Source organism: Artemia sp. Qi Xiang Cuo, chromosome 19 (genome assembly GCF_049724085.1).
Source record: "Artemia sp. Qi Xiang Cuo chromosome 19, ASM4972408v1, whole genome shotgun sequence".
In the NCBI taxonomy this organism is placed as follows: domain Eukaryota; kingdom Metazoa; phylum Arthropoda; class Branchiopoda; order Anostraca; family Artemiidae; genus Artemia; species Artemia sp. Qi Xiang Cuo.
This window is the reverse complement of record NC_142812.1, coordinates 46,817,555-46,885,942: the sequence shown is the minus strand read 5'-3', so window position 1 is coordinate 46,885,942 and position 68,388 is coordinate 46,817,555. Positions and strand designations below refer to the sequence as shown.

At 34.1% G+C, this 68,388-nt stretch overlaps 1 protein-coding gene across 1 annotated transcript; it reads left to right on the top strand.

Moving 5' to 3' along the window:
- The first annotated feature begins 8,557 nt into the window (after window positions 1–8,557).
- LOC148940923 (high-affinity choline transporter 1-like) lies at window positions 8,558–41,889 on the top strand. The gene is made up of 10 exons (XM_089105111.1): window positions 8,558–8,627; window positions 10,536–10,691; window positions 13,840–13,988; window positions 20,021–20,170; window positions 26,831–26,960; window positions 28,665–28,756; window positions 31,534–31,656; window positions 33,266–33,369; window positions 35,992–36,122; window positions 38,863–41,889. Exons 1-10 carry the CDS (start codon window positions 8,558–8,560, stop codon window positions 39,108–39,110), a joined length of 1,353 nt encoding a protein of 450 aa, XP_088961237.1. The 3' UTR covers window positions 39,111–41,889.
- The last annotated feature ends 26,499 nt before the right edge of the window (window positions 41,890–68,388 follow it).

The window sequence follows — 68,388 nt, the reverse complement described above, 5'->3', positions numbered from 1 at the left end:
GTAGAAATTTAATTCAATAAATGATTAAGAAAATTCTCAGTATGTAACAATTCCTTTCTTGAAGTCAGCTCCTGGATACACAATTGGGAAATTTCATTCAAGAAATTATAAAAATATTTGTAAGTAAGTAAGTAACAAGCTCTTTATTGATTTCACCTCTTGAATATACAGTACAGATACTTCATTCAAGAAACGTGATTAAACACGTTTTGAAACTACAAGCTATTTGCTTGCCTTTCCTTGGCACCATTCCAAACGAGCGGGGAAGAAACGTGATTAAACACGTTTTGAAACTACATGCTATTTGCTTGCCTTTCCTTGGCACCTTTCCGAACGAGCGGGGATTCCCCACTGGTTCCTACACATTGCAAAAAAGTGAGTAGTACGAAAACTCCACGTTTTTAACCAGACTGGTTTTTTAGACAACACCCATTTTTTAGGGACCAATCAGAGACAGCGGAGGTTGCTCAATATACATTAACTTGATTGGTGATTGGTTACACACCGCGACGGCGCATATATCGTGAGAGAGACATGCAAAGTCGACATAGCTTTATTTCATTTTTTTTAAGGTTAATTTGGACGAGGTTACGTGCGCGCACGTATCCTCGTCTAAATGAACCTTAAAGAATAAAATAAAACTATGTCAACTTTGCATGTCTCTCTCACTATGTATGCGCCGTCGCGGTGTGTAACCAATCACCAACCAAGTTATTGTATATTGAGCAACCTCCACTGTCTCTGATTGGTCCCTAAAAATGGGTGTTGTCTAAAAAACCAGTCTGGTTGAAAACGTGGAGATTCCTACTGCTCACTTTTTTGCAATGTGTAGGAACCAGTGGGGAATCCCCGCTCGTTTGGAAAGGTGCCAAGGAAAGGCAAGCAAATAGCATGTAGTTTCAAAACGTGTTTAATCACGTTTCTTCCCCGCTCGTTTGGAATGGTGCCAAGGAAAGGCAAGCAAATAGCATGTAGTTTCAAAACGTGTTTAATCACGTTTCTTGAATGAAGTATCTGTACTGTATATTCAAGAGGTGAAATCAATAAGGAGCTTGTTACTTACTTACAAATATTTTCATAATTTCTTGAATGAAATTTCCGTATTGTGTATCCAAGAGTTGACTTCAAGAAAGAAGTTGTTACTTACTGAGAATTTTTTTCATTATTTCTTGAATTAAATTTCTACATCGTGTAGCTAAGTGAAAATTGTTTGTGATAAAGAGAAAAAAAAGTTACTTACTTGCAATTTTTTTCATAATTTCTTGAATGAAGTATCTTTACTGTATATCCAGTATTTGAAAAAAAAAGAAGAGTTTGTTACTTAGTTACAAATATTTTCATAGTTTCTTGAATGAAATTTCTGTATTGTGTATCCAAGAATTTAATTCAAGAAAGAAATTGTTACTTATAGAGAATTTTATCATAATTTCTTGAATTAAATTTTTACATCGTATATCTAAGTCGTAAAAACAGTAAAGAGTTTGTTACTTACTTAGAATTTTGTTATAACTTATTGAACGAAATGTCTTTTTGTTTATCCAGCAGGTGAATTCAAGAAAGAATTTGCTACTTACTTACAATTTTTTCATAATTTCTTTAATGAAATTTCTGTATTGTGTATCCAAGAAGGTTACTTCAAGAAAGAATTTGTTACTTTAAGCTTACTGAATTTTTCATGAAAAGAAGTTTGTTACTTGACTTACAATTTTTTTCGATAATTTCTTAAATGAAATTTCTGCATTGTGTATCCATAGGTAACTTCAAGAAAGAGTTTGTTGCTTACTTAGAATTTTGTCATAATTTCTTGAATGAAATGTCTTTTTTTATTTATCCAGGAGGCGAATTCAAGAAAGAATTTGCTACTTACTTACAATTTTTGATAATTTCTTAAATAAAATTCCTGCATTGTGTATACAAGAGGTGACCTCAGGAATGAGTGTGTTACCTATTTACAATTCCTTCATAGTTTCTTGAATTACATTTCAGTATTGTGTGTCCAATAGGTGAAAACAATAAAGACTTTATTACTTACTTGAAATTTTATTATTATTTCTTGAATTAATTTTCTGTATTGTGTACAGGAAGCGAATTCAAGAAAGCTATTTTTAATTACTTAATATTTATTCTTAATTTAATGAAATGCATAAAACTATTCTAAAGAATAAATACGTGTTAAGGTTAAAGATATTTATTGCTTATAAGTTTTAACATATTTTTTAAATAATTTGATACTTAATTACAATTTTTGATAATCTCTTAAATGAAATTTCTGCATTGTGTATCCATGAGGTAACTTCAAGAAAGGTTTTGTTACTTACTTAGAATTTTGTCATAATTTCTTGAGTGAAATGCCTTTTTTTATTTATCCAGGAGGCAAATTCAATAAAGAATTTGCTACTTACTTACAATTTTTGGTAATTTCTTAAATGAAATTTCTACATTGTGTATACAAGAGGTGACTTCAAGAATGAGTGTGTTACCTATTCAAGAAAGCTATTGTTACTTACTTACAATTTCTTCATAATTTAATGAAATGAATAAAACTATTCTAAAGAATAAAGACGGGTTAAGCTTAAAGATATTTATTGCTTAAACGTATTAACATATTTTTGAAAGAATTTGCTACTTACTTACAATTTTTGATAATTTCTTGAATGAAATTTCTGCATTGTGTATCCATGAGGTAACTTCAAGACAGAGTTTGTTGCTTACTTAGAATTTTGTCAATATTTCTTGAATGAAATGTCTTTTTTATTTATCCAGGAGGCGAATTCAAGAAAGAATTTGCTACTTACTTACAATTTTTGATAATTTCTTAAATGAAATTTCTGTATTGTGCATACAAGAGGTGACCTCAAGAATGAGTGTGTTACCTATTTACAATTCCTTCATAATTTCTTGAATGAAATTTCATTACTGTGTATCCAATAGGTGAAAACAATAAAGAGTTTATTACTTACTTATGATTTTATTATAATTTCTTGAATTAAATATCTAAATTGTGTCCAGGAAGCGAATTCAAGAAAGCTATTGTTACTTACTTACAATTTCTTCATAATTTAATGAAATGAATAAAACTATTCTAAAGAATAAAGACGGATTAAGCTTAAAGATATTTATTGCTTAAACGTATTAACAGATTTTTTTGAGAAAAAAAAAACAAAAAAAAACAACACAACATATTTACATAAAAATAGTACTTAGAGTTCACACTTAAACATCCAGAAACGATGATCCCATGATATAGAATGGTTTTTTTTACCATGTCTTATAGATTTATCACGATCAGGTATGTCCTTAGGTATCCACTGCGCGAAGAACCTAACCTCGTCTTCAGGACGGTGATAAGGCCCTTCAAATTTAGGACTCTTAAACTCTTCTAAATTGAAAAGTGGAATCCCTGGGTCACAATTTTTAATTAAAACTTAATTTTTAAGTACATGGTCCTTTATATAGAGTGTTTCAACTTTGAAAAGGCTTCAAATTTCATTGACTTCTTCCGGAGAATTTCTAAATTATTGCCCACTACTTTTAAGTGGTATAATCGCTCTATCGTAGATTCCCAGTCTGTGTCTGTAACGTAATGTAGTATTCCACAAGCTTTTATCATACTCAAACAGATTATAGTTTACTATCCAATGATAACAGTCAATTTCTTCGAAATCCATAGACAATAATAAAAAAGCACATTCAAATATAACACCACAAGATGATTTTTTTAATCCGATAAATTCTGTGTCATACAGTCCTATCATCTCGGAGGGTATTAATGTAGTTGTTAATTAGAGAAATACTTCATCAAACTTTTATACCTTCGCTCAAGGTTGAATGGAGTTATGGCTAGTGAGATGAGTCCTAAAACCATCTGAATTCATTGTGGGGAGGAGTAATAAAACCTCCAGTGGGAATTTCTTAAGAAAAACACTTACATTAGAAAAAATACTAAATATGCCATAATTACCTCAGCAACAAGACAGGAAATGAAGAATTTATGCGTAGTTTTAATTAGCTAAGTCTATATTTTTTAAAGAAGAACAATTTTATTAAGAAAACACGTACATTAGAAAAAATAGCTTATGATATATTTTTTAAAGATGGGCCATTTTCTTAAGAAAACACCTACCAAAAAATCAAGAATTTAAGTGCAGTTTAACTAGCTAAGGTTATATTTATTAAAGATGGGCCATTTTCTTAAGAAAAAACACTTACATTAGGAAAAATACTAAATGTTCCTTTATTACCTAAGTAAAGGACAAAAATCAAGAATTTATGCAGTTTTAACTAGCTAAGGCTATATTTGTTAAAGATGGCCATTTTTAAGAAAACACTTACATTAGAAAAAAAATATTAAATCTTCCATTATTACCTAAGTAACATGACAAAAAATCATGAATTTATGCGCTGTTTTAACTAGATAATGCTATATTTGCTAAATATGAGCCATTTTCTTCAGAAAACACTCACATTATAAAAAATACTGAATGTACTATTATTACCTAAGTAACACGACAAAAAATCAAGAATTTATGCGATGTTTTAACTAGCTAAGGCTATATTTGTTAAAGATGGGCCATTTTCTTAAGGTTAACACTAAGAAGTGAACTGGGTAATCCCCTAGCAATAACAAAAGGCTTAGCAGTGATTACATGTCATTTTTCGACCCGTTGTCGGTCGCAAATTGAGTTAGCTTAATGCAAATGAGATATCATTTTGATATCTCTAATAGCGTATGCGATACTGGGGCGAGATCTCAGATACCTTTAAGCTACAGGCTATTAACCGGATTCCATAGCTACAATATTCTCTTTGAAAAGGTGTAGAGTTTCTATAGTCTAGAATAGTGACATAATTTCACTTCATCGACCCTCAAATTCCATTTAGGTTGCCGTATATGGTGTACCCACAGTATTTCCATACACCTATTAGCCCAGAAACCTGTCTGATTGCCCCAAAAACTTGTCTGGTTGGCCCAGAAACTTGTCTGGTTGGCCCAGAAACTTGTCTGGTTAGCCCAGAAACATATCTGGTTGGCCCGGAAAACTGTCTGATAGGTTTTGTATAAGATGGAGCATAGTCTACCCAAAGTATTAGGCCATGCGAGGGAGCTCTGAATCTCTTTGAAAAGGTTTAGAGCTTCTATTGTCTAGAATAGTGACATAATTTCACTTTATCGACCCTCAAATTCCATTTAGGTTGCCGTATATGGTGTTCCCACAGTATTTCCATACACCTATTAGCCCAGAAACCTGTCTGATTGCCCCAGAAACTTGTCTGGTTGGCCCAGAAACATACCTGGTTGGCCCGGAAACCTGTCTGGTAGGTTTTGTATAATTCCATACGCAATTGACATCAATAGCAATAATTAGTCTGGTAATCAACCATGGAAAGCTGCCAGGGAACGTAAAGTGGGCAAATAACACAGTATGGAACATAATCTACGCCAATTCAATATGTACTTACTACTCCCGGTTATAATGGTTTATGAACAAAATTATAAGAATTACATAAATGGCTAATCCCAAATTGTAATTTTAACATTCATATTAGATCACCCGTTTCACTCAATTCCCCTCTAACAACTGTTTTAGTACCGGGTATCTATCCCGGTATATGTAGCATCTCCCGTTTGACATTCCATATACAGTATATAAAAGTGTCCGTTTAATGCACAAGTACCAACATTTTTTTGGAGGTGAGAGTTAGGAGCAAGGCAACTTTTGAGTTTTGTATGTGTGGTTGGATAGCAAAACAAGTTTTTACCAAATTGTTACAAAAGGGTTTATACTACGGTTTAGCCTAAGGGTTAAATAGGACTTCAAGGTTTTTTATGTGTATTTTTAAGACCAATTTACGAGCCTGAGAAATATTTTCTAGTTTTGTAAGCCTTAATCTGCATTTTTACGACCAATTCACGAAACGTAAAAATATTTTGAGAGGGGAGGAGGTAACGATTCCTCCCTCAAATGGGCATTCCAGTGTATGGATCAAGTCTTTACTTAGTGTTTATTACCACGATCAGTTTGACACTTACTGTTTATTACTGGAATTAGTTTGACGTATCTACCAAATTAGCCTCTCTCTAATAAACCGGATACAGTATGTTATATATTTTGAGGAATTGTGTTCATCGGTGCACTAAGAAATTCGGTTAAGAATTAAGCCTTAAACCTAAAATTTTGTTTGGGGGAGGGAGAAAGATTTTTACCTATTTCACGAATAGAGACTTTGAGTACCAACATTTTTTATTTTGAGTACGATATTTTATGTATCGAAACCAAAATAATGTCACGTTGTTCAGTTGCACTTTGTACAGGAATTTTCCCATTTAAATCTTCAAACAAAAAAATTTGTGGTACCACTGTGGTAACTGAAATATTATTTAGCACTCCTAGAATTATCCCGATGCGAGATACGCCCGTTTGATTCTTGGAAAATGTATGCGTAATGGCAGTAGAGATTTACGTATGTATCTAGGGGTTGTATGCCAGAAGTGTAGGGGGCCTTACTCTAATTTCTTTTATTATAAATAATTTGTATGTTCTTCCATTTTTTCATTTCCCACACCGAAGTAAACTTTTACGTTCATGCTCGAATTAGCCTATAGTATTTATTAAACATTTAAAGCTCCTTTAATTTAATTTGTTTCCATATTAAATTGAGCGACAACGTGGGTGTAAATTATGGTTACACTAAGTCCGATCGAAACCACAGAATGCACTTTGAGCAGACACTTTGTTTTCTTTTTTTTTATTGCTAAGGGACTGGTTTTCAAAAAATGACTGTTAGTAAACAAAAATCAGATCTCATGGAAACTTTGAGATATAATATGTCAGAATAGCGAAGTGCTTAAGCACATACAGGCTCAACCCTTAAGAAATCAAAAAAATATAAGGCAGCGTCATTAAGCCAGGGGGGCTGTCTAAAATTTTAAACTTTGAAAAATTGTATGGTCAACATTTATAACAAGTTAAACCGTAGTAAGGGAATAAGTTATATTCAAAATTAAACCAACCAACAAATCAAATTGTTTAAATACTTAAGATAAGATTCATTAATAATACATTAAACATGCAAATCCTCACAAAACCTACTTCATCTCTAAAGAAGGGGGAAAGACAGAGGAGTCAATAAAGCACTAAACACAAAATCAGAAAGAGAGATAGAGAAAGATTAAAGAGAATCTGAAAACTTAATTTTTTTTTCAGCAAGCTAAATGGATGCAACAGCTTTTAGGCAAAATGTTCCATTCAATGACTCACCCTTACAGAATTGAAATCTAGCCTTAATCTCTAGCAGCGTTCTTGTAGAGAAAAAAAGAAGCCAAAAAGAAGCAAAAAAAAAAAATGAAATGGGGCTGTTGAGAAGGAAACATGATTTAAAAGACAATTCTTTCTTCATAATATACAGAATAGTCGTAGTTAACACATTATGACTGAAATTCTACTAAACTACAACTGCCTTTAAAAAGTCTGTAAATCGATTTTGTGAATGCTCTTATTCAGGAATAAAAAACTGAAAATGAAAGTACTCTTAAGAGGGCTTGGGTTTAGCTTTAGATGCATATTAGTGTACATCCCTTATTTTTTTATCCTACCTTATTTTTTGGCTTCTTTTTTTTATCTCTAGCGAGCAATTTTTGGCTTCTTTTCATATTTGTGTGCATTAAAGAGTCATCAAACTACATGAGTCAGAAACGCACCTCATTAGTCTTAGCCTTACAGATTTCTAGCCTTTCGGTATAAGAACACGAAAAAGTGCGTTTTTTTGCCATGACATTCCAGGTTTTCTGGGTGGGAGTCTTCCCCACTGATTTTAAGTGAGATGTACTCTTTCTTGTGTGTATAAGTGCGATGTCCTTGTGTGTATAAGATGTCTTGTGTGTATAAGTACATGTGCGTGTTTGTATACTCGGGTGATCGTACTTAAAGTGACAAGGAAATCAAACCAAAAATAATTTTTATTTTACCCTTTGGATCCACCCAGAACTGTTTCTAGAGTTGGTGGTGGCCGGAGAAAAATTATTTACAGTGACCCCTCCTAACTCAAATATAAAAAAAAGAGCCGAATCAAAATGGGTAATCCCCTAGCCGTCCCCTCAGCTGCGGCGCCCGGGCCAGCTGACCCGTTTGCCCTCCCCCCTCTAGGAACGGCTCTGGATCCATCTTAGGTTTATTCCTACCTGAATACCGTTGATAGTTCGGAATTAAGTTCTTAGGAAAAATCCATGTTTTGGTCAGAGTTGCCAGATTGAACCGCGAAAATAAATAGCGAAACTAATTAGTTAAATTTGACAAGGCTTTTGGTCCGTAACAAAACAAACTGGAATAATCTGTTGATCCCCAAAGATAACTGCACTTTCATAAAAAAAGGCTAACCCTTCTTAGACTCTTGCTGATTTTTCACCCACGTTTCTTTTTTTCAAAACCTGGCCCCTCCTTACTACCCACAACTGCATACAGGGACGTCACCTAAGGGGAAGCTCCCACCAAAGTTTTGAGCCAGTCGGTAGAAAAATTTGAGTCGGCAAAATAGTTTTATCTATTAGGTGAAAGGGTTGATGGAAATAAACGGCGCCAATCAATGTGCAAGAAGATTGGTTTCAGCCGGTAAAAATGACCGGCCAGTTGGTAAAATCCTAAAAACTGAATTCTTAATTTCCCCAAATTCTTGAAGATGTATAGGACTGTGAACTTTCCACTATCAATTCGAATAATCTGGTTTCATTTTCAGTGTTTTTGGTACTTAAAGGTTTATGTGCTCTATGAAACATGTGGTTCTGCGACAAGGCTACAGGTGTAAAGCTCAAGATAATTGTATTACTGGATTCGTTAGTTTCATATCTATCCATGTTCCTCGTCAGAATTAAGATAGGCTACTAAATAATGTTTCTTAGAGATGATCAGTATTTGTTGATTATACAGGACACACCCAAGAAGTGAAGTTAGGTTAATCATGATGAAATATACCAAAATTTGAAGAAAATAAAATACTTTTGTAACACAACTACGGAAACTACAACAGAGAAATATGGAGAGCAGGCCACCCAGGAAGTATTATATTAAATATCTAACCTAACCACTTCTATATATTAAATATTTAACTAAAACATACCTGCATAGTAGTTTATTTCACGAAAGAGTAAGCTAATTATAACCGAATACGAGAGAAAAACCGGTTTGCTCAGATCAAACAAAGCAAACTTCTTGAGTGTGTTCTGGATAATTAACAAGTACCGAACGGTCTCTAAGAAACTTGTTTAGAAATAATAATAGAATTGTCCTATCTTCGCATTCTTGCGCATTTTTCAATCCAAAAAAAGAACAAGTGAAAAGGGGGAGGCGTCAGAACATCGTCACGTCAGGACCACTACCATCAGAACATCGACAAAAAATCCGTCAAACCACTACTAACCGTCTGGACATCGACATTTATAACATCGACACGTCAGTTCATCGACAGTCACAATCGCTACCCGTCAGAACGTCAACAGTCATAACTTCGACACGTCAGGACATTGACAAAATCCGTCAGAACCACTAACCGTCAGGACATCGACATTCTTAACATCGACACGTCAGTTCATCGACAATCACAATCGCTCCCTGTCAGAACGTCGACAGTCATAACAGCGACACGTCAGGACATAGACAAAATCCCTCATAACATCTAAAATTTTTAACTTTAGTTTTTTGGGGTTTAGGGGGGAAAAGGTACCTAGGTTAAGTTAGGTTACGTATTTAATATATGCTATGCTTTACCCCCACCCCTCTGATGAGCAAATACATAGCCAAAATTCGTTTCTAAACTATTATATATTTATTACTATTGTATAAACTTATAAATTTTTTTATCGATGTTATGACTATCGACGTTCTGACGGGTAGCGATTGTGACTGTCGATGTCCTGACGTGTCGACGTTCTGACGGGTAGTGGTTCTGACGAATTTTCCCTGTCGACGAAATGACGTTTAGTGCTTGTGACGGTTAGATGAAATGGTAGTACCCCATGAAAGATTCTAAAGTGCGATGGACTACAGATGGTCAAAGCTGAATGTCTGCCAAGGAGCATGGGTTACTGACAAGACTGGAAGCTGGTGCTAGTTTCGACAAAAAAGAATCAACAATGCCGTCTAGCTTTTGGCGTCTATTGACATTGATCAGTGTAAGGCAAAAAAGCTTAATTGGTAAAAGCAATGCAGTAACGAATGTCTGAGTTTCCAAAAAAACACAATTATGAAGTATGAAAAAAGTGCCAAGAAACGCCAAACGCTGGGTGATGTTGGTGATTTTCCTTGTCAATGCTGGCGCCAGTTCCCACTCTTGTAAGTTACTTGTACTCTTTGATCTCTGTTATCAAACCAAAGCACAATTGTCAGCTTACGTAGAAATATTAAAACCGAAATATTTTTGAAAAATAACATACCAAAAGCTTGGATATTCAGCGTTATTCTTAACGTCTATATAACCGATCACGTGTACCATTTTTTAGAACCAAGATTAGAATTTTTTTTTATAATAATGTATTTCATTTCTAGGTGGAATCCTTTTCGCAAAACCATTAAGGGAAAAAGGCTACGTGACAATGCTGGACCCCCTTCAGGACAAGTATGGAAGACGGATGGGTGGTCTACTATTTATTCCTGCTCTTGCAAGCGAAATATTTTGGATTGGTGCGACACTTAGTGCATTGGGTAAATACTTTTGTTCTCATTTATAAGGTGTCGCAAAGGTTTTATGCTGTTTATTCTGGATGGAGTAGATACCCCTCCTGAAGTGGAATTTCTCTGTTTAAATGACTGCAGAAAATGACTAAGGGACTAAGCTCCGGCTTGCATGACTGATGACTGGGAATTGTGGGAGAGGCTGAATTGCCTCTCTGGTCATATTTTAGGATTGCTTATATGAGCATCGCTTTTCTTTGAAAAACTTCTTGGTACTTACGTGTTATCCCGACCACATTCAAGAAGTAAAGTTAGGTTAAACATAATGAAATAGACCATACCAAAATCTAATGAAAATATACTACTTTAGTTACAAAATTACTAAAACTACAATAGAGAATTAGGGGCCACCCAGAACGCATTATATTAAGTACCTAATCAACTCTATATATTGAATATTTAATCAAAATACCTACATAGTACTTATCTCGCTCCGGCTAAGCTAATTATCTCCGAATGCAGACAGAGAAACCGGTTTTACTCAGATTAAGAACTTAAGTGTGGTCGGGATAACACACAACTACCAATTTCTATTTTGGGAAAATGTTTTTGAGAACTTCTATTTTGGGAAAATGCTATATTTAAGGATTGCTTATATGAGCATCGCTTTTCTTTGAAAAACTTCTTGGTACTTACGTGTTATCCCGACCACATTCAAGAAGTAAAGTTAGGTTAAACATAATGAAATAGACCATACCAAAATCTAATGAAAATATACTACTTTAGTTACAAAATTACGAAAACTACAACAGAGAATTATGGGCCACCCAGAACGCATTATATTAAATACCTATTCAACTCTATATATTGAATATTTAATCAAAATACCTACATAGTACTTATCTCGCTCCGGCTAAGCTAATTATCTCCGAATGCAGACAGAGAAACTGGTTTTACTCAGATTAAGAACTTAAGTGTGGTCGGGATAACACACAACTACCAACTTCTATTTTAGGAAAATGTTTTAAAGCTAGCTTGTGTTAGTTTTCATTGACATAATTCTACGATTTGTCGATATCAGCAATATTTGTATTTGTTTTTCATTTTTTCTGCTTAAGAATTAAAACTTTGGATTGTAATTTAGATTTTCGACATAATTTGGATTTCAGTTAAAATCCATACCACCAATTATTTTGTACAGTAATTTTTTTATAATAATTTCACTATATAATTGTTTTATTATTTTTATTTGTGTCATCCTGGATAGAGTACCTTTTCATATTTCAGTAACTATCTATAGTCTCAAGACTAAAAACAAGTAATTAAATTTCATGGCAGCCAAAAACAAGTCTTCTTAAAAAGACATACTTCTTTAATTATATCTAATTAATACAGTATTGTATTGTAACAGTAGTCAGTAAAGAAAAGTGTTTTTGATTGATTAAACTTGATCGAGACAAATTGAATTTTGACCGCTTCAACTGACTCTAAAGATCGATATTAGGAAAGTTTGATTGACCAGCCTTAATCAAAGCCAAATCTAACTCCAGCTTTCGAAACTTCTAGCTCTGCCTCTTAGCTAAAAATCTGGGTTAAAGAAGTTTGGATTCAACCGAGTCTAAAGATCGATATTAGGAAACTTCGATTGTTCAGCCCTTAGTCAAAGTCAATTCGAAGTTTGGCTAGTCCTAGATCTGGATGCTATCTAAAACTTTAATGTAAATGAGTTTAATTAAATTGACTTTAAAAGTCAATATTAGAAAAATATTGTTGGTCAGGTTGACCGAGATCCAGTCGAACCTCGGCCTTTGCTAGTCCTAGCCCTGGATGCTGGCTGCTGAAGCTCTAAATGTAAATGAATTTAGAATCAACTGATTCAAAAAGTCAACATTGGGAAAGTTGATTGGTAAGCCTTAATCAAAGCCAAACCGGACTTTTGCTTTGGCTAGTTCTAGCTCTTGATTCTAACTAAATCACTAGTGTAAATGAATTTGGCTTCAATTGACTTTGAAAGTCAACGTTAGCAAAATTTAAAGTATTGGTAATACATCATTCTAGATGGATCTTGAGATGTTTGTCATGGGTCTAGTGTATATAGCGGTACGTTTTTGAAGTTTTATGGCCCCTGCTCCCCCCTAGTATCCTATAGTACGCCTATTATTTTTAGGTTTCCCCCTAATTCTGGGCTCTTCTGAAATATATTCCTCCACATGTGCCTAGCTATGAATTTTTCAAACAATGGTGTATCAAAATTTTGTGACCCATATGTAACACCAATTGCATAGGTTGCTTACATGCTTAGGGAGATCCTTTGGAATCTTTCCCTAAGAAACGCCTTACAGAGCAACCCCTTTCTGGGTCGGTGTAAATTTGATTATCAAATCTTGTGGGCAAGGTTAACTGCAGTCTCGTACCCCCTCCCTTTCACTTGGCTACCAGCCAAGGTTTGTCCAGCTTTATACAACATTAAAACAAAACAAAAATTTTGTCGAAAGGCTATTTAGGTGGTAATATCATATTTTTATTGATAAAAATGAAGTATTTCTAATGTATCTTGAGAAACAACATTGACGTTGTCCTTTAACTGGGATAATTAGGCAGTTGACTCCCCCTTGCTACCACAGTGTTTGTCAAGTGCTATGCCAAATCGAAGAAAAGTCAAACTTTCTTTTTGTTGGTTTCATGGAACTTTTACATTCAACATTCTGGAACTTCTTCATGCAACATTAAGATAATTTTTTTTTTGGGTCGAAATAGGCGGAAATATTGTATTTTCATTTATAAAAATAAAATATTTTTAATCTTGAGAAACAATATTGATATTGACCTTTAACTATATTAACTACGCGATTGCCCCCCCCCCCCCTTGCTGCCACACGGTTTAATGAAACTTCTATATTCAAAACTCTGAAACTTTTTTACGCAACATTAAAACAAAATGTTTTGGTCGAAACGCTACATAGACGTGACGGAAATATTATATTTTCATTTATAAAAATAAAATATTTCTAATCTTGAGAAACAATATTGATATTGACCTTTAACTATATTAACTACGCGATTGCCCCCCTCCCCTCGCTACCACACTATTTGTCAAGTGCCATGCCAAATTGAACAAAATGAAGCCTTTTTTTGGTCGGTTTTATGGAACTTCTAAAATATTTTAACTTTGTTTCAGGGACAACGTTGGCTGTGATAGTGGACATTGATATCAACCTGGCTATTGTTGTTAGTTCGTGCATCACCTTAACCTACGTTCTTTTTGGAGGATTGTACAGCGTTGCCTATACTGATGTTATACAGCTTCTCTGCGTCGTACTGGGATTGGTAAGGTAATTAGGACTTTTAGGGTTGGTGAAGCAACGACTTCACATGGTTTAAGCTAGAGTTGAGTTTAATTTTTAGCGCTTGTTTTGAATAAATCAGTTACACAGAAGCCGAGCTCGAATGGGATAATATACCAGACATACATTTAGTGGTATTTTTCTAGGAGTGGGATGTGGGATAAAAGTCACAGAAAAAGAGAGTGATGGTAAAAAAATATCGAAAGATTTAAGATAAATTTAACATAGCAATCAAGAATAGGCCCTGGAATTTCTTCCGGAGGGGGGAGGGAGTTTATTCTTCATATAAACAGGCAGTTTAAACGACAAATAGTGAGAGTGAATTCTAAGAATCGTGACAATGGAAAATTTATACCTAATGTCCCCCCCCCAGATATGTCTGATATTAACATATTTAATGCTTCAAATTCTACAGTCTAGCCTTATTTTACAAGACCCGTATACAAATTTTAATGAACCGAAAAAAGTTAAAGCTCCGAAGGAAGAAAAAAAGTAGATTAAGATAAGATATTCAGTTAAGGGAAAAATTACATTAGATACAAATTAATTAAAGTATTGAAAGTCGGTTTCTTAGACAAAACATCATTCTATGGGTTTTACTTCTCAAGGAGAGAAAAGTTGCATAATAGATTTTTGAGTTTCCCCCTCTAAGAAGATCAATACGAACTGAAGTTTCGCAATCATGTTTAATAATCTTAATGATCTTCAATCAATGAAGAAAAATTTGTAGCCATGTCAGATAAAAGTGATCTCATAATTATCAATTGTCTGCTATCTTTTGGCATCCACACTACTAATATCTTGGTTCTTTTATGAAAATTGCTGTCAAGACTAGTAATTTATTCTGTACTATATAAATTGTTTTGAAGGATAACTTCGGTTGAATCCCTTAGCTTTAATATGCTTAAAACTGTAAATTCTGAAGTCTAGACTTGTTTTCAGGCAGTCGTATCTAGGATTTTTTTTCGAGGGGGGGGGGATAAAAACGCAAAAAAAATGTTTATATTTCTTTTCGTTACTTTTTTACGAGTCTGACAAACATTTTTTTTGGGGGGGAGGGGGGGGTTACCCCCCTCCCCCCCCCCCAGATACGGCCTTGTTTTTAGGGAATCTAATCTAAAACTTTAAAAGGACCAAAATAATTAAAGCTCTTATGGAACAAAAATTAGAATGAGAATAACAATTATAAGGAACATTTAAAGCTGATAAATGTTCAATAAATTATTGTTTGCTTCACATGGAGAGAAAAGTTGCAAAACACGTTGCAAAGCCCGGCCTCCCTCCACCTCGGAAAATCAATGTAAAACGGAATGTTGCAATCACACATTTACCGTGTGCTATGTTTGAGTGAGATAAGAAATTACAGATAATTATATTGGAGTTAACCAACCTCATAAATAAATTATAGTGAAAACAAGTTAAAGCTATCTTTTAGCTGTTGATTGGGTGGCCGGCGTTTACCCCCCCCCCTGATGATTACTAAAAGATGACAGAAGAATAGCGAGGTATATGGAAATTTTGTTGACTAAAAATAAATATATATAAAAAAAAATCCCAGTATAAAGTTAATGTAATATTTCACTTAAGTGTTTTTTCCAAGTGTTAAGTGTTTTTTTTCAATGACTGATTTTCTAAGTATAAAGTACTATTATTAGGTTAACGTAGTGTTTCATTTAAGTGTTTTATGATGATCGCTGATCAAAGTTTATGTTATTTGTACCGAAATTCATTCCCCCTACGGAAATAAAAAAAAAAGTAAAACTCAAATAAAATTCTCAAATTTGGAAAGCCTTAATTTCCACGGGGGGTATTTTCCGGGGGTAGGGGTATTTACCGGGGGATATTTACCGGTGGGTAAACGCCTAGAACTGTTGATTGTCTGCTTTCTCTTTGCAGAATGCTGCTGTTTCAGCCACGTACGTATATTTTCTTGTGGATTAGGGGCTAAAACAAGCATTTTAGTTTGGGGTGTGGTGTAGTAAATAAACTATATTTTTTGTATAATTGATTGAGAAGTGCCCGGATATTCAAGACAATTTAGATTTTTGAGGGGACTCTTTCGAGGCCCCCCTTGCATATGCCTTTGTGCTCATTCCGTGATATTTTTTTGTTTAAATTGCTGTAAAAATTAATTATTTTATTTTATATCAATGGAATTGCGGTGAAGGATAAAGCCTAACGTGCAAAATTCTGTAATTCTGTTAAAAATAACTAAAAGTTTGCTGTTCATGCACTACTAAAGAAAAGAGACTTAGCCATGTTTTTCAAGGCCAGGGAATATGCCCCTCCCCCCCCCCCTCCCCGACCAGTACTCCCACGATATAAGTGAACTAAGTTTGAGTTTATTTTAGGATAAAAAACCAAAAAGCCTCAGTTTAGTCTCCCCCCTCAGGGGATGTTCTGGGGAACAGCTGTCCCCCTTACCCCTCCCCATAGGTACGTTATTGGTAAAACATTATTGACATTCGCTTTCAGACTATAATTTTATACAGGACTTCTTTTTTTTCAAATTGGTACTTGTATGATATAGCCCCTTCCTAATATTCTTCTAATATGTTTTTTTTACGCTCAATCCTAGTATAATATAGCTAAGTTTGATGAAATGATAATACCTTACAAGCAAATTTGGGCTATATATTTGCAAATTAGGGGGGGGTTAGGAGTAAAGTATAGAGGGTCTGCATTCCTAATGTGCTAGGTACAATTATTCTGCATATTATGTAGTGAGAATTGCTTTCTAACTTCACATTGTCCAAATAATTTAGCCCCCCCTCCCTAATGTGCAAATATATAGCCCAAATTACATATTTTCCATCTATTCTGTCACCTCTGTTTGTCTTGTCTCACGCTAAGTTGAAAGAAAGTAACAAAAAAAGACTGATTCTATAATGCGTCAATGAATGAACAACTTAGTGGTAGGGGCTTTATCATACAAGTACCAAACTGTTTCATTATCACTGAATTTTGGGGTTTTCGGAGAGTCGCCCGCTTTTGGCCATCTCGTGTAAATCTCTAAGCATCTTTGTGCCGCACAGTTATCCCACATGTGGGACAGTTCCGCCAGACTTGGCAGACTTGGATCACATGGAGATTTCCTCGACTTCTCCGAATGAACGTTTGGTTCTCTCAAATACTCCCAAAAATTAATGTTAAAGAAAATTAAAAATTATTCATTTTGTGTTGACCTTCGTGTATTTACGAACGTTAATTTTATTGGAGATTTCGGAAAGTCCAATTTTCTTTTCGGGTAATTTTGAGAATCCCCAAAAATTGGTGAATAGTTGAAACACAGCATACCTGGCTCAATTCATATAGCACATCGTTTGGTCGGCCTTGCTCGGCAAAATTTACTGCCATTTGTCAGAACTTAGTTTAAGACTAGGCTTTAAGCAGAGTTTTCTTTTCCTTTTGTCTTGTTTCTTTTTTCATGAATTTTCAAAAAAAAAATTTTTAAAAGAATGCAATTTCATTTATTTCTTTCTCCAAATAACTTTACCTACTTCCATGCTTGTAATAATTTCGCAATTCTCTGAAGTCACTACCATATATAGTCATTAATTTTGCTAGTTATTGAACGATGTCAAATTTTTTCAGGACTATTTTCCGCAGGTTTGCAGCCAAATTGAGTATTCTGTATTATCAATATATTTTTTCTACACATTACCTTACTGCAGGATTTGATAGCGCCCCTATAATAACCGTTACTTTTTTTTATCGTTTTAAGTTAATTACTCTTAACATTTTTTTTTTTTTGAACGAAGTTTTCTTCACCTAACATTGTCTGTTTTTCTGATTTTTACTTATATTAATTTTTTGGCAGCAGAAGTCCTAAAATAGAGACTATATTATATTAAAATGCAGCTCAACAAAAAGAAGAGTAATTTCTTCTCCAGATAGAAAATTTGAAAAATAATTTTGAATTTTGACAGAATTTTCCAGAAATTTGAACAGACATTTGGAAATTTGAAAAATAAGTAAAAAAAATTCTCCGATTGGATTGAAACCTTAATAGAATGTAGACTAGTGAACGAATATCAAACTCCGGAAAAAGAAATAGTTTCAGATATATAAGAAGAAAATCGCTGAGGGGTCAGTAACTTCTAGCCAAGTGTACTATAGTTTTCGGCCAGCGTCTCCCCTCTCAATTTCTTAGTTTTGTGTATTTGAATTGAATTGACTGCATTGAATTGAAATTTCAGCTATCTGGCCATTCTTCCCATCCATACCGCCCTTCTTCCCTTTTCTCCTCTATACTTCTTGAGGTCCACATTGGGTGAAGTCCATCCATGCAAAAATTTACCGTTTAGCAGTGTTGCCACCCGTAACACGAATCTACTATTTTAGCATTATTTTATTATGTGTAGTACTGTAGCATGTGGTCAGGGTTGCTAAAATAACACAAAAATGTTCTAATTAGCACTATTTTGGCACTATTACAGTCAATTTTTTACTATAACACCGAAAATCACTGTGTAGCACGTAAATTTGGGCAATTGTAGCACATTGGGAACTGACCGTGGTGGCAACCGTGCCACTCAGTTTCCCATTCAACAAGGGGCTCTGGGACTGTATTTCTGTTGCCCTCTCTTAAGAGGAACTTCTGACCCATCACGGGTCAACAAGTTTCAACACGGTTTAGCCTCTAGTTTAGGAGTACCCGAACAAAATAAAAACGCAATTTGAAAATGTATTATTTTCTCTGGGAAGCTTCCTACAACCCCAAGGAGGAGGTTTTGGTGCCCCTTAAACTGTCTGCCGCAAGACTTCCACCTAAGTGTAAAACGTCCGTAAAAGAATACAGACATCCGCCACTCTTGTTTTCAGAGATTTAGTATTGCAAAGACCATCCTGCATAATAGCGACTAAAGCTTTGAATTAAGGCAATGAGGTCTGATAAATTATTTAATTTATTGTCTGTTTATTTATTTTAAATGATCCCATTTATGTAGCTTGACTAACCTGTTTTATTATCATTTTCTTTTTTTCCTATCTTTTTCCTACAAAATATTGGCAAAGAAAAGAAGAAAGATTACTATACTATTCTTACCTGTTTAAAATATTATTAATTCTATTGGTTTATTTTTGTGACGTCAATCATCACGGTTTCTTACCTAATCTCATTAATTTTTAAGGGTAGGTCAGAAATGGAAGTCAAATTACGCACTCTTCTAACCTTTACTGCATTTTACTGAGGTTGAAAATTCAGTAAAAAGAGTAAAAAACTTGGTTAATTCTTTCTTTGTGAAGTTTCAAGCAAGAAACAAAAAACAAAAGTTTTTTTATGACAACATTTTTTACAAATAAACTGTCTGTTTCTATTTGGATTTATAATCCATGATTTCTAATTTGAATTTCCACTTTCCTTTCTGTGTATGTTCCATCTTTCTACGGAAAGGACCAGACAACAATTATTTTTCCAATTGCTATTATTTTTTAATTGATTAACCATTAAACATTGTAGATTATTGATTTTTAATGGTTGTTATTTATAAAACTAATTTAATTCCCGGGTATCAAAATTTGAATTAGGCTTGGAGACATGGTACTGCCTTTCATCTTTTGGTTAAGGTAAAATGACGGTAGAAAAGCCATTGATCCTTTTTTAGGGGGGGGGATAGTCTTTTATTGTCCTTTTTTGAGGAAAACTAAAAAGACATAGCTTTTACTATGCTGAATTTATACGTTACATTTCCCTCTTGTGAACATGTTTCTACAATTTCTGTACCTTGGAGGAGGAAGGGAGGGAGGAGGGAGGTGAACCTTGGAGCAGGAGGGGAGTTCCTGGATTATGCGTCCAAATTCATTGAAGTTCAATCCTGTTCAAAACTTGAATTAAATTATTTCGGAATTTTTAATGTCCTGACGTGATTTCTTTTAGGTAGTGGTTGTACCATCTGCGCGGGCTAACCCAGCCGTTCATTATTTTTTTGGGCAATTATTTTTGGTAATTTTGGCAGTTGGTAATTAATTTATACTGTATAGAAATTGTTATTGTCGCAACGTAATTTCTTATAGGTGGTGGCTGTACCGTTTGCATGGACTAACCCATCCGTGGGTAACTTGCACCCGAGTGAAACGGACTGGATTGGAACAATCGAAACACCAGACATAGGCATATATGTTGAAAGTTTACTATTATTGATATTTGGAGGAATACCATGGCAGGTAATTTTTTAGGCCTTTTTTACCTTTTTTTATGATATTCAATCTACTGCTCAACTGTTTAAAATCAAAACCTGGTAAAACTCGATCGGTGAAAAATGCTATTTTTGTACAATATGAGTAAATATTATCTATCTACCTATCTTATCTACAATTTTAAAACTTACTGTTGTATCTTCAGAACATGAGGCAATAACATTGTCGTTGAAGGGGTTCCACTTCACGTCGAGAACAGGCCCTGAATGATCAACAACCCGGCCAGTTGTGAAGTCTAAGCCTCCTGTCTGTAAAAAATAAAGTAATAATAATTAAATAATGAAATGATCAAATAAGAAGTAAATAATATATAATAATAAACAACAATAAATGATAAATAATAATAAATAATATAAATTATAAATAATAATCCAATAATTAAGTAAATAATAATAATAAATAGAAATATTACTATAGAAAAAATAATGGCATTGCTAATAGGAAAAATAACTTTATTTCGTTTGTTTTTAACAATGTGGTACCAGGCATGTAAAAAGTGTCCAATATGCTGATAGTCTTAACCCTAGTTCAGCGTCTATGCTGAATACACCTGTTGAATCTTCGTTTTAGGGAGCGAAGAGATGGCTCTATGGTATAGTAACCTTAGGGAGCATTTTGCTTTACTATGCCAGGTGGATTCAGTTCGCGTGTATACTTCGTGCATGCCATTTTGGGCACTTTTGTTTGCGTTTGGTTTATTTGCAGTTTTTTAAGCTATGTCGAAAGGAACAATTGCAAAAAAAAACCCTTGAGATTTACTTAAAGATATCGCCAAAAATGTTAACTATGTTTTTGTTTAAATGTTTATGCAGTCCCATATACGTCTCCTGTATATTTGCCCCCCCCCAAAGTATATGAAAATACTTTGTTTTGGCATTTTCAGCGAAAATGCCTTTTCTAAATTTTCATTGAAATTTTTTAGCTTTGAAATTTCGATATTTATGAAAACAATCTTCGTCGTGCGTTAGTGAAAATTCTCTTGACAAGTTGACATTTTTTTTGTGCGAGGTACGTGGATGGCAATTGGAAGGTAATTGGACCTCACGCGAGGAGCGTGGGGGTTTTGCATTGATTGGTGGTATCTACGAATGTAACTATCTTTTTTTACTGTTATGGTAAGAGAAATAGTTACAGCTCAAACAGCAGTCCATTGCAGCATAAAACCGCCCGAAGCCAAGACAGCAGCGAAAACCTGTGTCATTCAAGCAGCGAAAACCTGTGTCATTCAAGCAGCGAAAACCTGTATCATTCACTATCACGGGTCCAGGGCTGTATCCAGTGTTGTTGGGGATTGAATTTGTTATTATATTTTTTTCTGAGGGGGGGGGGGGTACAAAAACGCATAAAAAAATTGTGTTTTTATACATTTTATTAATTTTTATTAGTCGGACAAAAATTCCTGGAGGATGGGGTCAAACCCCCAACTCCTCCCCTCAATGCACTGGTCACAATTCCCCTGAGTGCCTTGTAGAGCTGGAGCTAGGTTTTTCCTCGGGGTGGGGGGGGGGGTAATGTAGACTTTGCCGTCCCTGCCGCACCATCAATACAGTAAATATTACAATTTTTCCCAGAAAAATATTACAATTTAAGCTTGTTTTGCCGCACCCGGGGCACTTGTCCCCTCTAGACCCCCCCCCCCCTAGATCTTGCCCTGGCGCCATGCAACAGCTAGGTCTTGGTCTATTTCCAGGTGTAGTTTCTAGAGTCTTCAGGCCAAAATTAAAAATGTTTAGTTGTAAAAAAAAAATAAACGAGCTTATTCCTGATTTTAAATCCTGAACTTCACACTTGCGGTGTTGTAATTCAAACGTGTTATGTTACACACCATAAACTTTGCAGGAGATTGAAAAACTAAAAAAATATGTTTTGGTATGTTCCGTTGTTGTTAACGAGCATTAGAATTGTTTTTTATTTGTCCGTCAAGGTTGGACAAAAAGTACATAAAAATGTTTTAACCTCTTTGACTTCAATAAATAACAAATTATTAAGCCTCTAAGGAATAAATATCAGTGAATGTGTTTTAAACTTACAATCTACGGTCATCTGTTTTTTCAGCACAGTGCAAATTATGTTCTGGTCTTGAGGAGGCATGGGGGGTTGTCAGCCCTACTCTTGTTAATTTTTGGTCATTTTGAGTTTGGCTCTATTACTGATTGTAATTTCTGTTCGTTTTGGGGTTTCTTTTATTTCTTCATGGTGGTATGTAATAGTTTTACATTTGGTAGATTCTTTGAATTTATTTCTCCTTATTTTTGGTTTAATGGAACTCAAAACTCAACTTAAAACCAATTTCTGTTCGTTTTTTATTGACATAGTGTTTTTCATGGAAAACAAATTTTTTATATCTTTTGAGGTTTTCTTCTATAAGAATCCATACTCTGGCTTGCTATTTGTATGTTGAAAAAACTTTCAACAATTATTAATCCTGACGCATATTGTTTAATTTAGTTTTATACCTCCTCAAGTTGGCCTGAAAAATAAAACTTATTTTCATTCCCAAAAATTCCTATGTATTCTATTTGACAACCTAGATACACTTACGCTCTTTTCGTTTATATAAATTGTAAGAACAGAGGTAGTAATAGTAGTAGCCCTGGAAGTTTCAACTTAATACCTCTAGTCGTCCTAAGATATTGCTGAGGTGTCTTATTGATAACCATACACACAGTTCCTTTTGATTTAGTTTTGAAGCAACATTTAATTTTAATGCATAATGGGCAAATTGCATAACTGTGAGTGTTTGATGTACCCAATATTTCTAGAGACATAGTTACTGGACCGTTCCACTATGATGAACAAATGGCTATGCTGGACAGAGTTTTTAATTCCCAATTAAACGAGCCTCCTGAAGTTTATTAGACCACTCCTTCCATAAGAACCTTATGTATGTCTGCGGCATAACTTAAAACCCTTGCTCTCAGGTTCTAAGGGGTTGTTTCAACTCCAAAGACCTTGTTATATGATCTTTAGGCAATTTTCAAGAAAATGGCTATCTCAAAGTTTCTATCGGATGCTTTTTGGGAAAGAGGACGTGCACGGGAGGGCTAGTTGCCATTTGATCACCTTTAACTCTTAAAAAGGGCACTAGAACTTCTGGTTTTCAATTCAATGAACCACCCCTTCCATAAAAACCTTATATATTAATAATGGGTAACTATTCTAACTTCTAGCCCTTACTAAAAGGGCTGTGGGGGAGGGGGGTGTCTTCCTCAAAGAAATAATTGCTGGACCTTTCAGCTATGCTGAACAAAATGGTTATCTCAAAATTTGATTGGATGTGTTTGGGGAAATGATGGGCTTGGTTGGGGGGGGGGAGGGGGACTGGTTGCCCAGTCACATTCGATTATTAAAAAGGGCACTAAAACTTTCAAATTCCAATCGAATGAGTCTCTTACGAAGTTTCTAGGGCAAGTCCTTCTATACGAAGTGCCATGGTCTGAAAAAAAATGATGTATTGAGCCCAGATCGCTCTTTACTTATGCAGCGCTATTGCGCTGCCTATGATTACAGTACTGAAGTTGATTCTACATCACAGTTTCCCATTCTGAGTTTAGCTCTTAGCTAAATTGAGAGTGTTCTTTTGTCACTGTATTTTATCAACGCTTATCGGAATAATAAAGGGTAATTTTTGGTCATTTTTAGTTAGATCACTATTTACCTTAATTTCAAATAGATTGGTTTTCTATAACTAGGTTCAGAAAAGCTTTAGTGAAGGTCCTGTCCTTGTTTTGTATATCAGATAAGTACGTTAAAGTGATTATTGCCATCAACAAGGATTATATTGCTGTAGTTAGGATAGAAAAATTTGCGGGAGCACAGTGGATTTATACTCTGCTTGGTAATAATGGCCTCAGGTTTGATCCTAGCGGCTGCAAGGTTGGGCGACAGGGTTGCTGCCCGTCTCTGAAAAAAAAAGAAAAAAAAGAAACAGACATGACCATGACCCGTCGACGCCCTATACGCAGGGTTGCCGCTTGGTAAAAAATCACTTGATTTTAGTGATTTTCTACAATAATCTAGTGATTTTTTGTTTAGGCAACATAAAAAATCACAAGAAATAGTGATAAATTACTAGGGGTGGCAAACCTGCCTATACGCCATTAATGCCTCTGGAGGATCTTTACCCTTTTTAAGATAAGAAACATGGTTAGTAGTTGGTCCATGCTGAATTGGGAGCTGAACAGGGTTGTGTCTTATACACGTTTAAATGGATTTTATGCTGGATTTTGTTATAAGCAATTCACCAAAGGTCATGAGAGAAAACACTATGAAATGGGAAGGCAACAGGGTGTCAGTTCACGTAAATGTAATGGGGGCAAAATGTATTTCGATATCCTGGGAGCAATTTTGTAGTTATTTTTTTCAGTGCAAATTCCAAGAAAGTTATTTTTGAAAATCTAGGGAAGGGAGTATTGAGGAACAATCCGTGTAAAACTCCTCCAGTTGACACCATGGGCAAAAAGAACTCTCCTAGACTTACACTATGCGGAAGATTTTGGTGCTGGATAAATCTGTTATAGAAATGAGCAAGGTATGAAAGTTCAAGGTGTGTGAAGAAGTTTGAAAATTAATGTACTGATGAATAAGTCATTTAAACGATGAATAACTAAAAAGGAAGAGATAAAAGAAGAGGAGGAGGAACGCTTCAAAGAAGAGGAGAAAGGTTTAAAAAAAAAGAAAATAAAAGAAGAGGAGGAGGAAGGTTTCAACATATTGGTATGTGCAGGAGTCAAGGGTGTTGCTCCCTCCAAGAGGGTCTACATCCAGAGAGTCGAGGGGCATGGGCTATATAATAGTTTTTTCTCCAGATTATTAGAAGTAAATGATCCCCTTGCCCCCCCCCCCCCCGAAACAACGTCATTGGCAGGAGTCTGTGCTGAAGTGTTGGCCCCAGGTGGATTGGCTTTACGATCAGTTGTTATTAGTAATACTTTAGTAGATTTAAAAATGTAGTTCGATTTCGTTTTTTTTACTTCTATACCGGAAAAAAAACATTTGTAAAAATTAATTTACATTCTGAATTTAGTACTTTTTCCAAGGTTTAATCGCAATCGGAATTTCTCTTTCTATTCGTATTAGTACATACATGTTTATTAGTACCTAAAAACTTTTAATCGTTTAAACGTTTAAAAACGTCTAAATCCGTGCTATAGAAAACGCTAGTGCCGAAATTTTCAATCCAGTCAAATTGAAACAGAATTAAGGGCAGTGTGAAGACGGTAGCTTGGAGGGAAATCGTAGAGAATGAGGAAGAGGTAAAGAGGAAATTGCAGAGAATGCGGAAGAGATTATAAGGGAAATTGTAGAGAATGAGGAAAAGAAAGAGAGAGAGAGAGAGAGAGAGAGATAGAGAGAGTGGATGTGGAAATAAACAGGAAATGAGAAGCAGGTAGTTTGGCTGAAAGGGATTGAGCTAGCTAAGCCTTGTTTTTAGGCCTCCCACATCGAATGCGGAGTTTGACACGGGTTGTGTGGATTATCGTTTTGAGGGCCGTGTTCAACGTGGTGAATGTCTTTGCAGAACAAACCCGGTGCCTGAAGACACAACTCTAAACGAACGTTATGAGATTAAAACAAAAAATAAATGCAAAAAAATTTGAAAGACATGACGAACTCAAAAATCTAAACTGGTATATGTTGAATCTCAAATTGAGTTAGATCGCACCTTTGATGAGGTTAAGGGTATTTAATGAGGGCAGCTTTTAAAGCCTCTAAGGTCGAACTTGACGTAATAACAAAAAGCAACTTAAGGGTTATGCTCCCTCTGAAAGGTACGATTTTGTAACAAGTGGGTGCAACTTGCACTAAAAGAACAAGATATTGGTTGCGTTAGTTTCAGTTTTATCCATTCACCGGGCCAGAATTATGATATTACGTAGAATGTATACGTTACGTATAAAATAGGAATATTTTATATTCCTATTTTATATAATTATAGAATAAAAGAATTTTATAAGAATAATTAAAGAATATAAAAATAAAGAATAAATAAAAAAATAAATAAAGAATAATAGAATAATTATAATTAAAGAATTTTATATAATTATAAAATTCTATTTTCACATATTTTTTATTGCCGATTTAAAACTCATTTTTCAATAAAAAAATTAAAGCAAATTAAATAAAATGTACTTTGGCAGATGAGTAAAACTGAGTTTCACCTATTGAACGGCATCAAAATTGTCGTCTTCCATTAAAAATTCAGCTTAAAAGTTAAGATGTTCATAACATGTTCTATTATACACCAGCTTATATTACAGATTTATTTTTAAAGCAGCTGAACATCACCGAATTGTTTTTAATATGTTTTAAGACATATTTGAAAATGCTTCAAATATTTTAAGATTATGCGAAGTTAATGAAGTTGAAGCTAGAAAGATGCATAGGAATTTTTGGTGTAGGGGGGGGGGGGGACACGCGTAGATAAAACGCAAATGATATGGAAGATATTAGAGGACTACTTTAGATGCATTGGATGATGCCGTGGATTACGGCTTTTTGTTATGACTTGGGCCCTTTCGTCAACAGCGTTTAACATATTGTAGCTATCTGTATTATATTGCTGGTAGTGTAAAGCTACTATCCTGGGTATGTGGTATTGCTAACAATTATGATTTTCTTTTTCAGGGCTACTTCCAGAGAGTGTTGTCGACTAGGAGTCCAAATGATGCACGTACTCTTTCCCTTGTTGGCGGATGTCTTTGTCTTCTCGTCGGAACACCATGCATCCTTCTTGGCATCGTAGCTAAGGGAGCAGGTTGGTAGTCTTTCCTATTATACCTTATCATATGATTGAACTGTGTTCTCTGTAATGTGTATGAAAGATCTAAAGCAGAGATGGCCTAAGTGATAAAAAACAAAGTGGTAAATCTTGAAGATAGTATTTTTATGGCCTGTAGGAATATGTGGCCTGTATAGTCTTCCTATTATACCATATCACATTCTTGATCTGTGCACTCTATAATATGTATAAAAGATCTAAAGCAGAAATGGCCTACCATGACAAAACCAAAGAGGTAAATCTTGAAGATGGTATTTTTATGGCCTGTAGAAATGTATGGCCTGCATAGCCTTCCTTTTATACCATATCATATGAATGATCTGTTCACTCTATAATATGTATAATTGATCTAAAGTAAAGCTGGCCTACCATGAAAAAACCAAGAAGGTAAGTCGTGGAGACGGCAGTTTTATGGCCAGTAGAAAGAAAAGGATAATCAAAACGAATATTTCATTTTCTACAAGGCGTCCTCAGCGTTGCAAAATTACACTGTAATAATTTTGAAATAAAGAACAGGAAAGATTTTGAAGTCAGAAGGGAATGAAATCAAAAGATCAAACCAACATATACAACAACTACTCAGTGTAGTGGTAAATTAGTACAGGGGTTAGTTATTTTATAAATTAGTTTGATTTTTTCTGCTTATTCTCTTTGGATTGACAACTCTAGATGTCAACTTTGATTTGTAACAAATATATCTGAATGACAACTAATTAGAAACCAATAAGTGTTCGTTTCTTTTCGTCATAGGTAAATATGCAAGATCTTAAAAAATGTGGTGAATCATCCAAGATATGAGAATGTTATTCGGTGGTAGTGGTGTGTGTGGAGGAGGGGGGGGGTTACAATAAACGCGTAAAAAGGTGCGTTGTATGCAAATGTAGAAAATTATGGGGTAAGTTGTTGAATATTTTAAGATTCACAGTGAAGGAGGCCTGATGCACCCCTCCCCTTTATCTCTGCTTGAATAAAGGCACTAAGAACTTAGGAGCTGTCGATTGGACTACGAATAAGCTTGGTTGGAATTATTTCGATCTGGAAGGGGGGTTCTTTTGGTCAAAAACTGAAACCTAAGCGTACTCACTAGATATTTTGAGATCCGGTCTTTTTTGGGCCACCTTTAAAATTTGATCTCAGTTACCAAAAATTAGAAAAGTCAACACCCCAGCAACGGTCAAAAGGCTAATTCTTGTAAATTAAGCGTTCATTTATACATTCACCTATAAAATATCAAATAGTTTAACCTTAAAATAATATGTACTTTCTATAGATTTTATGTATCGACTTATATTTACTTTGTGTATAATAATATGTTGATGCACTTTGTAAAATATGTCACTGGTTTTTTGCATCCTTCACTGATTTTTAAGAATTGCTTAGGCAAGCCATCTTAAAAGGTATCAGACAGTCAACACATGTTTTATTTGAAAAGGATGCTTCAATCGTCCTAGTTCTCCGTAATGTAATTTCAAACTCATTGGTTTTATACCTTATAGGTAAATTATGTTAGGGAACATTATTTTAAGTTCTTTATTTTAACTTCTGCCTAGTAGTATTTCTAGCCTATAACCTTATCTATTTCTTTTCGATTTATAACTTTGTTTTTGGCATATAGCTATAGGCTATTTATCTTTCTTCCCCTTTGTGAATAGTTTCAAATCTGAATTTTCTGAATTTTAGATTGGGAAATGGCTGGCTATCCAGGGAATTTCACAACGCCAGATGAAGTTAAAAGCATACTACCCATTGTCTTGCAGTATCTTACCCCAGAGGTAGGTATCACGTGATTATTTATTTTTCTGTAGAATATTGGTTATACCGTCGAAATTATCAAATGACTTTAAATGTACACCCCCCAAGAGTATAGGAATGCAATATGATGCAGTAGATCTGTTTATATATTTTTGTAATCTGAAAGGATATACATCTTAAATCTTTGTCAAAGATTAAAATAATCAAAGAATACAAATCTATGTCAAAAATTTCTGAACCCTGTACAAGAGAATTACAGTCCCTTACCTAGAACAACAAGGAAAATCAGGTTTTCTTTGCATGTGAAGTATGCTCCTTTTTATCTAGGGGTGATTGTATCTAACCAGTGGTCGTAGAATGTTGGAAGAGGGCTCATTTGAGCCTTCCATAAACTATTTGTTCATGTTTAAAAGGCGTGCATTTTTTACTGTACATTACATTAGGGCTTCGAGTGGTCCTCTATAATATATTAGAATAAAAACAAAGTTGAAAGAATAAGTTAATTAAAGAATAAGTTTTAAGAATAATAATTAAACTAAGACAAAAGTTAGCTTAAACTGAAAACACCAACAAAAAATGCATTCTATATGCTTCACTGACTTCACAATGCTTCACTGACTAGAAGTTGTGTTCGAAAAAAATCCAAAACAAGTACAAATTATATTTGTTAATTCCCCAGATCTATCTATTCATCGAGCCTAAATTTCGAATTTTTTTTTAGAGTTTTTTAGAATTACGAATTTCCTATTATTTAGAATTTTTCTTAGATAATTACCTAAACTTGCTTAAAAAAAGAAACATTGATACGTTTTCCGTGTTTCCGTTTTCCGTTTACGTTTCCATTTTTGTACGTATGCATTTTTCAATCTGAGAAAAGAATTTTAAAACAAATTTCTAAAGTGTAATCTGGCAAATGAATAAAGCTGTTTCTCAGCTATCGATTGGTAACATTAAACGCCATCTTATGTTGAAACATTAAACCTTTCATACTAAAATATTGCACAGGGGACATAGACCTCAAAAATAGGGGACAAAAACAGAGATAGACCTCAAAAACAAAGGACAAAATAACAGCTTTTATTGAAGTTCGGATTCTAATAAATTATTCTTATGTTTCTGCTTATATATTTTTTCTAATTTGTTTGGGTGATGCTGCACCGTAATTGGTGCTAGTCTTCTTTTTTTTTTTTATCTCTTATTAAACCTACGTTTCTGCACCAAACCTTCTTTTCTTATCAGGTTCCCATACCATTCGGTGGCACTTCTTGAGTAAAGCATGTTACTTTTTGTGTCTGAGTTTGGCATGTTTGGGAGTCGTTGCTGGCTCTGTCAATTGTCAGATTTGGTATGTCGGTATGTTTGGTTTATAGGGTTGGTAATGTATGTTTAGTAATTTAATATGTTTGGGAGCTTTAACTGGCTCTGTCGAATATCAGATTTAACCCAAAGAACGGACGCTCCTCACTTGGATATACAGGCTCAACTACCTCTCTTGGAACTGTCTCTTGGAACTTCTACCTCTCTTGGAACCTCTACCTCTCTTGGAACCTCTTCCTCTCTTGGAACTACCTCTCTTGGAACCTCTACTTCTCTTGGAACTGTCTGATAATACAGTTTATAAATTTATGTATGACGCTTAGTTTCAACAAAATGTACCTTATATATGAGTTCGGATACAAAGAAACAATCTAATACTTCTAGAAAGACTTTAGAAACCCACTGCATCGACACAATCACAATTCCAAAAAATGAGCAAACATATAATATTTAGTAATTTAATAATATATGCTCAATAACATTTTTAAAATATTGTTTAATAATTTGTATTGTAATAATTATTACAATATATGTAGTTGTAATAATTAGGCCTACTTAATATTAATAAATAATATTTGTTTAATATTTAATGATAATAATAATATATTTATAATTTTATAATAATCTATTCAGTAACACGTGAGTCAATTTTGAATTGTCATCCCAAAGAGTACTCCTGCATATCTTCATTTTTATCAAATCAATGCGACGTTTAAAAGACAGGTTTTCATCAACAAGAATGCCCAAAAACGAACATATCAATTTTTAGATCTACGAATTATTCCATGTGGCTCGTGAATTTCAGATATCTGGAGGTAAATCTGAGAAACACGCGAAAAAATAAAAAAACTGGACTTAGAAAAATTTGGGGTAAGATAATTAGCATCAAGTCATTACTCTCTCAAACAAATTTTTCAAATTTAATCGAAGCTCTGATTCGCAATTTCCCGAAATGCCAAATGTGCTGTCATCAGCAAAACAAACAAGGACATAAGAAGATGGCGAACTATAGTTGGCACTATAGGCAGAAGGCTTAGGATGACAAAGTCTACAGCAATTAATAAGTTTTTGCTTTTTTACTACATAAAAAAGATCATTTACATAAATCAAAAATAGCACAGTAATTCTAAAATTATTAGCTAAGTAATAGCGTTGGTTAATTAAAACTAAGTAATGGCTAATATTAAAAATAGCAAAGTAATTCTAAAAATAGCTAAGTAATTCTCATTTCGATGTTATCCCTTTTTAGCTATTGTTATAAAGATTTTTGAGTTAATAAAAAGGACATATTCTTTTTTAATTTTTATATTATTGATTGTATGGCAAATTCGAGTTTTTTGTTTTGTTTTTTGTTATTGATTTATTTGTGGTTGATAACAAAAAAAAAAAAAAAAAAAAAAAAAAACATCCGATGTAGTAGATAAAACATTAATGTTCTTTTTTGTATTTGGTCAGTCTTTTATAAGATTATTTTTTCTAGTGGGTGTCACTTCTTGGGCTTGGAGCTGTCAGTGCTGCCATCATGTCATCAGCAGATTCCGGTGTTCTTTCTTCCAGTACTATGTTTGCACAGAATATATTCAAAAACCTTCTTTTTCAAAAGGTATGTTTCACTTTAACGAACGTAAGAAAGATCGGCTGAAATGAAAAATTCATCACGTGAAATGAAAGTGAAATGAAAGTTTCACTTTAACGAACGTAAGAAAGATTGGCTGAATGTGAAGCCATAGACTTGTTTTGTGAAAATGAAAAGATTATCCCGGAATTATGAGCACGAGGTCGGATTGTTAACCTACCAAAACCCTTTTTTGCAACACGGAGGTGGTGGTGAGAATGAGTTTTAAAATAGCGGAATAATTGAATTTGATTAGAAACTACAGTTGTATATGAGGTAAATCATAAAAACAATAAGTTTTCAGTGGGATCTAGACATATAACCCATACCCCTAGGGGCAAGTCTAGGATTGCAAATTGCTTATAGATGAATGATGATTGTAGATATGATAGAAAGGTAAAAACACTGAAACACCATTCTATCCTACAGTGAAGACTGAAAAAACACCAAAAAATTGGTTAACACATTCAAAGTGGCAACGCTGTTTCACAGTGAAAATATTGGGGAAAGGAAAAGTACTTTTTTTGACTTTATGACAATTTTTGTATGTTGTAGGGGGGGGGGTACTGCAAAGCACTATTTTATAACCCTTCCAATGCCCTAATTGGCCAGGCAGCCCAAAAGGTGTTGTAAGACTTACTATTAAACGGTATTTGCAACCCACTCCTATTATTTAAATAGGACCATCTATTATTATTAGGACCACTATTATTTAAAAATAATAGTGGCCTAGCTTCTCCTGGCATATTTAAGTTATTTTTAATTAGTTAATCTCCTCTACTTCTTCTTAAGCTTGCAACAGGACCACGCGTTTTCCGTCTAATTTGGTGTCTGAAATTTAAATGTTTCGAGGGAAATTGTTTAGCCATAAGCTCCCCAAACTGACGATGGAAGCTAATGAGTTAGTTAATGAGTGCTTGTGAATTACAGCTTAATCTTGCTGAGTTTTTGCGAGCCTTATCAAACCATGGTTCCCCTGCTATATTTATTTGAAAATACGTGATGTGCTATTTGCAATAAAATTAAGATGTGTAGAAAGTAGATTGAACAAGTAAGTTTTTTATTCTATAGTTTAATTTAGAAAAAGTTTAAAGCAAATGAAAATGGACACGAACTGAATATAAGAAGCTAGTTTATATGTACCTGAAACTAAATAACGATCTTAAAAACTAATCACGTAACAGAATTTATCCCAGGTCAAAGCTGGCCTATTAAACATAATTGTGTCCCCTGAAGATTAACGCTTTACTGAAAGCTTACCAGATTATAAAGAATGGACTATTGCTATGCATATGCTGTTGCTAGTCTTTCTATAGATTGCTTTTTTTCTTTCAAGTTGCTTGAAAATTTTGCTATTTCCTGTCGTGCTTAAAACTATGTATTTTTGAGACGGTTGCGATATGAACAACATTTCTATGCTATGACTTCTACAATAGCACTTCCAATACTAATACTCTGTATTGTATTGTTTTCTCTAAAACAGAAGTCATAGCCTTAGCTTAGTAGCTGGGGGGAAAGCCTCATCATAATATATATATATATATATATATATATATATATATATATATATATTGCTATGTATATTTTCTTGATTTAGGCAAGTGACAAAGCTGTAGTGATGGCTACATGGTGTTCAATTGTAGTAGTAACTATTATATCTACGCTAATGGCAATGTCTGTTACTACCCTAGTCGGCATGTCGTAAGTTTTTTCTTTCTTTACTTCCCCTTTTTACTTTTCCTTTTTCTTAATCTTTTCTTCTTTTGTTGCTGACCGAATGTGCACTTTCTAATTTCTTTTTCTTTTCTTATTTCCTCTTTCTTTTTCTTGGTCAATACTCTATTGCACATTTTGTAATTATTTTTGTTTCTGCATAATTTCCGTTTTTCTTTCCTTATTTCCTTTCCTTTGCCTTTCTTTTCTTACCTTATTTGGCATATGTTAAGTTGTTTTATTCCTTTTTATTTATTCTAATTTGGTAATTACTTATATCAAATATTGTTCCTTTTCCTTTGTTAATACCCTAGTAGACATACCCTAGCACATACCCCTACAAGGTCTTTTCGATTGTGACTATTGAAAGGTTGTGTGTGATAAGAGGCGCAAGTGCCTATATCTCTTTAAAAGAAACTAAATGTCTCTCTGAAAGGCTGAATTGAATTTTTTTTTTCTGTAAAAATCCCTTTTTTAAAAGTAACTACACTAGGAATTTTCACAGTTATTTTTCCAATATTGTCACATAAAGCTTTTCGGATTTTTGCAAAAAATGGCTTAAAAATTTTGCTTTGCTCTTATTAGTTGAGAAATAAAGGTAAGGAAATCTTTTTACTTTCTGGTGTTTTCATGCTATTTTTTAAATCAATCATCTTATTAAATTAAAACAAATGCTTTTATTGCCTCCTAGAAACACTAAAATGTCATACTCTGGAGAAAGAAAAATCACACTACCTTAGATCAATAAAATAGTTCAAACACAACATTTTGGCAACAGTTTCAAAATTATGAAGTTTTTCGGACAGTGCCATATTTTCGTCAGTATTGTCACGGTTGAATCGTGAAAATAAGTAAACAAAACTAAATAGTTAAATTGCGCCCTTCGTCCGTAAAATTAAACACTAGAACTCTATTGATTCCAAAAGGCAACTACACCTTCGATGAAAAGCATCTTAAGCTGATCGGGTCCATTTGTTTTTTTGCTCATTTTTTTGCTGATTTTTCGCTCACGTCATTTTTTCTTAATTTGGGGCCTGCTACTACCGGGACTGTGAAGAGAGCATATACAGTTTTTCTTCGTTAAAAATTGAATTCATGATTTTACCCAATTTTCTAAGATATAGAAAGTTGTGTAGGTTTCTACTTAACTATTCCAATCAGATTCCATTTTCACTGTCCTTGGTGCTTTAAGTTAACGTCTGACACACCTAATTTAGCCCCAAAAAAGAACAACTGAATAGAAATGAATATTTGGTTCTGTACAGTGTCGTAATAGAATTAAAAGTTGCTTACGTTGGTGACAGTATAATGTTATCCAGACTTAACCGTAATTTAACCTTAACCAGGGCTAAATGATTCTTTAACCAACTTATTGCTCTTGGTCGTAATAGAATTAAAAGTTGCTAATGTTAGTGACAGTATATTATTATCCAGACTAAACCGGAACTTAACCTCAACCAGAAGTCAATGATTCTTAAACCAAATGAATGATCTTGGTCGTAATAGAATTAAAAGTTACTCATGTTAGTGACAGTATATTATTATCCAGATTAAACCGTAATTCAATGTTAGCCAGGACTGAATGATTCTTAAACCAACTGAATGATCTTGGTCGTGTAAGAATGAAAAGTTGCTCACGCCAGTGACAGTATAAAGTTATCCAGACTAAATCGTAATTTAACCTTAACCAGGACTGAATGATCCTTAAACCAAATGAATTTTCATGGTTTTTATAGAATTAAAAGTTGCTCATGCCAGTGACAGTATAAAGCTATCCAGACTAAACCAGATCTTAACCTTAACGAGAGCTTAATGATTTAAGCAAGCTTAAATCAACTGAAATATTTGTAAAAACTGAATATCAATTAAAATCCTTAAAAAAAAATGACAATGAAGCACTATTAAACAAGAATTAAACTGGAAAAAGATTCATCTGGGACATCTATCCCAATAATAAATAACAGAATTCTTCTTCCTATTAAGTCCATGTCAAGCATGTTATCTAACACATCTTTAGCCTAATGAAGTGTGCAATTGGATTGAAGCTAATCACTCATGCAGTAGGGTTTAAATCAAGCTTAAATCAAGTTTAATTGAGTAAAAATTAAATATCAATTGAAATCCCAAAAATATAAGAAAAAATGAATAGGTAAAGCAAAATAAAAAACGGCATAAAAATGGAAAAAATGTCTCTTATTCCCATGTTGCTAAAGAATCTTTTGCCATCTGCCCAACGCATAAACAAAGAAAAAACACAAATTGTCAAAAAATGCAAGTGTAAACGAAAAAAAAAAAAATCAATTATGAAGTAAAAAATATGCGAATTTGATGCAAAATACACAACATTATTCGAAAACAAGTAAAAATCTGACCTCCCGCTCCTCCTGTCCCTCAGAAAAATGCTTTGAATAGCCCATTGTAACCTATTGCTCATATTAGACTATGTTAGAAACTATGAGTAACGTGTTCTGCTACATAGTAGTAGTAGTAGTAGTAATAGCAATTTATTATCAAAAAAAAAAGAAAAGAAAAAACAGAGACAAAATCAATCGGTAGCACATAGAAGTGTTTCTTTTTTGTTTCTCTAATGTTCCGTTCATTTTTTTACAGGTACCTTTGTGCAGATTTCGTCTACGTAATTCTTTTTCCACAATTGTTGCTGGTTGTTCATTTTGAAAAGCATTGCAATACATACGGTGCTTTTTTGGCATTTCTACTGGGACTACTTTTGCGTATTTTAGGTATGTTTAGGTATATTTGTGTAAAATATCCAGCTTATATTTTCTCCTTACCTTTACTCCATGTTTAGATTTGAAACGACCAGACACTGTTCTGTATACGAAAAGAATGCTACTCCCTTAACCCCCACCCCACCCTTTTGACTAAAGCTTGTGCTAGATTTATATCAAATTTTTAATAATATTTGAGTTACATTTTGGTGTTTCTCCTTTTGGTTGAAAAAAAATATTCAAAAAACTCTTGGTTTGGTCTCAGCATAAGGAATTATAAAACCAAGGTATTGAGAGTGACCCCCCCCCCCCACTCCCTTGTATTTGGCTACAGTTTCAGCATGTTGTAGATTGTTATCAAATTTTTAATAAAATACGAGTTACATACGAGTTAATGTTTCTTGTTTATGTTTAAGAAAACACAAAAAAAATCTCTGACTTGGTACCAGTATGGACCCTTATAAAACCTGGACATTAAGAATACTCCTAAGTACACAGTTCTTGTCTTAATAAAATTATGTGTTAATAAGATCTTGAAAGCCCTATATAGCCATAGTATAAAGTAAAGCAGCAAAGATCCTCCTGAGCTACGGATGCAGGGCGTTGAATTGTCATTTCAGTTGCTGGATCTTTTTTCTATAGGGACAGGTAGTAAGCCTGTCGCCTAACCTTGTGACAGCTGGGATCGAACCCTGGGCCCTGCATTGCGAAGCAAAGCATCAATATATTATGCTATCACTGGGTTAAATTTATGCTAAGAATATTTATGTGTCAATCTATATATTTATGTATTTCCAAAAATGTATGGTTAATGCGCCAAAATATATGGTTAACGGCGCTTCTTTACTATTAAGGGCCTTGTGTCAGGAAATTTATCTAACCGTAAGTTCCCCAAACCCATGGTGGCTAAACTTGCAGTCACAAAATTGACCCCACCCGAAGCCAAAGGATTTGATCCACCAGGAAGAGAGCCCCTGTCGAGAAGGATATAGGATTAGCTGGTTCTAGGCGTTTATCCCCCCACGCGGAAAATACCCCCTCCCGCAAAAAATGCCCCCCTCCCTCCCCCGTGAAAAATATTTCCCGGAACATACATCCTCGCTGAAAGGAAATTATTCCAAAAATATACTCCCCACTGAACATGCCCCTAGACAATCCCCCCCTGCAGAAAACTCCCCCTCGAAAAATGTCCGTATGTTTCCCAATAACAAATACTATCTGTAATTATTACAAAACTTAAAAAGACCCTTACATAACTTACAAATTACAGAACTTAAAAAGACACTTAAACTTCAATGGGGTTCTCTGATTGTTTTGTAGTTTGGGAGGGAGAGAGATACCTCAAAGGGTGCATTTTAAAACCGAAACATCCAAGCTATCATTGAACCATCAGATAAATACTGAATTAGTTCTTGTGGAGGTAGAAATTGTTGAATAGCCCCTAGGGCCGTAACCAAGATTTTTGCTTGGGGGGGGGGAAGGGTACAAAAGAAACTTTAAAAATGCATCAAAATGTGAAAATGATATGTACTCCCTTTGATTTCTGGGGAAATATTTCTGGTTTAAGCCGTTGTTATGAAATAAAAAGAGTAAAATTAAACCCCAAAAGGGCAGAATTTATTCCATATAGGAGTGAGACTGCCCCTTCCTTATCCACACCTCCACCTCATAGTCGCAGAAACTTTGGAGGGTGCTCATCAGATCAGAAATTGAGGGTTCAAGTCCTTTTTTATAAGTCGACAGTGATTTTATACCAATCAAATGCAAGGGGGGGGGGTATTTTCCACGGGGGTGGGGGTATTTACCGTGGGATGGTATTTTCCAGGGGTACGTACCCTAGCCATTAAACGATGGCCACCGGATTAGCTATTTACTGCTGCTACTACTTCTAACAACTCACCGAAGCACCATGCCGCCTGAGGCCAACATAGCTACGCACGATCCTCCTCCATCCCATTCTATTCAAAGCCTCCCTCATTACACCCTCCTAAGAAGTTCCCCTTTTCCTTAAATCTTTCTTTACGACATCCTCCCAACCAAACCGCGGTCGACCCGCTTTCCGTTTAACCCTAGACGGTTGGCCGAAAGGACAATCTTTGATAATCTGTCATCTTTTATCCGTAGAACGTGCCTCAGCCATTTCAACCTTTCTCTTATTACAGCCCTAGAAAGCAGGATTGAACCATACTTATTAGCCACATCCTATGGAAATACTTACTGCCATCTGCGTTCTGCGTACTATGCATATTAATTTGTTTTAGCTGAACATTAAAAATACCAGTTGATCAATTGCAAACCTTATAATCATTTTTATTTCTTCTTCTTTTTTTCGGGGGGGGGGGGCTTTTGAAAGTTCTACATAATTGTAGCATAGTTAATATTTACTTCCATCGGTGTATCGATAATTGAAGCTTGTTTTCGAGGGTCGTCGTCCCTAACACTCTAACAAGTGTCGGGACTTATCTTGAAAATAAGTGGTAATGCTGATCTTCTTTTTGTTAGTATTATATGGCGATTTAATAGTTGTTTTTTTTTTGCGACCCTTTTGCGAAAAAAAGTGGTTTTTCTTCAAAAAATGTCTGTTTTGTTTTTAGGATTCCTTTCAATTTTTTTAGTGAATAAATCAAAAAGGTGTTTTTTTTTAATAATGTAAAAAAGATATTTTGCTAAATCATTAGGATGGAGACAATTTTATCTTTTTTTGCTTTTTTTATGTTTTGTTTTACTATTGTAATTTTTTAATTATTTTTAGGTGGTGAGCCTCTCATTGGCCTGCCTGCAATTATCCAGTATCCATATTTCAGTGACGGAGTTCAAAGATTTCCATTCCGAACAATGGCTGTTCTCCTCTCAATCTTTTTACAAGTTACTGTGTCAAAATTAACCAACTGGTTATTTGTTGTGAAGAAAATACCTCGCAAATTTGACATTTTTAATGAATTTCCAGATATCTTTTCCAATAGTTTAGATATGTTAACTATGCGTAAAGACCAAGCGTAAACCTGAAATATTTACTATGAGATATGAAGTCTGTTGCGACCACTAGTATCATTAGTAATCTCAATGGCTATTATTGACTATGATAAAAGTAATTCAAGAAAATATATTTGCAAAATCTATCAAAATTGTACTTTTGCCAAATAGGACTTGAAATATTATATCTAATTATATTGATGTCTAGATTTTAGATGGATTTATTCAACGTGAGTTTTTAATTTGAATAAAAGTTCGTTCAGTTTTTATGGAAAAACTCAATCTAATTTTATCCAACGGATTTATATGAAGCAGGATGTGCTAATTTCATTAGGTTTAGTCCCAAATTAGGGTTTAGTGCCATCTATTTTTGAAGTTGCAAAGTAGAAACTGGCTTTCTCTAAAACTTTCAAAATTTATAATGGATCTCTCCGACGTCTTCAGATAAAACAAGTCAAACATCTATAATAATTTGATTTATTTCTTTTTAATTTTCTTTTTTTCTCTTTGTTTCTTTTGGAATTACTCCAAAAGACTGACTGAACAGTCAGTCTCTGAGACAAACGCTCGCTCATGACTGTATATATATACCTCGGCTGCAAGAATCGCCTGCGTATAAACAGTTTTTCCAATATGGAAAGAATTTAAAAGTATATTTACTATAAGGCCTACGAGGAAGGCCATATATTTAGAATAATTTTCAGGCTATAAAAAAATATAGTTTGTCTAGTAATCGGCCTGGGACTGGGGCAATTCAAAAGATGGTATGTGATGTTTTTTTTGTGGAAATTTTGAGATATATTCCAACCTCCAAAATAAGGAGAGCTTTACCGATTGGGACAAACTGTTTCCTCCAATAGATAAATTGATAAATCAGAAAGTCATTCCTAAGGTGTATTAGAAAATGTTAAGAGATCTAAATGTGTTATTCAGGATTTGATTAGTTCTGAATATTAATTTAGCTTTCTACTTCTTCAGGCTTATTAATAGGCTTCTTCATAAATAGGCTTAATATCAGGCTTCTTCAGGCTTATCTTTTTTCCAAGTTTAGCCTTCTAATAATAAGTAATAATTAATAATAATAGCATTTTTCTAATAATAGTTACTAATAAACATCTAAATTTTAATTAACGATATTTGGCTTTTGGAACGCACCCACATTTTAAAGTTTTTCTGTCTTTCTGTAAAATTTATGTTGCCAGCCGAGTTTTTTCTTGCAAGCTGTTTTTCCTTTTTTCTTATGCTAAGTTTTGAGTTTTGAGACCTAGACTCGTGTTTTATAAGGAAAATCAATTATCATAGGAGGGGTGTTTTAAATTATCATTTTTTTGCTCCTAAAATGTTTTGATGAGAGTTCTAGTTAGCTCTTATTGTCTTTTTATTTTCTTATTTTTCTTCGTACTTTGAGAGTTATTTATGCTATTCTTATTTTTAGTTATAATTGCTATCTCTTTCTGTCAATGTCCCTCTCCGTTTGTGGAGCTTAACTGTGATAAGAGTTTCTTTTCTTGCACTTTCTTTCTGCATATTTCTTTTAACTTTCGAGCCATTTTCCACTTTGGCGTTTGCCAGTTTTTAGTTTCGTTCCTTTTTGAGTTTACTAATTTATTAGAGGGGCTGTGATTTAGATTACTAGTTCCTAGTCTAGAAAATAGAGTGGATAAAAAACTAGTATTAATCCTCTCAGCTACACAATTGTTATTTAACAGTAAGTAAAGAGTATTCGGAAGTGCAATGATTAAACATTGTTTCAAAATAAATTGAAGAAAACTAGAATATTTGGAAATACCTTAGGATACTGGTTTTTTAGAAATGGATAAAAAAAAGTTTCTGGCAGTGAAAAGTTGTACTATATTACTTAATTTTTCCATAAAAAAGCTATTTTTGTGTTTTTTTATTATTTTTATTATTATTGACGGAATAATCAGTTGAGAGTCAACACAGTCATATTCTATTATGGGCTTTTGTTGACTTTCCTTGGCGGTTTTTGTAGGAATTATTTATTTTAAATGTAATTTTTAAGTAAATCAGTCATTAAAAGACTCAAGAACAACTTTCAATTTCTCTTAGTGGGCGCTTTGAGGGGGAGGGGGTATATTTTTTTTGGCACATTTTCTATATCTTTTGATGAGGAGGGCTCTTTGGATCAGTCTCAATTGGCCCCTCTCCTCTCTATTCCCCAGTCCTTTTTTAGGTAGGATTTATGTTTTGATTAAAGTTGTCTTTAATCTCTTTTCTTTCTTTCTCCTTTTTTATATTTCTTTTTCTTTCTTTAATTTTGAGGGTTCTCTATATTTTTCTCTTCTTTTTTTCGAACTGGATACTGAACATTTAAAAATAAACATTTCTAACTTTTTCAGGGTATTATAGGAGCCTCCTGGAGCTGGAGTCGTAAATTGCTAGCTTTCTACAAAATTTTCTTTTTTTTTTCTTGAGAAGAAAGGTCATGGATGCTTTTTTTTGTGTTGCAATGGTTTTAACGACGGTTTGTAGGGATAATGATCTTAAAATATTAGAGAAAAATTATTCTCTTTTGATATTTTAACTGGAGTTATAAATTGCTATTTCTTCTAATTCCATGTAATTAATGTCTCCAGTTTGTACATTGAAAGTCAATTAGTCTGGTTTCCAATTCAATCAGCCTTTTATAATATGATGACAGGATAATGAGAATCCCCCCCCTGAATTTCAAGTCTAGCAGTACTATTTGTATATGTAGATAAAAAATTGTAGCCTCATTCCACCCTCTCCATTTTCCCTTGAAATTCATTTAGTAAATTTAAATTTTGTCTTTTTAGTTAATGAACACCTAACCCGCTTTCTACCAGGTAAAAGCCGCTTTAGGTTTTTTGGCAATTCAATTTTGGAGGATTGGAAGTTTTTCTATTCACTTGCTTTTATATTTCGTTTATTTTGCAAGTTTTGAATTTTTTTTATTTTACGCTATTTATTATTATATTATTTAATTTATGTATTTCCTATTTAATCTGATTGCTATGAAAATTGGTTTTGTTTATTTAAGGCCTCCATGTCCAGATATCCACTAGAAAATGTCCACGTCGAGAATTTTAGAAAATTCGCATGCCGAAGTGCAATAAACCTTCTAAAAGGCTCTAAAAAAAACTTTTTTTTTCTAAGATTCTCGGCCAACGCTAGTTAAACTTAATTTTTTTTTTCTCGGAATATTCTAATCTCAAACTGAAATAAAGATTCTAAAATGCTCGAAAAAATTCTAAATTCTAAGATTCTAATTTTGTCTAAGATTCTCGGCAAACTAATAAAGCTGAATTTAATTTTTTTATTTTCTCGGAATATGCTAATCTCAATCTGAAATAAAGATTCTAAAATGCTCGAAACAGTTTTTCGAGATTCTAGAAATTCTAAGTTTCTCCATTTAGAATTTCATTACCCTTTTTTAATTAGCTTCTATTAAGTTTAACTTCATCTATTATCTATTTATGAATTCTAGAAAAGTCTACTTTGCCATTTACAGAATCATTTTCTTTTCTTAGTGTCTGTTGGATCTTCTTTGCCTGTTATTTCTATTTCTGTACAGTTTATTCTTTTACTATGCTCTTTCAATCCTCATTGTATTCAATGGTGCAGCCATGATTATCCGGAATCCAAGCATTCCTAGCCAAATGGTCTGATAATTTCACTTATTTAGTATTATTCGTAGTATTCGGTTTGCCACCTAGTGTCTTAAACCCTCCCCCGAATATTTAAACACCTAGCGAAGATGGATGTGTAATCTGTATGACTAAGCACCTATAGCAAAAATTAACTAGTTGCTGTGTGCTATACTTCTCCATATTAGTGTGAAATTGAATTTTTATTTGGTGTATCAAAAATATGGCTGTATGTGGGTAGAACACACTAGAATTTAGAAAATTTTAGTGTTTTCTCGTTTTTCTCCGACATTTCGTCACGCTTAGTCAGTGCAGTCTCAAAAAGTGTTTACTTTTTGCGTTCGAGAAAGGAAATCAAACACATTTTAGAAAAAACAAACAGACTTCTAGTTTAAATCTTGCAAATCAGATAAGATTTATAGTCCCCTTTACTCCCCTTTTTTTCAGATTTTTTTTTTCAGCATGAAAGCTTTTGATTGACTTTTAGTTTAGGGGTTTTTCCACCGTCCAATTATTTTCTATAAATATTAACTAACAGGTATTTATTTGAACGGCAAAAACAGAATGTTAGCGAACAGAAATATTTTGCTTTATATTCTCCAACAAGTATTCAATTTGTTAAGGATATTCCCTAACAATGCTAGCTAATAGTTTTTAGTGTGACGGCGGAAACACTATTGCTGGCAAAATTCTTAGTTAACAGTTTTTTGTTTGGACGGCGGAAAAGCCTCATTAGATAGCAAAATAGCCATGTTATAACGCAAAACACTGACAAGACTGACAACAAACACTCCCTACCAGTGTTAGCTAACAGTTTTTTGTTGGAACGGCAGAAAAATCTCTTTAGATAGCAAAATAGCCATGTTATAACACAAAATGCTGACAACAAACACTCCCTAACAATGTTAGCTAACAATTTTTTGTTTGAACGGCGAAAAAACCCCTTTTTATAGCAAAATAGCCATGTTATAACACAAAATGCTGACAACAAACACTCCCTAACAATGTCAGCTAACAGTTTTTTGTTTGAACGGCGGAAACCCTCCTTTAACGTATAAAAAACATAAAGTATTCGGAATACAAGTAAATTTGATTCTATAGATTGTAATATTCTTGTTATTAAATAAACGGCCACCTTTCATTAAAAATAAAATATATAGGCTACTTGCTAGCAATATGAGCAAGAAGGAGAAAGTTAACGAATTCTTCAATTGAAATCAATGTCTTCTACTATCTTGATCAGATATCTTTGCTATATGTTTTCCATGTCACATTTTCCTTACGCATTTAATAACCTTTCCCCAGGCCTAAACATGATTTCGTCTTAAACCCTCCCCCAAAGATTTAAAAAGCTATCGGAGATGGGATATTTACATTTCTATTTAATGGAACACTAATAAACAAGCAAATGGCAACTTGCTGTGTCTAATATTTGCTGTGTGGCATTTGCTGTGCAGTATTTGCTGTGTGGCAAATACTGCATTCTGAATACAAGCATATTTGATTGTTCTTATATGTAAAATGATACGATTTCTGTTCAAAAATACCGTCTCTTAATATGATCAATAATTTATCCTCGATTTTCTTTACGGTTTTTATCGTTTGATAAAAAATCGGCAAAATATTACATTTTCTTATGATAATCCTAGTTTCATATTAATCAATTGTTTGTTGATAGTAGGATTGACAACGCTTCATTATCACAAAAAACAAGACCAAATAATACCATCTACCCGTCATGATGAGATGTCATTACAGCGTTGTCAATGTCACATCTTCTTTAGGTGTTTAAATCTCTATCCTAGGCCTAAATATGATTTCGGATTGTATTTTTGATTGTCTTACATGCATTTCTGTACCAGGAATAGTTTAAATACATATAAGTTTTTAATCATATAATTGATGTCTGTAATCAGTTTTTCCACTTTTATTCTATGTTTTAAACCACTTAATCTTGTGTTTTCATATACATTTACTTAATAAAATGATCTTTAATTGTTGATATACGTATGGTTTATTGCGTGTTGCAAATAAAGTTGTATCTTACCTTTTCTAAATTTATTAGCTATATTACTTTTTCTTTAAAACGAGAAACTGGAAATCTGGCCCTTTTTAAAATGGACAACTTATTTCCCGGAACGAAAATAATTGGTGAATAGCTATAGACTTCTCAGTGGCAGTTCTGGTCTCTCTTGCACCCGGGGAAAAATCTTGATTAGCGCCTAAAATTTTCAGGTGAATTTTTAAAAAAAATTTCATTTATTAAAAAAAATCAATTTATTAGTTGGTTAATAAATTATTTCTTAATTATTTTTTAATTTATTATTTAAATTATTATTACTTATTATATTTTAATTACTATTATTTAATTATTTTCTAATTTATTCCATTACTCAGCTAATTATTAATCATTTTAGTTTATTAGCTGCGCCCTCTAATTTACTTTAATAAAAATAAAATTTCTAAAATTACAAAATGGTTATAACCGCTTATCAAATAATAAATAATCAAATGATTATTTGTTTGAAATTTTGTGCCCCAAATATTTCTGCGTCCGGGAAAAATGCCCCCTCTGTATCCCCCCTCCCCCGAAACCGCCTCTGAGACTTCCTTACCTCAGAAATTCCAGTTTTTTTTTGTTTGGTTCATTCCGGTTTAATTTCTTTTTGTTTCTTCCTTTTTTTGCTTACGAGTTGTCGCTTGGTTAAGTTAGAGTTTGAGTATAAGCGAAGTACAACTCCAAAGTTTTATTGATTTAGTTTATACACCAGTTTTGTAACAGTACTTACTAGAATAAATTGTTTTATAGAATCTTAATCTTTTTGAAATCATGTTCTGTAGTTACCCCTTTCTTTTCTGGTGGTTTCGTCTTTCTTTTCTGTTTCTATTTTTTTTTCTTCTACTTCCTCTTCTTTATTATTTTTTCTAATTAGTTTCTTTATTCCTTGTTTTGAATGGTGATTGGCTTCAAAAAACTATTATAGCTGTTGCTGTTGGTGACTTATAGCACTAGTTTCTACAGATCACACCGAAATCAGTGGGTATCCTTAAAAGGCAGAATCGTGTACCCGTAAATCGTCGCCTACTTTTCTGGGAAAGGGGGTCTTTGGGGAACTCTTCATTATTTCTTATAGTTTTCTCGGAAATCATTGTTAATTGTTTAACACATTAAATATCATTAAACAAAAAATTCTTTAGGCAAAATTTCTGTGGGAGCTAACCGTCATTCCATCAAACACTTCGTGGTAACAAACTGTAAGGAGCGACCCGGCTCAATAGTAGCCGAAACTCTAAAAAACGGAATTTTGATGCCAATAGATACATCAGAAGAATCAGATTTGTATACTGATTTCAAATATATAAGTTTCATCAAGTTTAATCTTACTCATCTAAAGTTACGCGCCTGATAAAATTTGCTTTATTTTCGAAAAAAGGGGGAAAAAACCCCTAAAAGTCTTAGAGCCTTAGTAAAAACCACACCATCAGATTCAGCGTATCAGAGAATCCTATCATTGAGGTTTCAAGCTCCTATCTGCAAAAATGTGGAATTTTGTATTTTTTGCCAGAAGAAAGATCACGGATGCGTGTTTATTTTTTTCATTTTTTATTATTATTATTATTTTTTTTAATAGGGGTGATCGTATCGATCAAGTAGTTCTAGAAAATCCTGAGAGGGCTCTTTTGAAATTAAATTCAAATTTCTAGTGCCCTTTTCAAGTGACCAAAAAATCTAACCATAAATTGCCCCCCTTTTGTCCTCATTTTTTTCCCGAAATCAGGCACTTATAGTTTTGAGAAAACCATTTTAATTAGCATATTCGAAAACCTTATTAATATATCTTTGATAGTGACTTATTCAAAATTTCTTATTCAACTGTAGCTGAATAATTCAGCCGTAGCTGAATAATATAGCTTTTTTAGAAAACTTATATGCCCCAAGGGCATAACTTACGACCCTTGTCCTGAAGGCTATGGGGGGAGACTTTTCATCCTGAAAGACAGAATTTTCAGACCTTTCAACTACGTTGAACAAAATGGCCATATACAAATATTGATCGGAAATGTTTGGGGAAATGGCTGGGCGTGGGGGAGGGGGTAATCCTTCCTGTGATGACTTTTGATTATTAAAAAAGGCAATGGCCCTCTGAATTTCCAATGGACAGGGCCCTATTAGAAGTCTTTATAACAATACTTTCTATATAAACATTATATGCCCCCGTGGCATAAATAACAACCTTAGCCCTGAGGACTGTGGGGTGAGGGGTTGAGGGCTATGAGGGGAGGATGTTAATCCTCAAAGACAAAATTTCCAGACCCTTTAACTACGTTGAACAAAATGGTCATGTCAAAATATTGATCGCAAATGTTTGGGAAAATGCTGGGCGTGGGGGGGGGGAGGTGATTATCCCTCTGATTACTTTCGACTATTAAAAAGGGCAATAGCCCTCTCAATTTCCAGTCCAATGAGCTCTTTTTGAAGTTTTTACGACAACGCTTTCTATAAACACTTTATATGCCCCTCGGGCATAACTTACAACCTTAGCCCTGAGGACTGTGGGGGGGTTTTGTCATACTCAAACATATAATTTGCATACCATTCAACTATGGTCAACAAAATGGCTATATCAAAATGTTGATCGGAAGCGTTTGGGGAAATGATGGGCGTGGGAGGGGGACATTTGTACTCCAACCGCTTTTGACTATTAATAAGGGCACTAGCCCTCTCAATTCCTAATTGAATGAGCCCTTTTTAAATTTTCTACGACAACGCTTTCTATAAAAACCTTAGATACCCCCAGGGCGTAAGTTACAACCTTTGCCCTGGGGTTTGTGGGGGGTTTGTCATCCTCAAAAACATAATTTCAGGACCTTTCAACTAAGTTGAACAAAATGGCTATATCAAACTTTGATTGAATGTGTTCGGGGAAATGGTGGGCGGTAGAGGAGGGCTAGTTGCCTTTCAATCACTTTCGACTATTAAAAAGGGCAGTAGCCCTTTCAATTTCCAATTGAATGACTACTTTTTGAAGTTTCTACAACAACGCTTTCTATAAAAACCTTACATGCCTCCAGGGCATAACTTACAATCCTTACCCTGAGGGTTGGGGGGAGGGAGGGGGGGTTGTCATCCTCAAAGATCTAATTTCCAGAACTTCCTACTACGTTGAAAAAATTGCTATCTCAAAATTTTGTGTAATATTCATTGTCCAAAACTCCACTAGATTCGTAAAATCACTCCTCCTGCATGTTCACCCTCCCAGCGTGCTTAGTAAGTTTTATAAACGTTCGGCTCACCAGCAGGCTACTGCAGCATTAGCAGGGCTAGCAGGCTATCACGCCAATCGTCGAGAAATGTTTAATGGCTCATTTAAGTGTTATTGCTCATATCTACGTGCTTTTAAGAATTCTACAATCTGTAACTGCCATATAGCAAAACTCATGGAACTATTGGTCCCGTTCATGCGTTTTGTTACTTTTGTATGAGTCCGATACCCCTAGGCTTTCTAAAAGCCAGAATATAATTTGTACTTTACTGAAAAAATTCTTTTAAATGTTTTCACTTTTATAATTTTAAGAAATCAAAAATTGACTAAGATTTTACGGGATAAATATCAGCATGTGTATGTTAAATTGACAATGCACATTCATTTGAATTTTTTCAATAAAGTGTAAATTATATTCCGGCTTTTAGAAAACATAGGTGTTTCGTATTCTATTCATGTTCATTTCCGTTCGTTTTGAGTTTGACTTGGTTATTTATTGTAATTTCTGTTCGTTTTGGGTTTCGTTTATTTATTGAAACTGATTTGTGGAAGTTGTATGATTGGTAGATTATTTGATTCTATATTTGTTCATTTTTGGTTTAATGGAGTTATTTTGAAAAATGGAGTTTCACCTTATTTTGAAAAATTCATTTTGTGGAAAAAGTTTTTTTTTTAACTAATTTCTTTTCGTTTTATCTTGACATAGTCTTTTTCAGAGAAAAAGAAATTAATGATTTGAATCTTTCTGGTTTTCCTTTAAGAATGTATAGTTTGGCCTGCTATTTATATGCTGGAGAAACTTTTTCAGCAATTTTTAACAATATAAACTCTTTTGAAAATCATTACACGAATAGTAGTGTTTAATTTAGTCATATACATCCTCTAGTAGACCTGATAAATAAAAGTTAATACCATTCCCGAAAAATTATGTCTATATTTTTTGCAGCCTGGATACAATTACACGCTTTTGATTTAGTGACATTTTAAGAGCAGAAGTAATGAAAGAGGTACCCCCGAATATTTGAACTTCATACCATCAGTCGTTCTTGGTATACTGCTGAGATGTCTTATTGGCAACCAGCATACAAACTGTGTATTTTGACTTAATTTTAAAGCAACATTTAGCTTTTATCAAAATAGTGTGAGTGTATCCAAGCTATCAAAGAAATCAACAGATTTTTTTGCGGATAGTATCTAGTTTTTCATTTCAGGTCAACTAGAGGAGGTATGAAACTAAATTAAACACTACTATTCGTGTCCAGATTTTTAAAATGGTGTATGTTGTTAAAAATTGCTGTAAATTTTTCTCCAGTATACAAATAGCAGGCCAAATTATAAAATTTTTAAAAAAAACGAAAAGATATAAAGTATTATTTTCTTTTTCCCTGAAAAGACTATGTCAATATTAAACGAAAAGAAATTAATTAAAAAATCTTTTCCACAAAAAAAAGTTTTTCAAAGAAAAGTAAAGAACTACATTAAACAAAAAATGAGCAAAAATAAAGTAAAATAATCTACCAAGCGTGAGACTACCACAAATCTACCACATGCTTGGTAGATTATTTGGTTTTATTTTTGCTCATTTTTGTTTTAATGGAGTTCTTTACTTTTCTTTGAAAAACTTATTTTCTGGAAAAAGTTTTTTTTAATTAATTTCTGTTCGTTATTTATTGACATAGTCTTTTCAGAGAAAAAGAAAATAATACTTTAAATCTTTTCGTTTTTGGGAGTGTTTTCGTGGGGGAGTGTCCTCCTTAAAAACATATTTTCTATCTTGAAATCAACTACAGTGAACAAAATGGCCATATCAAAATGTTGATCGGATGTGTTTGGGGAAATGATGGGCGTTTGGGGGGGGAGCTAGTTGCCCTTCAATCACTTTCGACTATTAAAAAAGGCACTAGTCCTTTGAATTTCCAATCGAATGAGCTTTTTTTGAAGTTTCTACGACAACGCCTTCTTTAAAAACCTTATATGACCCAAGGACATAACTTAAAACCCTGGCCCTGAGGGCTGTGGGGGAGTATCCTCCTCAAAACCATATTATCTATCTGGTAATAAACTAGGCTTAACAAAATGGCTATCTCAAAAATTTTAATTGGATGTGTTCGGATAAATGTTGGGCGTGGGGGGGGGGCTAGTTGCCCTCCAATCACTATCGACCATCAAAAAGGGCACTAGCCCTTTGAATTTCAAATTTTGAAGTTTCTACGACAACGCCTTCTATAAAAACCTTATATGTCCCCAGGGCATATCTTAAAACCCTTGCCTTGACAGTTGTGGGGGACTTTCCTCCTCCAAAACATATTTTCTATCTGGAAATCAACTACACTGAACAAAATGGCTATCTAAAAATTTTGATTGGATGTGTTTGGGGAAATGATGGGCGTTGGGGGGGGGAGCTAGTTGCCCTTCAATCACTTTCGACTATTAAAAAAGGCACTAGTCCTTTGAATTTCCAATCGAATGAGCTTTTTTTGAAGTTTCTACGACAACGCCTTCTTTAAAAACCTTATATGACCCCAGGGCATAACTTAAAACCCTTGCCCTGAGGGCTGTGGGGGAGTATCCTCCTCAAAACCATATTATCTATCTGGTAATAAACTAGGCTTAACAAAATGGCTATCTCAAAAATTTTAATTGGATGTGTTCGGAGAAATGATGGGCGTGGGGGGGGGGCTAGTTGCCCTCCAATCACTATCGACCATCAAAAAGGGCACTAGCCCTTTGAATTTCAAATTTTGAAGTTTCTACGACAACGCCTTCTATAAAAACCTTATATGTCCCCAGGGCATATCTTAAAACCCTTGCCTTGACAGTTGTGGGGGACTTTCCTCCTCCAAAACATATTTTCTATCTGGAAATCAACTACGCTGAACAAAATGGCTATCTCAAAATTTGTATTGGATGTGTTTGGGGGAATGATGGGCGTTGGGGGGGGGCTTTTTGCCCCCCCCCAATCACTTTCCACTATTAAAAAGGGTAATAGCCATTCGAATTTCCAATCGAATGAGCCTATTTTGAAGTTTCTATGACAACGCCTTCTATAAGAACCTTATATGCCCCCCGGGCATAACTTAAAACCCTTGCCCTGGGGGTTGTGGGGGAGTGTCCTCCTCAAAAACATATTTTCTATCTGGAAATCAACTACGCTGAACAAAATGGCTATCTCACAATTTTGATTGGATGTGTTCTGGGGAATGATGGGCGTGGGGGAGGGGCATTTTGCCCTCCAATCACTTTCTACTATTAAAAAGGGCACTAGAACTCTCAATTTCCAATCGAATGAGCCCCTTTTGAAGTTTCTACGTCTACCACTTCCATATGAAGTGCCCAGCTCTAAAGGAAAAATAATAAACAGTACATTGTGCCAACATCGTTATTATATTTCCTCAGGGCATAACTTAAAACCCTTCCCCCGAGGGTAGGGGGGGGGGCTGTGAATGAATGATTTTATTCAGTGATTAAACCCGTACAGAGTATTTCCTCAAAAATATATTTTCTATCTGGAAATCAACTACGCTGAACAAAATGGCTATCTCAAAATTTTGATTGGATGTGTTTGGGGGAATGATGAGCGTGGAGGTGGGGCTAGTTGCCCTCCAATCACTTTCGATTATTAAGAAGGGCACTAGTCTTTTGAATTTCCACTCGAATGAATCTTTTTTGAAGTTTTACAACAACACCTTCAATAAAGACCTTATATGCTCCCCAGGGCATAACTTAAAACCCTTGCACTGAGGGTAGTGGGGGATTGTCCTCCTCAAAAACATATTTTCTAACTGGAAGTCAACTACGCTGAACAAAATAGCTATCTCAAAATTTTGATTGGATGTGTTTTGGGGAATGATGGGCGTGGGGGGGGGCTAGGTGCCCTCCAATCACTTTTGACTATTAAAAAGGGTACTAGGCCTTTCGATTTCCAATTGAATGAGCCCTTTTTGAGTTTTTACGACAACACTTCCTATAAAAATCTTATATGCCCCTAGGGCATAATTTAAAACCCTTGCCCTGAGGGTTGTGAGTGAGTTTCCTCCTAAAAAACATATTTTCTATCTAGAAATCAACTACGCTGAACAAAATGGCTATCTCAAAATTTTGATTAAATGTGTTTCGGGGAATGATGGGCGTGGGGGGGCTAATTGCCCTCCAATCATTTTCGACTATCAAAAAGAGCACTGGAACTCTCAGTTTCCAATCGAATAAGCCCGTTTTGAAGTTTCTACAACGACCCCTTCCATATGAAGTGCCCTGCTCTAAAGGAAAAAATAATACATAGTGCATTGTGCCAACATTGTTCTTATATACCCTCAGGGCATAACTTAAAACCCTTGCCCCGAGGGTTTTGGGGGAGTGTCCTCCTAAAAAACATATTTTCTATCTTGAAATCAACTACGCTGAACAAAATGGATTTTCTCAAAATTTTGATTGAATGTGTTTGGGGGAATGATGGGCGTGTGGGGGGGGGGGGGGAGCTAGTTGCCCTCCAATCACTTTCGACTATTAAAAAAGGCACTAGTCCTTTGAATTTCCAATCGAATGAGCTTTTTTTGAAGACCTTATATGCTCCCCAGGGCATAACTTAAAACCCTTGCACTGAGGGTAGTGAGGGATTTTCCTCCTCAAAAACATATTTCCTAACTGGAAGTCAACTACGCTGAACAAAATAGCTATCTCAAAATTTTGATTGGATGTGTTTTGGGGAATGATGGGAGTGGGGGGGAGGCTAGGTGCCCTCCAATCACTTTTGACTATTAAAAAGGGTACTAGGCCTTTCGATTTCCAATTGAATGAGCCCTTTTTGAGTTTTTACGACAACACTTCCTATAAAAATCTTATATGCCCCCAGGGCATAAATTAAAACACTTGCCCTGAGGGTTGTGGGGGAGTTTCCTCCTCAAAAACATATTTTCTATCTAGAAATCAACTACGCTGAACAAAATGGCTATCTCAAAATTTTGATTAAATGTGTTTCGGGGAATGATGGGCGTGGGGGGGCTAATTGCCCTCCAATCATTTTCGACTATCAAAAAGGGCACTAGAACTCTCAATTTCCAATTGAATGAGCCCCTTTTGAAGTTTCTACGACGACCCCTTCCATATGAAGTGCCCTGCTCTAAATGAAAAAATAATACATAGTACATTGTGCCAACATTGTTCTTATATACCCTCAGGGCATAACTTAAAACCCTTGCCCCGAGGGTTGTGGGGGAGTGTCCTCCTTAAAAACATATTTTCTATCTTGAAATCAACTACACTGAACAAAATGGCTATCTCAAAATTTTGATTGAATGTGTTTGGGTGAATGATGGGCGTGTGGGGGGGGGGGGAGCTAGTTGCCCTCCAATCACTTTCGACTATTAAAAAAGGCACTAGTCCTTTGAATTTCCAATCGAATGAGCTTTTTTGAAGACCTTATATGCTCCCCAGGGCATAACTTAAAACCCTTGCACTGAGGGTAGTGAGGGATTGTCCTCCTCAAAAACATATTTTCTAACTGGAAGTCAACTACGCTGAACAAAATAGCTATCTCAAAATTTTGATTGGATGTGTTTTGGGGTATGATGGGAGTGGGGGGGAGGCTAGGTGCCCTCCAATCGCTTTTGACTATTAAAAAGGGCACTAGGCCTTTCGATTTCCAATTGAATGAGCCCTTTTTGAGTTTCGACAGCAACACCTTCAATAAAGACCTTATATGCTCCCCAAGGCATAACTTAAAACCCTTGCACTGAGGGTAGTGGGGGATTTTCCTCCTCAAAAACATATTTCCTAACTGGAAGTCAACTACGCTGAACAAAATAGCTATCTCAAAATTTTGATTGGATGTGTTTTGGGGAATGATGGGAGTGGGGGGGGGGGCTAGGTGCCCTCCAATCACTTTTGACTATTAAAAATGGTACTAGCCCTTTAGAATTTCCAATCAAAAGAGCCTGTTTTGAAGTTTCTACGACAAATCCTTCTATAAAAACCTTATATGGCCCCAGGGCATAACTTGAAACCCTTGCCTTGAGGGTTGTGGGGGAGTGTCTCCTAAAAAACACACTTTCTATTCGAAAATCAACTACGCTGAACAAAATGGCTATTTCGAAATTTTGATTGAATGTGTTTGGGGGAATGATGGGCGTGGGGGGGGGGGCTAGTTGCCCTCCAATCACTTTCGACTATTAAAAAGGACCCTAGAACTGTCGATTTCCAATCGAATGAGCCCCTTTTGAAGTCTCTACGACGACCCCTTCCATATGAAGTGCCCTACTCTAAAGGAAAAAACTAATACACGGCAAATTGTGCCAACATTATTCTCATATGCCCTCAGGGCATAACTTAAAACCCTTGCCCTGAGGGTTGTGGGGGAGTGTCCTCCTCAAAAACATATTTTCTATCTGGAAATCAACTACGCTGTACTAGCCCTTCAAATTAACAATCGAATGAGCCTGTTTTGAAGTTTCTACAACAATGCCTTCTATAAAAACCTTATATGCCCCCAGGGCATTACTTAAAACCCTTGCCTTGAGGGTTGTGGGAAGTGTCCTCCTCAAAAACACATTTTCTATCTGGAAATCAACTTCGCTGAACAAAATGGCTATCTCAAAATTTATATTAGATGTGTTTGGGGGAATGATGGGCATGGGGGGGGGGCTAATTGCCCTCCAATCACTTTTGACTATTAAAAAGGGCACTAGCCACTCCAATTTACAATCGAATGAGCCCTTTTCGAAGTTTCTGCGACGACTCCTTCGATACGAAGTGCCCGGGTATGGAGAAAAAAAACCAAAAAACAACACATTGTACTAAAGCGGAATTGCTTTTGTTTCTTTTCTCATTGTTTTGTTTCAACCTGGGTTGATTGACTTTTCCCCGAAATTTGCAATACTAAAGCAGAATTGCTTTGTTTTTTCTTATTTCTTTGTTTCAACCGGGGCTGATTGACTTTTTTCCAAAAATTAGCAATACTAAAGCATAATGTCTTTGTTTCTTTTCTCATTTTTTTTGTTTCAACCGGAACTATTTGACTTTATTTACAAAATTATTAACAAAAAAGAGTAGTGCTGTGTTTGCTTTCTCACTCTTTTGTTTCAACGGCGGTTGTTTGACTCTTTCCCGAAAATGGCAATACTAAAGCCGAATTGCTTTGTTTAATGTCTCAGTCTTTTTTTTCCACCAGAGTTGTTTGAATTTTTTGGTCCAAAAAATAGAAGCACTAAATAGGATTGCTGTGGTTCTTTTATAACCACTGGTTGACAAAGTCTTGTTTTTGTCGCAGGCACAAAAAAATAAGATATCAACCCAATATAGTATCGTCTGGTAGCATTCTTTTGTGAATAAACGGTTTTTTTCACTTTTTGTTTCAAAAATTTATAAATGATAAAGCGGACTTGCTGTGTTTATTTTCTCATTCTTATGTTTCAACTAGGATTGTTTAACATTTTTCCAAAAATTAACAATACTAAAGAGAAATTACCGGGTTTGTGGTCTAATTCCTATGTTTCAACCGGGGATGATTCACTCTTTCCTAAAAAACAGCAATACTAAAGCCGAATTTCTTTTCTCATTCTTATGTTCTAACCAGGTTTTTTTTTACTTTTTCCAAAAATAAGAAATACTAAAGCGGAATTGCTTTACTCAATTTATCATTCACTCATTCTCAATCAACCAAGGTTGATTGACTTTTTCCTGAAAGTTGCAATGCTAAAGCCTAATTACTTTGCTTCTTTTCTCATTTTTTGTATCAACCAGGGTAGTATGACATTTATTCAAAAATTAACAATACTAATGTGGAATTGCTTTGCTTCTTTTCTCATTTTTTGTATCAACCAGGGTAGTATGACATTTATTCAAAAATTAACAATACTAATGTGGAATTGCTTTGTTTCTTTTCTCATTCTTTTGTTTCGACCGGTTTTTTTTTTAATTTTTCTTGAAAGTTGCAATACTAAAAGGGAATTGCTTTGTTTATTTTCTCATTCTTTTGTTTCAACCGGGGTTGTTTGGCTTTTTCCCGAAAGTTGCAATGCTAAAGCGGAATTGCTTTGTTTCTTTTCTCATTCCTTTGTTTCAACCAGGGTTGATTGAATTTTTTTTTCAAAAAATAGCAATACCAAAGCGCAATTGCTTTGTTTATGTTCTAACTCTTTTGTTTTAACCTAGCTTGTTCAACTTTTTCCCAAAAATGGCAACACTAAAGCAGAATTACGTTGTTTCTCTTCTCATTTTTTTTGGTTCAACATGTGCTGTTTGACTTTTGTCCAAAGTTAACAATACTAAAGCGGAATTACTTTGTTTCTTTTCTCATTCTTTTGTTTCAACCGGGGTTGATTGCCTCTTTCCCCAAAATAAAAATACTAAAGCCGAATTGCTTTGTTTCTTTTCTCATTCTTATGTTCCAACCAGGGTTGTTGACTTTTTACAGAAAATAACAATACTAAAGTGGAATTGCATAGTTTGTTTTCTCATTCTTTCGTTTCAAACACGGTTGTTTAACTTTTTTTTTCAAAAAATAACAATACTAAAGCGGAATTACTTTGTTTCTTTTATCATTCTTTTGTCAACCTGGGTTGATTGACTCTTTCCCGAAAATAGCAATACCAAAGCCCAATTGTTTTGTTTCTTTTCTCCTTTCTTTTGTTTCAACCAGGGTTGTTTCACTTTTTTTCCAAAATTTAAAAATGATAAATAGCAAATACTGTTCTTCTTTTATACTTACTATTCTTATAATGTAGTTGTTTTTCTTTTTCCCGAAAATTACAATACTAAATCCCAATTGCTTTGTTTCTTTTCTCATTTTTTTGTTTCAACCAGGGTAGTTTAACATTTATTCCAAAAATTAACAATACTAACGCGGAATTGCTTTGTTTCTTTTCTCATTCTTTTGTTTCAACTGTTTTGTTTTTTACTTTTTCTTGAAAGTTGCAATACTAAAGCGGAATTGCTTTGTTTCTTTTCTCATTTTTTGTTTCAACCGGGGGTGTTTGACTTTTTCTCGAAAGTTACAATGCTAATTGCTTTGTTTGTTTTCTCAGTCCTTTTTTTCAATCGATTTTTATTGACTTTTTTTTCAAAAAATAGCAATACCGAGGCGGAATTACTTTATTTCTTTTCTCATTCTTTTGTCAACCGGGGTTGATTGACTCTTTCCCGAAAATAGAAATGCTAAATCCCAATTGCTTTGCTCCTTTTCTCATTCTTTTGTTTCAACCAGGGTTGTTTGACTTTTTTTCCAAAAATTAACAATACTAAAGCGGAATTGCTTTGTTTCTTTTCTCATTCTTTTGTTTCAACCGTTTTTTTTTTACTTTTTCCCGAAAGTTGCAAAGCTAAAGCGGAATTGCTTTGTTTCTTTTCTAATTCCTTTGTTTCAACTGGCTTTGAGTGACTTTTTTTTTCAAGAAATAACATTACTAAAGCGGAATTACTTTGCTTCTTTTCTCATTCTTTTGTGTCAACCGCGGCTGATTGACTTTTTCCCGAAAGTTACATTGCTAAAGCGGAAATACGTTTCTTTTCTTATTTCTTTGTTTCAACTGAGTTTAATTGACTTTTTTTTAAATAGCAATATCAAAGTGGAATTTCTTTGTTTCTTTTCTCATTCTTTTGTCAACCTGGGTTGAAATAGCAATACTAAAGCCCAATTGCTTTGTTTCTTTTTTAATTTTTTTGTTTCAACCAGGGTAGTTTGACTTTTTTTTTACAAAAATTAACAATACTAAAACAGAATCGTTTTGTTTCTTTTCTCATTATTTTTTTTCAACCGGGTTTTTATTTAATTTTTCCTAAAAGTTGCAATACTAGAGCGGAATTGCTTTTTTTTTAAATAGCAATACCATAGCAGATTTGCTTTGTTTCTTTTCTCATTCTTTTGTTTCAACTGGGGTTGTTTGACTTTTTCCCAAAAATAAGAAATACTAAATCGGAATTGCTTTATTTCTTTTCTCATTCCTTTGTTTCAATCGGGTTTGAATGATTTTTTTTTCAAAAAATAGCAATACCATAGCAGAATTTCTTTGTTTCTTTTCTCATTCTTTTGGTTCAACCGGGGTTGATTGACTTTTTCCCGAAAGTTGCAATGCTAAAGCGAAATTGCTGTGTTTCTTTTCTCATTCATTCATTTCAACCTGGTTTGAATGATTTTTTTTTCCAAAAATAGCAATACCAAAGTAAAACTGCTTTGTTTCTTTTCTAATTCTTTTGTTTCTTCCGTTTTTTTTACTTTTTCCCGAAACTTGCAATGCTAAAGCGGAATTGCTTTGTTTCTTTTTTCATTCCTTCGTTTCAACCGGGTTTGAATGCTTTTATTTCAAAAAATATCAACACCAAAGCAGAATTGCTTTGTTTCTTTTCTCATTCATTTGTTTCAACCGGGGCTGATTGACTCTTTCCCGAAACAAACAATACTAAAGCCCAATTGCTTTGTTTCTTTTTTTCATTCCTTCGTTTCAACCGGGTTTGAATGTTTTTATTTAGAAAAATATAAATATCAAATCAAAATTGGTTTTGTTTCTTTTCTCATTCATTTGTTTCAACCGGGGCTGATTGACTCTTTCCCGAAAATTACAATACTAAAGCGTAATTGCTTTGTTTCTTTTCTCATTATTTTTTTACAACCAGGGTTGTTTGACTTTTTTTCCAAAAATTAACAATACTAAAGCGGAATTGCTTTGTTTCTTTTCTCATTCGTTTGTTTCAACCGTTTTTTTTTACTTTTTCTTGAAAGTTGCGATACTAAAGCGGAATTGCTTTGTTTCTTTTCTCATTCCTTTGTTTCAACTGGAGTTGATTGACTTTTTCCGGAAAGTTGCAATGCTAAAGCGAAATTGCTGTGTTTCTTTTCTCATTCATTCATTTCAACCTGGTTTGAATGATTTTTTTTTCCAAAAATAGCAATACCAAAGTAAAACTGCTTTGTTTCTTTTCTAATTCTTTTGTTTCTTCTGTTTTTTTTACTTTTTCCCGAAACTTGCAATGCTAAAGCGGAATTGCTTTGTTTCTTTTTTCATTCCTTCGTTTCAACCGGGTTTGAATGCTTTTATTTCAAAAAATATCAACACCAAAGCAGAATTGCTTTGTTTCTTTTCTCATTCATTTGTTTCAACCGGGGCTGATTGACTCTTTCCCGAAACAAACAATACTAAAGCCCAATTGCTTTGTTTCTTTTTTTCATTCCTTCGTTTCAACCGGGTTTGAATGTTTTTATTTAGAAAAATATAAATATCAAATCAAAATTGCTTTTGTTTCTTTTCTCATTCCTTTGTTTCAACCGGGGCTGATTGACTCTTTCCCGAAAATTACAATACTAAAGCCTAATTGCTTTGTTTCTTTTCTCATTATTTTTTTACAACCAGGGTAGTTTGACTTTTTTTCCAAAAATTAACAATACTAAAGCGGAATTGCTTTGTTTCTTTTCTCATTCTTTTGTTTCAACCGTTTTTTTTTACTTTTTATTGAAAGTTGCGATACTAAAGCGGAATTGCTTTGTTTCTTTTCTCATTCCTTTGTTTCAACTGGGGTTGATTGACTTTTTCCGGAAAGTTGCAATACTAAAGCGGAATGTCTTTGTTTCTTTTCTCATTCATTTGCTTTACCCGGGTTTGAATGACTTTTTTTCAAAAATAGCAGTACCAAAGCAGAATTACTTTGTTTCTTTTCTCATTCCTTTATATCTACCGGGTTTGAATATTTTTTTTCAATAAATAGCAATACCAATGCAGAATTGCTTTGTTTCTTTTCTCATTCTTTTTTTTCAACCAGTATAGTTCGACTTTTTCCCAAAATTAAGAAATAATACATCTGACTTGCGTTATTTATCTTATCAGTAATTTTTTTAAACTAGAGTTGATTAACTCTTTCCCGAAAATAGCAATACTCAACCCCAACTGGTTAGTTTCTTTTCTCATTCCTTTGTTTCAACTGGGATTGTTTGACTTTTTCCCGAAAATTGTATTGCTAAAGGGGGAGTGCTTTGTTTCTTTGCTCATTCCTTTGTTTCTATAGAGTTTGATTGACTTTTTTTCAAAAAATAGTAATACCAAAGCGGATTGCTGTGTTTGTTTTCTCACTCTTTTGTTTCAACCAGGGTTGATTGACTCTTTCCCAAAAATAGCAATAAAAAACCTAATTGCTTTGTGTCTTTTCTCATTCTTTTGTTTCAATCCGGGTAGTTTGACTTTTTTCCCTAATAATTAACAAAATTAAAGCGGAATTGCTTTATTTCTTTTCTCATTCCTTTGTTTCAACCGGGCTTGAATGATTTTTAAAAAAAAATAGCAATACCATAGCAGAATTTCTTTGTTTCTTTTCTCATTCTTTTGTTTCAACCGGGGTTGATTGACTTTTTCCCGAAAGTTGCAATGCTAAAGCGGAATTGCTTTGTTTCTTTTCTCATACCTTTGTTTCAACCGGGTTTGAATGTTTTTTTTTCAAAAAATAGCAATACCAAAGCAGGATTGCTTTGTTTCTTTTCTCTTTCTTTTGTTTCTTCCGTTTTTTTTTTACTTTTCCCGAAATTTGCAATGCTAAAGCGGAATTGCTTTGTTTCTTTTCTCATCCGTTCATTCCAACCTGGTTTGAATGATTTTTGTTTCAAAAAATTGAAATACCAAAGCAGAACTGCTTTGTTTCTTTTCTCATTCTTTTGTTTCTTCTGGGGTTTTTGACTTTTTACCGAAAGTTGCAATGCTAAAGCGGAATTGCTTTGTTCCTTTTCTCATTCCTTCGTTTAAACCGGGTTTGTATTTCTTTATTTCAAAAAATAGCAATACCAAAGCAGAATTGCTTTGTTTCTTGTCTCATTCCTTTGTTTCAATTGGGGCTGATTGACTCTTTCTCGAAAATAACAATACTAAAGCCCAATTGCTTTGTTCCTTTTCTCATTATTTTGTTTCAACCAGGGCAGTTTGACTTTTTATCCCAAAATTAACAACACTAAATCGAATTACTTTGTTTCTGTTCTCATTCTTTTGTTTAAAACGGGGATCTTTTCTAATTCATATGTTCCAGCCTGGATTTTTCGACTTTTCCCTGAAGATAACAATACTAAAGTGGAATTGCTTTGTTTCTTTTTTCATGATTTTGTTTCAACCGGGGTTGATTGACTTTTTTTTCCTAAAAATTAACAATAATAAAGCGCAACTGCTTTGTATCTTTTATCATTCTTTTGTTTCATCCGGGGTTTTTTGATTTTTTCCCGAGAGTTGCAACTCTAAAGCGGAAGTGCTTTATTTCTTTTCTCATTCCTTTGTTTCAACCGGGTTTGAATGATTTTTTTTCAAAAAATAGCTATACCATAGCAGAATTGCTTTGTTTCTTTTCTCATAGCTTTAATTAAACCGGGTTTGAATGATTTTTTTTCCAAAAATAGCAATACCAAAGCAGAATTTCTTTGTTTCTTTTCTCATTCTTTTGTTTTTTCCAGGTTTTTTTTTACCTTTTCCCGAAAATTGCAATGCTAAAGCGGAATTGCTTTGTTTCTTATCTCATTCATTCGTTTCAACCGGGTTTTAATGATTTTTTTTTTCAAAAAATAGCAATACCAAAGCAGAATTGCTTTGTTTCTTTTCTCATTCTTTTGTTTCAAAAGGGGTTGTTTGACTTTTTCCCTAAAATTGTAATACTCAACCCCTATTTCTTTGCTCCTTTTCTCATTCCTTTGTTTCAACCAGGATTGATTAACTTTTTCTTTCCAAAAATTTAAAATACTAAAGCGCAATTACCTTGTTACTTTTCTCATTATTTTGTTTCAACCGGGGTGGATTGACTTTTTTTCAAAAAATAGCAATACCAAAGCGGGATTGCTTTGTTTGTTTTCTTTTAATTTTGTTTCAACAGGGGTTGATTGACTTTTTCCCGAAAGTTGCAAGGCTAAAGCGGAATTGCTTTGTTTCCTTTCTCATTCCTTTTTTCAACCGGGTTTGAATGATTTTTTTTTAAAAAAATAGTAATACCAAAGCAGAACTCCTTTGTTTCTTTTCTCATTCTTTTGCGTTTTCAGGTTTTTTTTTACTTCTTCCTGAAAGTAGCAATGCCAAAGCGGAATTGCTTTGTTTCTTTTCTGATTCCTTCGTTGCAACCGGGTTTGAATGTTTTTTTTCAAAGAATAGCTCTACCAAAGCAGAATTGCTTTGTTTCTTTTCTCATTCTTTTGTTTCAACTGGGGCTGATTGACTCTTTCCCGAAAATAACAATATTAAAGCTCAGTTCCTTTGTTTCTTTTCTCATTCTCTTGTTTCAGCCAGGGTAGTTTGGCTTTTTTCCAAAAATCAAAAATACTAATTCGGAATTACTTTGTTTCTTTTCTCATTCTTTTGTTTTAGCCGGGGTTGATTGGCTTTTTCCCGAAAGTTGCAATGCTCAAGCGGAATTGCTTTGTTTCTTTTCTCACTCCTTTGTTTCAACCGGTTGTGAATGAATTTTTTTTTCAAAAAAAGCAATACCAAAGCAGAATTGCTTTTTATTTCTTTTCTCATTCCTTTGTTCCAACCGGGTTTGAATGATTTCTTTCAAAAAATAGCAAGACAAAGGCAGAATTGCTTTGTTTCTTTTTTTATTCTTTTTTTCAACCAGATTAGTTTGACCTTTTTTTTCCAAAAATTAGTAATACTAAAGCGCAGTTGCATTGTTTCTTTTCTCATTCCTTTGTTTCAACCGGTGTTGATTGACTCTTTCCCGAAAATAGCAATAATCAAGCCCAATTGCTTTGCTTCTTTTCTCATTCTTTTGTTTCAACCAGGGTTGTTTGACTTTTTTCCAAAAATTAACAATACTAAAGCGGAATTGCTTTGTTTCTTTTCTCATTCTTTTGTTTCAACCTGAGTTGTTTGACTTTTTCCCGAAAACCGGGTTTGAATGTTTTTATTTCAAAAAATAGCAATACCAAAGCGGGATTGCTGTGTTTGTTTTATCACTCTTTTGTTTCAACCGGTTTTGAATGAATTTTTTTTCAAAAATAGCAATACCAAAGCAGAACTGCTTTGTTTCTTTTCTTATTCTTTTTTTCAACCAGCGTAGTTTGACTTTTTTCCGAAAATTAGCAATACTAAAGCGCAATTGCATTGTTTCTTTTCTCATTCCTTTGTTTCAACCGGTGTAGACTGACTCTTTCCCGAAAATAGCAATAATCAAGCCCAATTGCTTTGCTTCTTTTCTCATTCTTTTGTTTCAACCAGGTTTGTTTGACTTTTTTCCAAAAATAAAAATCCTAAGGCAGAATTGCTTTGCTTCTTTTCTCATTCTTTTGTTTTAACCAGAGTTGTTTGACCTTTTCCCGAAAATTGACCTTTTCCCGAAAAATACTAGACCGGAATTGCTTTGTGTCTTTTCTCATTCCTTTGTTTCAACCGGGTTTGAATTATTAAAAAAAAATAACTATACCAAAGCGAAATTGCTTTGTTTCTTTTCTCATTTTTTTGTTTCAACCAGCATAGTTTGACTTTTTTTCCAAAAAGTAACAATAAAAATAGCAATACTAAAGCCGAATTGCTTTGTTTCTTTTCTCATTCTTATGTTCCAACCATTGTCTTTCGACTTTGTCCAGAAAATAAAAATACTAAAGCGAAATTGCATAGTTTGTTTCCTCATTCTTTTGTTTCAAGCAGGGTTGTTTAACTTTTTTTTTCCAAAAAAACGACAATACTAAAGTGGAATTGCTTTGTTTCTTTTCTGATCCTTTTGTCAACCGGTTTTGATTGACTCTTTCCCGAAAAATGCAATACTAAAGCAGAACTGCTTTATTTCTTTTCTCATTCCTTTGCTTCAAACGTTTTTTTTTTTACTTTTTCCTGAAAGTTGAAATACTAAAGCGGAATTTCTTAGTTATTTTTGTCATTCCTTTGTTTCAACTGGGTTTGTATGACTTCCTTTAAAAAAATAACAATACTAAAGTGGAATTGCTTTGCTTGTTTTCTCATTCTTTTGTTTCAACCAGGGTTGATTGACTCTTTTCCGAAAATGGCAATACTAAAGCCCAATTTCTTTGTTTCTTTTCTCACTGTTTTGTTTCAGCCAGGTTAGCTTGACTTTTTTCCCGAAAATTGACAATACTAAGGCGAAATTGCTTTGTTTCTTTTAAATTCTTTTGTTTCATCCGTTTTTTTACTTTTTCCCGAAAATTGTAATGCTAAAGCGGAATTGCTTTGTTTCATTTCTCATTCCTTTGTTTCAGCCAGGTTTGAATGGTTTTTTTCAAATAATAGCAATACCAAAGCAGAATTGCTTTGTTTCTTTTCTCATTCTTTTGTTTTATCGTTTTTTTTTTACTTTTCCCCGACAGTTGTAATGCTAAAGCGGAATTTCTTTGTTTCTTTTCTCATTCCTTTGTTTCAACCGGGTTTGAATGATTTCTTTTTAAATACCAATACCAAAGCAGAATCACTTTGTTTCTTTTCTCATTCTTTTGTTTCAACCGGGGTTGATTGACTATTTCCCGAAAATAGCAATACTAAAGCCCAATTTATTTGTTTCTTCTCATTCTTTTGTTTCATTCGTTTTTTTTTACTTTTTCCCGAAAGTTACAATGCTAAAGCGGAATTGCTTTGTTTCTTTTCTCATTCCTTTGTTTCAACTGGGGTTGATTGAATTTTTTTCAAAAAATAGCAATACCAAAGTAGGATTGCTTTGTTTCTTTTCTCATTCTTTGGCTCAACCGGGGTTGAAGCCACTTTTTTCGAAAAATAAATAATGCTAAAGCAGAATTGCTTTGTTTCTTTTCTCATTCTTTTCTTTTAACCAGAGCTGTTTGACTTTCTCCCAAAAATTGACTTTTCCCGAAAAATACTAAACCGGAATTGCTTTGTTTATTTTCTAATTACTTTGTTTCAACCGGGTTTGAATGATTTAAAAAAAAATTTCTAAAGCGGAATTGCTTTGTTTCTTTTCTCATTTTTTTTTTAAACCAGCATAGTTTGACTTTTTTCCAAAAAATAACAATAAAATTAGAAATACTAAAGCGGAATTGCCTTGTTACTTGTCTCAGTCTTATGTTTGAACAAATGCCTTTCGACTTTTTCCAAAAAATAAGAAATACTAAAGTTAAATTTATATAGTTTGTTTTCTCATGCTTTTGTTTCAAGCAGGGTTGTTTGACTTTTTCCAAGAAACAACAGTACTAAAGCGGAATTGCTTTGTTTTTTTTTCTCATTCTTTTGTTTCAACCAGGGTAGTTTGACTTTTTTCCCGAAAAATTAATAATACCAAAGTGGAATTACTTTGTTTCTTTTCTCATTCCATTGCTTCAACCGTGTTTGATTTGCTGGTTCAGGTGATTAAGGCATCATTCCGCTGGGGGAAATCCCTGGTCTTACGTTCTATTCCTACAGTGGACAAAAATCTATGATGTCGGATTATAAAGGTTCCTGAGGGGAACCTCTTGAAGAAAATGTCTCGATGAAAAAATATCTTTAAACAAAAAAAAATCTTGAAGAAAATGAAATCTCGAAGAAAAAAAACACCTTGAAGAGAACAAATGGCTTGGAAAAAAGTCTTGAAGAATAAAAATTTTGAAGAAAAAAGAAAAATCGAAGAAAAAGAAATGTCTCAAAGAAAATGTCTCGAAGAAAATCGCCTTAAAAGAAAAAAAATGCCTCGAAAGAAAAGAATACTTTTAAGAAAAAACGCCTTGAAGAAAACAATATCTCCTAAAGTATTGTGTAACACCCACGTGTGTGCCATCCTCAGTTACAACCTGGGTTCCCTGCTTGACCAGCAGGCCCTGAACTCTAGCAATTATTAGCAATTATTAAGCAATTATTATCACAAAAAAAGAAAAATCGAAAAAAGAAATGTCTAAAAGAAAATGTCTCTAAGAAAATCGCCTTAAAAGAAAAAAACGCCTCGAAAGAAAAAAAATACTTTTAAGAAAAAACGCTTTGAAGAAAAAAATATCTCCTAAAGTATATTGTAACACCCACGTGTGTGCCATCCTCAGTTACAACCTGGGTTCCCTGCTTGACTAGCAGGCCCTGAACTCTAGCAAGTCACGCGAGATTACGTCATCCTCGGCATAGGTAAACAAACAACTTCTATTACGTAACATACAGCTGTAGGAGATATCTGTGTCGTGGAATGGTGGGATAAGTGTATGGTTGAATCCCTACCATGTAACAAACACCTGCATCTTAAAGAAGCAAAAAAAAGTTCTGGGATTGAGATTTGAAGGGATAAGGGCCCAGTGTACTGTAGTTGAAGACAAATAAGAGGTTAAATAAAAAATAAAATTTTAGAACTAAAAGTAAGGAGCATCTTAAAAACTTAAAAAGAACAGAAATTATCCCATACCTGAAGGAGGCTGCTTCTTTTTCATCCCTCATTCTTTACTCTAAAGAAGGAGATTTTAGTAGTGTTGTTTTAATACCTTTGGATAGAACAACTTATTTGGGCACTATAGCTAGTCTATAACACAGATGGAACAAATTATTTGGACACGATAGCTTGCCTATAGTCCAGAGGTCATGTCTGAGGCTTGTCCTAGTTATATGTTAGATAGACAGAAGTTAAAATACAAGAATTTTGGAAAGTGGTTTAGTGACATACATTTTGGAAGTAATAATGACTAACATTTTAAGAAAGAGATAACAAAATATCCTCTAATCCCATCAATTGAAAATTTGATGGTCAAGTGAATCAACCACCCGATTTTCATACTCTAAAATGAAACATGATCATAGTGATTATTATCACCAAAAAGTATTAAAATTGCTTACAAATCTAAACTGGAAAATTGAAATCTGACTTATAAATCACGTGTTAATACTTATATATATATATATATATATATATATATATATATATATATATATATATATATATATATATATATATATATATATATATATATATTCAACTTCTTTCTTATACCCTTTAAGGAAATCCATTTTTTTCAATCTGTAAAATATATTTTTACACTTTCAAAGTTCACTGTTGCAAAACTAGTAACGAACTATTAGCGCTAAGGTTTATCTACTTTCAAAACAACCTCGGTTACTGAGAATAGAACATTTTAATTTTAATTTATTGGTTAACATAGACACTTCACATTCTTCGCTAAATGGATGCTTTTGATTTGGTCATGACTTATTAAAATGGTCATTTTTAAATGTGATTCTGAGATACATCTCCTAAGCTGTGGAGCTATCGATTAGCCCAGATCAAAAGGAGCTATAGATTCTATTAGGGGCATACTGAGTTTTGGGTTAGGGACGCAAGTAGTAGGCTTTTGGGGAAAAAGAATAGAGATAAATCAAAAGACATAATCTGTATACGTGTTATCAAATACTTTACCTTTCAATGTCTCAGGAGTGGGAATTAATGGTGTTGAGATAAAAATATGGGGACTGATAGCACTAGTCATATTTTTAAAAATTGCTTAACCTTGAGATATAATTTTTTTTACAGTGAAATTACTGCAATTATTGAAATTACTCCTACGCCCTCTGTATATACAATTCGTAAATGGTTCTATGTATGTTTTGATGTTTTCTGGAATGCCAAATGGACACTTTTAGTGGCTTTTGAGCACTTTTTCACTCTGAGGGACACTGGGACACTATTGGGTCAAAAAAGGCAGCTTTTTGAAAAAAAACACTTTTTGGACATTTTTCCAAATTAAAAACCAAATGTCTTTATTTTCTTCTTCTTTTTTTATAAATACGACTGCTTTTAATTTATACTTTTCTTTAAAGCTTTGGTAACGGCTTGGGGATTTTTCTTAGATGTTTTTGCGCCCTGCACGAACACCATTTATCAACCGAATAGGAATAGGACCTAAAGTCTTAACCATTGTGGCAAGCTAGAACTATCGAATCCATCTTTTTCTTCTATCTTACGGTTGAAGCTTGTCATCAAGTCGGTCAACTTCAAGGACCCACCTACTACTGGTGGCAAAGTCATCAGGGCCGCTGAGAAGGCTGGAAAGAAGAAGTGAATGGTCATTCCCAGCCATGTGCATATGGCTATTATTACACTGCTGTCATAGAAAGAAAGGAATTTCGTAGAAAAGCTGTGTTGCGGCTCAATTTTATTTATAGCCGCTAGCGAATGCTTCTGTTTTATATTCTATACTTTCAGCTATGATTTTTTGGCAAACGCTGGACGCCAGTTTCTATCGAGTATAACTCAACCGAATCTATTTCAATCGGCCTTGTCTTCTCACTTCTTTAGTTCTCGAAAATTGCCATTATTGCTCAGGGCTACTTCTAAATGTTCAGAAAATGGCAAGATAGAGGAGTTGTTAAACGATTTTAATCACTTGACCAACCAGTTGGTTGAGAGGATAAGGTGATTGACGTCTTTTGTTTAATTTTAAAACCATGTAGGTCAAAATAGAAATTTCGTTGCTACAGCCGTTTGGACTTTGTCGCACCCGAAGATCCTTAATAGCCACCGAGGATCGACGACTCGCATCTTTTATGCATAACTTATGAAAATGCC

Coding starts and splice junctions, on each gene's coding strand:
- LOC148940923 (XM_089105111.1), top strand. CDS start 8,558: ATGGAAATAAACGGCGCCAATCAATGTGCAAGAAGATTGGTTTCAGCC. Junction 10,692..13,839: donor TGCGACACTTAGTGCATTGG/GTAAATACTTTT, acceptor ACTTTGTTTCAG/GGACAACGTTGGCTGTGATA. Junction 13,989..20,020: donor TCTGCGTCGTACTGGGATTG/GTAAGGTAATTA, acceptor AATTTCTTATAG/GTGGTGGCTGTACCGTTTGC.